This window comes from Pteropus medius, unplaced genomic scaffold (genome assembly GCF_902729225.1).
Source record: "Pteropus medius unplaced genomic scaffold, Ma_sr-lr_union100, whole genome shotgun sequence".
NCBI classification, from domain to species: domain Eukaryota; kingdom Metazoa; phylum Chordata; class Mammalia; order Chiroptera; family Pteropodidae; genus Pteropus; species Pteropus medius.
Window position 1 is genome coordinate 15,143 of NW_024350922.1, and position 68,947 is coordinate 84,089.

A 68,947-nucleotide genomic window follows, 5' to 3' on the forward strand; every position below is an offset into this window, starting at 1 on the left:
AACCCTTCATAATGACATGCCCTGGGGGTTCTTTTCAAAATGAACATGAAAGCGCAGCGGAAATAACTTTATGAGCATGGCTGTCATGTTATTCCCAAACTTCCCACCAGATGGCAGCAGAGAATGAATATTCATAATGACCTACACTGGCCGACGGACGTTCACGTGTTATTCCCAAAATGCCCACGAGAGGGCAGCAGAGGATAACGAATCGCTTCTCAGGACCTAAACTCTGGTTCTGTTCCCCAAATGCAGGCGGGATGAGATGGCAGCCGAGAAGAGTGTCCCCTGCCTTAAGGGCTCTGCCCACCATTCAAGTGACAGTCCAGACCCTTGCTACTTAGCTCTCTCTGACAGCGCTCCCGTCCTTTCCATATGTCTTCCCAGCCGGGGCCACGGCCCCGGCCCCTCCCCTGTCCCTCCCGCCTGGGCCGATTCCCCTCCCCGTATCCCCGGCCACTGGTCCCTCCTCGGGCCGCAGCGGGGGCCGAGCTTCCCCCACACCGCGCCGCCGCGCTGGAGGGAACGGTCCCCAGAAGGTACGCGGCGCAGACCCCGCGCCGGGCAGAGGCTCCCGCGCTCAGAGCCCCAGAGCGCTGCGCGCAGGACTTCGGGGTCCTGGAGAACGCGCCCGCCTCGCACCTTCATCGCGGGCCGAGGCCGTTTCCCCGCCATGCCGAAGGTCTGGGTCGGGCTCCCGCACGCCGGGACCACCCAGCCCCCCCACACACACACGGCACCCCCCGAACGCGAGCCTCACCGCTCTCGGCCGCTCCGCAGGAGCCCGACCGGGCCGTGGCCCGCCGTACTCTCGGCCACCTGGGCACCTGGGCACCTAGGCGGGGGCGGCCCTGCCACGTCCCGGCCAGGCCCTGACCCACACACACCCCTCGCCTTTGCTCCCCGCCGTGGCCGAGCCCGACCTGCCCCGAACCACGCGGAGACACCGGCCACACCGCCAGGCAACGCTTCGCCCCGAATCCTCGCCCTCGCCCCTGCGCCCTCCTCCCTTGGGGCTCAGCCCCGCGGAGCCCAGGAAGGGAAGGGCCCGGAGCGGAGGGAGGTAACAGCCCACGGCCGGCTGCGGGAGAGCAGGTGGAGACGGGCGGTGGCGCGGGGCGCAGGGGTGTTCCTGCAGCCCTTGGGCTCTGTCGCCTGCCCCGCGTGCCCGAGGCAGCCAGCGAGCAGCGCCCGGGGGCGTCCAGGGGCACCCTGGCTGGATGGCGGCAAAAGGACGGGGCGGCAAAAGCCTAAGGCACCCTGTGGTCAGGGACTAGGGCCATTGTAAGCAGGAAGCACATACAGAACAAGAGACCTCCGTCCCTCAACATCCATACTAATAAGGCGGTTCGTGGCTCTTAGAAACGAGGTAGGCGGGACAGTGAGGGGGTTTCGGGTCTGCCCGCAAAGACACGGAGGTCATCCTATCCTAGACGGGGTCCACCCTAATCCGCCCACAATTAAGCAAGCCAGAAGGCATTTTTTTGCACTCACACAAAGAAACCAGTAGGCAGAGAATTAGGTACCAGTTTAAGCCAGTGACTGGCACATGGGCAACGAAGACCCCAACGCCCTTCACTCACCTGGGTCTGATTAGACCATCATTATAATATGCTGCCTATGCCTGGAAGTTCATTCATATTATAACAGACTGAATGCTGGGAACAAACATGTTCAGAAGGCAAAATGATGACTCACTGGGAGCTGTCAATCTTCCTTGTCAATCAAGGAAGCCCAGTCTAAGTAACCAAGCACAGCAAAAAGGCATAAATAGCCTGAAGTCTTGGCTACCAGGCCTTTTGAGCCACGCTTCTCTTGCTCAGGCCCGGACCTGCTTCCACGTCTGAACGTGGACTTTCCGTCCTAAGAAAAACTTTTCTAATGTATTTCGGTGTCTTACTCAATTCTTTGTTCGAGACATCAAGAACCTGGACAATGTGCCAGGAGAGGACCCCATTCTCCAGTAATAATAACACAAAAGAGAGGAAAAAAAATACCATCTCTGGGAAATCAGTTAAAAAGAGAGAGAGGGAGAGAGAGAGAGAGAGGGAGAGAGAGACCTTGAGACTTTAAGTCCAAGAACTTAGCTTCACCAATATTTTTTCACACCAATCTGAATGTATGAACAGACTGGCAGCACTTCTAAATTCTCCCAGACCCTGCAGAAATAGATCAAAGACTGACAGGGAAAATAAAAATACTGCTTTCCTCTGCCAACAGACGTTTGTGACCTCTCGGCTGCAGCAGTTCACAGGAGCTAGTGGGATCCTGACCTGGTTAACCCACCTGGTGACAGAAGAAAAGTGCTCGTTGGTTTTCTCAAATTCAACTTCACCTGGCATTCGAGTCTAAACATCTTTGATCGGGGGTAGGGAAAGAGGTGAAATCCAGGTAAGAGCGGGAACTATTCAAATCTCAGTGTTTGCTCCACCCAGAAATAGGCACCGATTTTACAGCAATTAGCATGCCCGTGACGGCTGTCAGCGAGGGGGAAAGGCAAGGGGAAATCAGGATAGAGGCAACTCCCCCATAATATGTGCAAGACTCAGAATACCTTAGTTCTTCTAGAATACGAAACAAGAAATTGATAAACCTATGTTTACTCCTTACCTGCCTTACACCAAATATGAAAATAAGAAAAGAAAGAACTCTCCATATCGAGCCGTATCTCTGCCGGGTCCTTTGAAAACCGACCCTTCTCCCCAACCCCTATTCAGTCCTAGTGAAGAAGGGCCCGGTTGGGACCCCGCAGTAGAGGACGCACAGCATGCCAGGCTTCGCTTTTCCGTGCACTGTAGCTTAACAATAGATTGCACTCCCTGGCTTCACACATAGCTTGAAACGTCCCCTGCCATACAAAGTTTCCCTGGAACGAACGATTAATACCTTTGTGCTTACTGATCACAATCCTTCAGATCTAGACTTCCAGACTACTCCCATCTTTATTCTGGGGTTGCTGATGGCACTGGAGGACCACGTGGCGAGAGGGATGGCTCCATGAAGCATGACAGGCCTCAGAACCCGCACGCAGCCCCTGAAAAATGCCCAGATGTGCCATTAAATAGCCTGAGCTGGACAGGGAAAACGTGGCAGTTTGGGAAGGTGTTAACCTACCGCCTTCTCAGATAACCGAGACTCTGACAATAAACGCTTACTCTAAATATCCCGAGTCCTCCTGTGTTGGGACGCTGTGGGCCTCTACGTCACCAGCCAATACACTGGGTGTCATGGATGAACTGCCCAGGATGCGGCAGACGCGGCATAAAGTTTGAATTCCCGATTTCCACGTTCCTCACCACCAAAAAAAACAAATCGACAGGAACCGAAACATGGCGGTATCGGCAGAAAATCGAACATGTAGAGCAGAATGGATCCCCAAATTGGACCCACGTCAGTGACGCAGGGGACACTAGGCGGCCACACACAACATGACACCGGGCACGAGCCGACACTACGCAGAAAAAAAAGTACAATTTTCCACAGCAGCCCTCGCTCTGCCGCGTCCTCAGACCGACGCGTCTCCGCCAACCGTGCGGCGCTGTCCGCCCACGGGAAGCTGCTCCTTCCCTTCCCGCCCTCGGCGACGTGACCCAGGTCTGGCCGTGGTCCCCGAACCTCAGCACCTCCACAGCCAACGCTCCCCTCCCCCGAATCCCCTCAGAACCGCTTCCCACAGAACCCGAAAACGCGACGTGGCGGCTCCGCCAGTGCTTCGGGGAAAGTCGCCCGCAGAGGGCGCTCGCTTCAGATCGGGCCCGGGAACTGACTCCCGGGAACTGAGTTCCGGGAACCGGTCTGGAAGACACGAACCCGGAGGAAACACTCGCGAGAACTCGCGAGAGCTCAGACTGGCAGACGCGCGGCCCCGGCCCGGGCGCCCGCTCCGCTTCTCACACAGACGGGAGCAGGGACAGAGAAGTCGCCTCTGAGTCCAGTCCCCGCCATGCCGCAGGCGCCCGCTCTGCCACGCACAGGCTGCCCGAAGCGGAGATGATGGATTCAGCTCCACGTCTGTCACCTTCCATCTGACACGGGGAACGACTCTGCCCCTCGCCATCGGGCAGGAGCCGTGATGGAGCGCGCCCCTCTAGGTCTCTCCTCAGCCATCATTCCGGGACCCCCCTTAGGCCGCCACAGATGAAGCTTCTGCCAACGTGGACGATTCGCCTTCGGGTCGCTCCTCCCATGTTTGCCAGTGCCCCTTATGTCCTCACATACTGGCCTTGTACTGGAATGGAGACACCGCCTCCAAGTCTCCACTCCCGCATCCCCCAGGCACCCCGTCTGCCCCTGACACACATGCTAGAACTGGGGTAGAGAACTCGCCTGCAGGTCTCCACTGGCCCCTACGCAAGTGGGACGGAAAAAAGGTTCTATGGAAATTAACCTCACAAGCTGATCAGATCACAGATTCCTACCTGGACAGGCCCTAGTCGACAGTCACAATGCCACACCAACCCTTTCTTTAGTACAACGCTTAAGAAAGTCCTGACCGTTGGTGTCCTGCAACTCCGTAAACAGAGCTTTCAAATAACAGTGAAACCCCTCAAAGGGGTTACTCACCCTCGAAGAACACACAGTCTGGTGAGCTATTCTGTATCCATCCTGCTTTGCTTTTGATCACATATGTGTGATCTTTCTTATGTGCTTTCCATAACCACAACTGCCTGACAGGAGTAGCAAAACCGATTCCCTATAGGATCTGAGATCTCGCTCCATGGCACATGTCATCGGTTTTGCTCAAATAAACTCTCATATATGTTCTCTACGGGTTTAGAAGGTTTTTACATCCACACCAGTTACCCACATGGATGAAGACGATGGAGACTTTCACCTCCAGGTCTCTCCTCACGGGTCCCCCAAGGACCTGTTGGGCCCTTCACACACTGGGCTACACGGGGATGGAGATCCCACCAACTCTCTACTATCTCATTTTCTGGGCGCCCTCTTCAATCCTCAAATGCTGGCTGCATCTGGGATGGAGGAGAAATCCACTCCGGGTCTGTCCTTACCCATATGCTGACGTAACTACCCTGCGAGCTGCCTGGAGCAAAAACTGAGACATCTCTCTCATGAGGGTGTATCCCCCAGCTCCCAACCTCAGGAGCCCCTGTGCCCCTCATATAATGCATGACATGTAAACACTGAGAAAAAAAAATTGCCTAATAAGAAGGGTTTCTGGTGCTTACCTGGGCTCAAATTTTTAAAAAGACACTGGACCACAGACCCAGGATCCCAGATTCCAGACACGAGACTCTGGAGCCAGAGCTGGACCTGGACACTGCAGCCAGACCCACCGGACCATGAGTCTCCAACACAGATGCACAGTTGGACTATGGACTAAACCTCAGAACCTGGAGATGGTCCCCAGAGCCATAACCAGGGGTTTAGAGGCAGACCCCGCCCCCAGGATCAGACCTGGACACAGGACCCCGGGTGCCAGCTGCCAGATTCTGGAGGTGAACTTTGGACCTGAGACACTGTAAATAGACCCTGGACCCATAACTGTACCCCAGAGCCAAACTGATCGCAGTCCAGGGACCCCAGACCCAAAACTCCAACTCTGATTCTAACCTCTAACACCCTATCTCAGACCCTAGACCTTTAACCCCCTGAACCCCTAAATGTCTAACATACCTCAGCATAAAACATCACTGTCCGAAATGTTGTGAGGTTAAATCGAGCACCAACTCCAGTGACTCTCCTTTCTCTTCCTTTCGATCTTATCTGATTTGGAAGCCTGTGATTGTTATGTGGTTTTAAATAATCTAATCTAATTGGAATCTTCCTCATCATTGGCATCATAATTTGAGGTTTTCGATTCCCTAGGGGCTGCGGCCGTCTCATAGGACCCCAGCCGTAACCGCCGTTAAGCTCACATTGTATGTTTTGGAGCTTCCGACCTAACAGGGACTAAGCAGGTATTTTAGGACATAAAATTTCAGATTGTCGTTAAGAATTGGAGATGTGCTGATATGATAAGAATCCTTACCTTCCGCTGGCCTGTGTCAGATGCCCGAGCATCTCTTCATCTGCAGCGGCATCACAGGAAAGTGAGGTGTCCCAGCGATGAGTTGATCCTGCTTGGTGCCAACTACCAAGGAGAAATGCACTTACCTTCACCCTCAAGGCTCTCCTGTCTGGTCTAATAATCAAATAGATGTGAGAAAGATGAGCACAAGAAAAGAATGCGATTTAATACACTCATATGTATGAGAACCCCACGCACGTGAGAGTCAGAGACTCCACATGCAAGAGAGATAGAGGAATACAATGACAACTTGGGTGTATAAGACATCTTGAGCTAGGGATATGGTAAGGTGCCTGGGGAGTTTCAAAGGGTCATTACTTTGCCCAGCCCTATAGGAGGGTGGATGGAGATGATGGCTGAGGATCTCCTATCATGTGGGCAAGGCCCTCCATTCAATTAGTTCTGGATAATTAAAGGATGGGGCAGTAGTTTCTCTTCGGCCAGAAGATGAACTTTCCCATAGCTGGAAAAATCTGAACATCTCTGGGGGACCTGTTCTGAACTCCCACACCTTCATTTTAAAATGACTGCCACAAGAAGGGTAAGATTATCTAAAAGAAGAGTTGTAGCTAACCTACTTCTGGCAGGTGAAATAAATTAAGTTTACCTGTGAACATAGCTAATGTTTCCTCTTAATTTTTGTGAAAAGGCATTTACGATTTGTATTTGTCCTTGGCGAGGAAGCCTTGGAGCCACAGAAACAGTTTGTGCTTTCAAAAACACTCTAGACCTTCATTTTCTTCTTTAGTATATTATTATAAAACGATACTAAATTATTCACTTAATCGAGGTGACAAAGCAAAACTTTGGTTCTTAGGATTGAAGAAATTATCTCAAGTCATCGAGCAGTTGATTAAGACGGAAAACTATTTTAAGAAAGCAGTCTTTGATTTCTAGGCAGAAAACTTTTCCTAATATCTTATCTGGAGCAGAAGGATGCAGGAAAACTTTGTCCTTCTAAAGAAAGAATAACTCAACTCTGCTTCTACAAAAGTTTTCTTTTGATATTTAAATTTTTCCTTGGTGAAATGTATTCCAATCTCATTCAACTTAACTGTCTATAACATTTCCTCTCCCAAGACGTCACCTCACAAACCGCCTACAATACTCCTTTTCACAGATTTTTTTTACGGTTTTCCTCCCATTCTGCAAGAACCAGCCTTACATTAGGACAAAGTTAATTTCCTTTCCCTCTGAAGGTTTAAGGAAGAGCAGGAAACCTCCAAATCTCTTTGTTCACACAGGACTCAACTCGATTAGCATATCTATGGAAGGAGCCGTTAGCCTGGGGCAAAGGCAGGTTAGAATTAAGGTAGAAGCAATTTCCATTGCATTTAGACCAATACGCTCTAATATCTTTAATTCCTCTGTACTATGAAGCAAAAAGATAGACACGCTTACATTCAGCACTCTTCATCCTCATTACCTGACACCACGAAATTAAAATAAAAAAAGAAGAATTTTCCACACCGAGCTGGTTCCTCTCCCGGGTCCTCTAAAGACTGACATCCCGTATCGTCACCCCTCAGCACTCCTGGGACATAAAGCTTCTCCTAGCAGCTCCGAGGGTCCGCAGAAGTACAGGAACTGCCTCGGCACAGTGGAGCCACCAGAAGCCTCGAGAAGCTTCGTGGGATTCCTGAAAAGGTGAAGCCGTGTCTGCGTGCACGAGAAGCCACCTGCTCTACGTGGCTTTCCGCTGGGTCAAGCAGAACTGTGAGGGTTCCGTGGGGGGGGTCTCTTGATCTGAGTGACCCACCGTAAATGCACACAGCCTGAAGACCAGACACTGGTGAAGGCTGTTCCTGCGCTAAATGAGTCAACACTGATTGACGGATTGACCCAGGACCCGTCCCTTGGCTCCTCCCCATTGTCTCTCAGTACCTCAAGGCACCCCCAGGCTCTCACCTCACACGGGCGGGCGGACTGATCCAAACCACTGCCTGGTTTACCCTAAGCCCTTGCAATTGGACATTTGAAGGCCGTGCTGTGCATTTCCCTGCAGGTCCACCCCATCCTTTCTCCTCATTGACCTCTGCTTCCACCCACACGCTCCTGGAGCTCAACCCCATTTTTTCCTCTCTGTAGCCGTCACTGTAAACCATAACCAAAACCCTAACCATAATGCTAAAGTAATGTAAGGAAGTGGGAAGAGAATTAAAATGTTAAATCGAGCTACATTCAGAGACTCATCCGCTCTGTGGTCAGGCCACGAGGGTACCTGCAGAGCAAAGGAAGATTTCTGCTGCAATTGCTAACAAACCATTTCCCACACCTGTAAAGGGGAAACAGGAAAAACAGAGCCTTTGAGTGTCTGCCCTACACAAAATCATTCATTCCCTGTGTCTAAAACCAGACAACCTGTGGCTGAATGGCTGGGAATGGCCCGGGGGCTTTTCACGCTACATACTCTTAACCTTTCTCACTGTTTGTCCATAGTGAAGGAAATAGATAAACAAAGTCTTTAAACTGTAACTCACGGGAACAAAAGAATGATATATAAACTGGACTTACCCACAATCCACGGGGCTTTTTCCTTGTCTTGGCTTTTTGTCTTCGCTATTTCTAGTCTTTGCTTTTCCCATTTTTACAATAAACTTTCCTTTTGACTCTCAGTATGGCGTGAATCTTGAATTCTTTCTACACTTTCCACCCAAGAACCTACTCTTCTCTCTGGGGAGGGGTTGGTCTCCCCCCACTCGGGGAAATTTGCCCTGTCCTTCATCAAACTATAACCATAACGCATTACCCATAAATGATACCCATAAACCATAACCAACATAAACATAACCAGAAAACCTAAACATAATCCATAATCTATCACCACAAACTGTAAATTACATATAGCCATAAACAGTTATGTGTAGTTACCGTAAACTATAACCAAACTATAACCCATAACCTGAACCCCTAACTCAGCCCCAAACTCCATCCCAGCCCAAACCCTTATCTTAGCCCTCTAAACCATTAACATTTTAGATATAGAACTTCCTACAGAATCAAAAAAAAAAAAGGTATTACAGCAAGTAAACAATTTTGGCAGAGTTACGGGACTAAATATCAATAAACCACAATCTGTTTTACTCATATGAGAGCAAGGAATAATCCTGAGAAGAATTTAAGTAAATAATCACATTTTAAATCATTTCAATGTTAATAAATGTTTTGAAATGGATTTAATCAAACTGCAGGATTCGTACACTGAAAATTGAAGCCTTCTCATGGTGATGGAAAGAATTAACACTGTTTAGATGGCAATAGTACATAGTTGATGCAGAGATTCGATGTGATTCCTATGAAAATTCACAGGAAAATGTACAGGCTGATCCACTTATATAAAATTTCAAGGGACCCCAAAGAGCTGCAACAGTCTTCAAAAAGAAAATCAAAGTTAGAGGCTCATACTTCCCAATTTTAATTCTTAATAGAAAGCAACAGTGATTAAAACATTGTGACACTGACATAAAGAGATACAGATAGATCAATGAAACTGAATGGAAAGCCCAGAAATAAACCCACACAACTACAGTCTATTGATTTTTGACAAGGGCGGACAACATTAAAATGGATAAAATAGGGTCTTTTCAAAAATGGAGCCAGGCGTGGAGAAATGAAATGGGATCCTAACCTCACATTCCATACAAAAATTAATTCAAAAAAGATAAAAGCCTTAAATAGAGGAGGTAAAATTATAAACTCTCAAAGAAAACAGAGATAAATTTTCATGACCACAAATTTACCAATGGTTTCTTAGAACAGACACCAAACACAAACAGCTAAAGAAGAAATAGATAAATTCGATTTCCTCAAAATGAAAACCTTATGTGCCTCAAAAGGAGTTACCCAGAAAGTGAAAAAGACAGGCTACAGAATGGAAGGAAATAGTTGCACATTATATCTCTGATAAGAGACTGTTATCCAGCATAAAGAACTTTTAAAACTCATCGACAAAAAGACAAACAGGCAGATTTTTAAATGGACAATTAATTACATCCTTCTCCAGAGAAGACATACGATTTGACCAACAGGCAGACGAAAAGATGTTAAACATCATCAGTCGTGATAGAAATGCCAGTTAAAACTACAATGTGATACTCTTTCACTCACACTAGAATGGCTGCAATTGAGAACACCAAAAATAAGAAACATTGGCAATGATATAGAAAAATTGGAACCCTTAAACATTGCTCGTGCAGGTGTAAAACTATGAATGACCATCACTTAATTTAAATAACAAAACCTTAAAAGTTTCAGCTCACCAAAGACACCTAGAAAAACTTTTAAATGTACATGTAGAAATAATTATTGCTAGTTTACCTAAAAACCTTTATTAGTATCTATTTTATTTATTAGTTAAAACTATGAGATTGCAAACACAATTGTTATCTTGATTTTTCTTGATACTTTGTATATCAAGCTATTTTCTTCATATACTTTGAAACACAGCTACCATAAACTTATTTTTGTAGACCCAGCTAAAACATATATAGTTTATGTTAATAACTTTCAAAACCATGTCCATATGATCCAAACAAACTTAAGCCAGCTTTAATATCAAATATTGTCTCCGATCATGTGATCCTGAAATGCATTGGTGTTTGTTTCTATTTTCTTTCTTAATTTATATCAGCATTGAATTCCTTTAAGCCAATCAAATATTACAAACTAGTACTAGCAGTCGGAGACAAAAACATCCTGCCACACGTTATACAGACAAACGCAAAAGTTTCACAAATAGAGATCAAAACATAGACAGAATTACTAATGATTGTAGAGAACACCCTGATGTCTTACCTGTGAAATGGCCGCTTGTCACGAGAGTTCTATAAAACGTTTTCCGATGGAGAGTTTCTCCAATTCAAAGAATCCACAGTCTGACCATTAATGGTAGGATTTTAATAGCGACTCAAAGCAATAAGCCTTTTGACAGCTTACCTAAAGAAGCCAAAGGCTTTCTATTTTTATGGTATTTCCTTGTTATGTCAAATGACAAAAAAAGACACTGAAAAAAATGACCATCTCTAGAAGAAAAGTTTCAATAAACAAAATGAGGAGTTGCTAAGTCCAGGTGAGGGGCTGAACAGGTAGTGCAGGGACATTGCCTCCCCTTCCAGGATATGGCTCTGGAAAATCTTCCTTTCTTCAGACCCTCCGTTTTAGCCCTAGCTGAGGTAACAAGCCCAAACCGGTCTTTTCCAGCCTAGATGCCATCTTTGGCCAAAGCAAAACTTTTGGCTAATTCTAATATCATTATAATTTCATCCGCATTGCAAATACTGCAGCTCCCATTGTGCACCTGACACTAACACAGTTCCAGAAACATCATATGAGAAAGAAAAGGCAGAAAACAAAGTTCCCCATCTACTGGGAGGAGACAACAAGGCCCAGTCGGCACCACAATTTTCTGAGGTCTCCCTTCAGGGAGAAGAAAAAGTTCATAACCAGCCATCTTGGCGGGACTTTGCCCCTCTCCCTCTCTCTCCCCACCCCTTCCTCCCTCTTCCTCTCTCAAGGTGAAGCCTGCACTCCACCCCCTCAGGTGAGTACTTTAACATGAATAAAACTCGTGCTTTCCTGCTTGCTGTTCATCTTGCCTTTGGATTCTTTCTTGTGGAATTAAGCAGGGATCTGGTCATTGGACCCACAAGAACTCCAGCTGTTCATCTCACCCTGGAATTCTTTCTCGCAGAATAAGACGAGAACCTTCCCAGGGACACAGGTTATAGCTTCACAAATACTTTTTCATGACAGTCTAAGTATAGATAAGAGGAAAAGGACTTGCAGCGATTCTAAATTCTACCAAGGACCACAGAAATAGATCAAGAAGGCTGACAGGGTAAACAAAAATAACATTTATTTCTCCCAGTGGAAGACCATGATCTCTCAGCTACAGAAGTTTCCAGGAGCTAGCGGTAAACTCAGCCCTTACTTTTTTCCTGCCACCATAAAAAGATGGAAGTGTTGTAGTTTTCTGAAATCCATCTTAAGTGCGCAGAAAGAGGCAGAAACTGGGACCTAAGGAAGACTACGAAATCATCAAACCCCTTCCTTCACGCAGAACTATCCAGACGATTGGCATAGAAGGAGCTGTCAGCCTGGGGAAGATGCAGGCTGGAATTAAGGTAGAAGGAATTCCCTCTGTTATATGTAGACTAATAGACCATAGAGCTTTAGTTCCTCTATATTATGAAGCAAAAAAAAACCAGATACTCGCCTGTTCAGTGCTCATCACCCTCACTATGCTACACCACAGAATCAAAAAGAATTTTCCTCACCGAGCCGTGTCCTCTGCTTTGTCATCTGCAGACAGACAGCACCTCTCCCCACACTTGGCACTCCTGTCCAGATTTGGGACCTTTGGATTTGGGACACTTCTCCTCACTTTCTCTTTCATGTCCCTGGTGCAGCTCCCAGGGGCTGCAGAGATACCAGGCCTGCCTCACACAATGGCGCCGCTGGAAGCCTCAAGAAGCTTCTTCCGGCTTTCTGAAAAGGCAGAGCATACACGATGTGGCTCACACTAGATCACATGAGTGTGATAGGAGGGTGGGGTGTCCACGCATGCTCACGTGGGGGTCGCATGGTGGTCCACGCGGGATGGAGACTACGCCCCGAGCATCCAGAGGACCATGTCTAGAGTAAGGCCAACCCAACTCTAAACTGATTGGTGAATCGCCCCAGGACCAACCCCTTGGCTCCTCCTCACCGGCTCTCAACACCACCCTCAACCTCACACTGGCCCCACCCTCCAATACCCGTACCTTGTGCCTTTTCCAGGCCAAGCGGCCCATAGCTAATGGTGAGAAGGCGCGGATTAGACCCACGTTGTGTGGGCTGCGTGCCTGGGAGGAATACTTCGGCACAAGGACAACCCGTCTGTCCCCAGTCCTCCCCCCGACGGAGGAGTTTGTTCAGCCGCAGGTGTTAGAGGCATCCGTCCTGACCGGGCTTTGGCAAATAGGGTTTTTCAAGCGTAAGCTTTTATGGTAGAACACTTAGCAGAATTGTGTACATAGGTTAACCCAAATTACTTCATAATTTTTAATAACTAAATCAGGCTTTTAAAAATAATTGATATAGAAGCATAAGAATGTTAAAGATGCTTATAAGTCATTTTCAGAACGTCTATACTTACTCCGCTGCCAAATCATGCTCTTCTAATTAAGCTTGCTGCATCTCAAAATATGAGCAACTGGGAGAAATGTGAATTTATTTGTCATGACATTTTGTTTTCTCTTATGCTTAATTATAGGGTCCCCTTGACTTAGCAACACCTAATTCAAAAATCATTAGTGGAGAACCACAGGCAGTGCCTGAAGAGGTGTCATGGTGGACCACTGCCGGAGAGTAGAGCCATCGTGAAAAGTTGTTCTCTGCTGCCATCTAGTCGACATTTTGGTAATATCAGCCTAGTGTGTGTCATCATTAAGTTATTCTCTGCTGTCATCTCGTGGGCATCTCTTGAATAACACCCCGGTTATGTCATCATGAAAGTTATTCTTTGCTGCCATGTCGGGCATCTCGGGAATAGCACCTGAGTGTAGGTAATCATGAATATTTATTGTTTGCCTCCATCTCATGTGCATCTTGGGAATAACACCAGAATGCATGTAACAAGAAATTGTTCTCTTCTGCCATCTGGTGTGCATTCTGGGAATAACACCCAAGTATATGTCATTGTGAAAAATTATTTCTGCTGCCATCTCGTGTGTATATCGAGAATAACACCCAAGTGTATGTCATCACGAAAAGGCATTCTTTGCTGTTATCTTGTATGCAGCTCAAACATAACATCCGAAAAAAAAACATCCGAGTGTATGTCATAAAAAGTTATTCACTAGTATCATTTTGTTGGCTTCTCCAGAATAACACTCGAGTTTCTTCTCTGCTGCCATCTCGTGTGCATCTTCGGAGTAAAAATGTATGCATGTCATGAAAAGTTATTCTCTGCTGAAATCTTATTGGGATTTCGGGGATAACAGCAGAGTGTATGTCAGAAAAAGTTATTCTCTGCTTCTGTCTTGTGTGCATTTTGGGAAGATACCCGTGTGTACATCACCATGAATACTTATTTTCTGCTGCCATCTCGTGGGCATTTTGAAAATAACACGTAGGTGTATGTCATCCTAAATATCTATTTTCTGCTGCCATCTGGTGGGATTTTTAAGAATAACACTTGAGTGGCTGTCATCATGAATATTCATTTTCTGCTTCCATCCAGTGGGAATTTGGGGAGTAACGCCACAGTGCACGCCATGAAAAAATATTTACGTGTTATCCCATACGCATTTTATAAATAACACCCAGGGGCACGTCATCATAAAATGTTTTTGTCTGTTGTCAATTCGTGTGCCTCTTGTTAAAAACAAAGATTGTGTGTCTTGAAACATTGTTTCTGCTGCCATCTTGTGGGCACAGTGAAAATAACACCCAGGTATATTTCATCATAAAAATGTATTTTCTGCTGCTACCTGATGTGAATTTGGGGAATAAAATCTGAGTGCAGTTCATATACAAATTTGTTTTCTGCACCCATCTTGTGTGCATTGATAGTTATACTTGGGTGTCATTTTCAAAATACCCACAAGATGGCAGCAGAGAAAAACTTTTCATAATGACATGCCCTGGGTGTAATTTTCAAAATGAACATGAAAAAGCGGCAGAAATAACTTTATGAGCAGCCCTGTCATGTTATTCCCAAACTTCCCACCAGATGGCAGCAGAGAATGAATATTCGTAATGACGTACACTTAGCAAATGTCAAGTGTACAATGCAGTATTGTTAGGTGTAGGCACCACGATGTAAAGTAGACCCAGAATTTATTCATCTCGCATAACTGAAACTTTTCACCCCAAATAACACATCGTGCATTACCAGCGAGACCAAGCCCAAGCTGCTAGCACTACAGCCAGCAGCCATCGCCCCAGGTTTCCAGACCCTGCTCAGCCACAGAGCGGAGGGGAGGGGAGGGGTGGTGTGCTGGGGGGCCACTCTGAGCCCATGAGAGTTGGGGAGCTAAGGAAACCCTCGCTTCCTGATTTCTTCTTTTCTGCTGGCTATTAGCTCTGTTCCTTAGAGGGTCCGAAATGGGAAGAGTGGATGGCCTGCTTGTTGCCTCTTTTCCGTTTTCCACCTGGTGGGGAATGTATTTTACCTGTGGGCTGCAGCTTCCTCCTCCGTCTTCCAGGTTCTAGCTTCTCCAGGAGTCCGAGGGCTTCACGGGCCATCGTTGTCGTCCTCCTTGTGCTGTTTGACACTAATTCTTGGACCGACACTGATTGGCCATTGACAGATACTCAAATACTGGGTTTCTAGACAAGGCACGAGTGCAAGTTCTTTAGGGGCCCTCTGAATCCAGTGCCCTGCTTAGGCTCTTCCAACTCCCCTCAGCTCTTGTGGTCAGTGGTGTGCCCTGTGGGCGAATGTTGCTAGGATTTTTCACTCAGAAATTAGCTTTTTGTGTTGGCATTAACGTGATGGCACGAGCCCAGCTATTTCTCGCTTTGCTCACTTGGCCTACTGGAAACGTATGTTCTCATCGAAGCAGAAGTGATAGCTGACTCCACTCACAGGCCTTTCTGCTTGCCCTGCCATCGTTATACAGTTCACATGCACTTTGGGAAGGTCGACTAGCCTGTGTCCCAATTCAGTGAACACTAGAATATGAGTTTCCAGTGTTCTTTTTATGCAGACACCCCCAGACTCTGCAGGCGATTCTCTTAGAACCAGTGATTCTCAACTGGCTTTTGGAAAGGGGCTGAGGAAAGCCGCAGCCGCCCCTCCTAAGCCCGCAGTTCCCGGCTCCAGTGATTCCCACTTTTCTCCTCCTGCTTTTCCTGCTTCCATGGATGGGGTAATTACAGTTACTGAGAGGCCTTTCTGCTGACTTAGTGTGTGGGAGTACTCACTGCTTCTTGGCCCTCAGCTCTGGACCCTAGCTATCAGTCGTGGTTTCTTCTGTGCCTTCCTTACATGAAAAACTGTTTGTAGCTGTGATAGATCATTATCTAGTGATCTCCTGAATCATGCCTCCCTGCCTCCGTGCCCCTCCTCATGTGACATTGCCACACCTTCCATCGAGGACTGAATTTATCCCTCTGCCCGCTCGAATGTGGGCTGGCCTTGTGCTTGCTCTGACCAACAGCATGTGGTAGAAGTGACCTCACACATGTTTAAAAATCTTGGATTCGTGAGGCCCGACGGCATCTGCTGTTGCCCTGTGGGAGCACCACGCCGAGACTCCGTGCCGTGAAGAAGCCTGAGACGGAAGTGCGTGTGCAGAGAGGGTCAGATGACCCAGCTGATCCGCCAGCTGAGTGCATCTTACTGAAACATAATACATTGTTATTCTAATCCCCTAAATTTTAAGATGGCGGATTGCTGCAAGAAGATAGGCAAATGAACGAGAAAGTATTAATGGAAGCACAAAGCAATAGATAATTCCAACAGGAAGTGCTACTAAAAGTGCAAAGCAATAGGAAAATGTGACAGAAATTAGCGTCGCTCTAACCAAATCCCAAACAAATGGCGTTGTCTTCAGGGCCAGGCAGCAGGTGATTGCGGGAAGGGGCAGAGAGCAGACAGTGCGAGCGGGAAACATGAGGAGGACGTTGCTCCTGGAGACTAGAGAACGGAGGCGGACCGAGTGACTTTTGCCCGCGGCGACCTGGAAGGTAGAAAGTGCACCTAATGAACTCGCTGACCTCACTAAAGTAATTCCCATGTTGAACTAGAAAGTAATAATTACCTTCTTCTAACTGCTTGGTAAGATACGTAGGAGAGAGATAAAAAATGATCACAAACTCTAGCAGCTTAAATAACACAAAGTTATTATTTTTATATTTCTACCAAAAATCCAGAGACAGTAAAAATTGAAACCAAATCAGTCAAATAGTGTTTAGTAAGGGTTAACTGTGCACAGAAGAGCTCACAAGCTGGGAGAATTCAGATCCAGTATCTGCCCAGCGAACACGATGCCACGGCACGGCTTACGAGGCTGCTGTGGCACCTTTACAGTGATGAGTTATTGAAATGGGGGATCGGTTAAAGATGATTATCTTACACCATTTAGGAAGATGACTGAATTTTTTTTTATGATTATCAGGAGCATTTACAAGAAATAATTAAGTTTTGCTTATGTTCATGAAATAAGCTGGATTTATTTTGCTTTATGTGGCTTGTGGTTTTGTCTGCTTGGGGGATTTTCAGGTCCGATCTCCATTTCATTTTATTTGAGCAGTTCTGTAGGTCCGAAGTCTCACACAGCTCTCAGCCCAGAGCCAGGGCGTCAGCAGGGCCGTGTCCCCACCCACAGGCCCCAGGGGCAGAATAACTTTTCATGATGACATAACTGGGGTGTTATTCAAGAGATGCCCACGAGATGACAGCAGAGAATAACTTTATGATGACATACTCTAGGCTGATATTACCAAAATGCCCACTAGATAGCAGCAAAGAATAACTTCTCATGATGACACTCAGGTGTTATTTCTAAAATACCCAACAGATGACAGCAGAGCATAAAATTTTATGACATACACTCTTGTGTTATTCCCAAGATGCACACAAAATGGCAGCAGAAAATAAATTTTTATGCAGAGATACACTTGGGTGTTATTTTCAAAAAGCCCACCAGATGGCAGCATTAGATAAATTTTATGACATGCACTTGTGTTGTTTTCAAAATACCCATGAGATGGCAGCAGAGAATACTTTTCATGACTAGCTTTCCTGTTACCCAAGATGCACATGAAATAGCAGCAGACGAAAGTTTTCATAACATTCCCTAGGCTGTTTTTTTCAAAATGCACGTGAGATAGTTGCAGAAATAACATTTTATGACATGCGCTGTGGTGTTATTACCAAAATACCCACCCGATAGCAACAAGAAAATCTTTATTACATGTACTCTGCTATCATTCCTAAGATGCATATGAGATGAGGGCAGAAAAATATTCTTGACTACCTACACTCTGGTGTTATTCCCAAAATTCCCACCAGATGACAGCAGAATAGAAATTTTTATAATGACATACACTTGGGTGTTATTTTCAAAATGCCCACGAGATAGCAGCAGAGAATAACTTTCATGACATGCGCTCCTGTGTTTTACCCAAAGACACACATGAAATAGAGACAGTGAAAAACTTTTCATAAGAACAGGCCCTTGACTGTTATTTTCAAAATGCACACCAGACAGCAGCGGAAATAAAGTGAGGGGTTATTCCAAAGGCCCACCAGATGGCACTGTGAAATAAATTTTGAGGATGACTTACGGTAGGGTGTTATTTGCAAAATGTCCACGAGATGGCAGCAGAGCATAACTTTTCATGACACGCGCTTCTGCGTTATTCCCAAGATTCACATCAAATAGCAGCAGAGAAAAATTTCATAACGACATACCCTGGGGTGTTATTTTTTTAATGCATACTAAATATAGCAGCAGAACAAGTTTTCATGATGTACACCGTGGTGTTATTCTCCAAATGCCCACCAGACGGCAACAAGAATAAATTTTATTACACTCCTGTTATTCTCAAGATGCACAATAGATGAAGGCAGATAATGAATATTTACTGTCCTACACCAGCTTTTATTCCCGAAATGTCCACCAGATGGCAGCAAAGAGTATCTTTTTTATTTCATACACTGTGGTGTTGTTCCCAAAATGCCCACCAGATAGCAGCAGGAAATAAATTTTAATGATGACATACACTTGGGTGTTATTTACAAAGTACCCACGAGATGGCATCACAGAAAAACTCTTCATAATGACATGCCCTGGGTGTTATTTTCAAAATAAACATGAAAAAGAGGCAGAATTAACTTTATGAGCAGCACTGTCATGTTATTCCCAAATTTCCCACAAGATGGCAGCAGAGAATGAATATTCATGACCTACACTTGATGGCCTATATTCAGGTGTTCTTCCCAAAATGCACACGAGATGGCAGCAGAGGATAGCGAATAACATTTCATGACCTAAACTCTGGTGCTGTTCCCCAAATTTCCCACCAGATGGCAGCAGAGAAGAGTATGTCCCTGTCTTAAGGGCTCTGCCCACTCATTAAAATAAGAATCCAGATTCTTAGGACTAAGGTCACTTTGAAATAAATCTTGTTTTAGGCCCTTCACATGCCTCATCTAACGTATTGCGTCCATTTGCCAGATGAAGCAGGAAATGTATTCTCTCCATTTTACAGGTATTTAAACTGAAGACTGATTCTGAGTTCAGGAACCTACACTCACACAGGATCCTGCTCCCTCCCTGGACCGTGGCTCTCCCTTCTACAGTGGAGCTCCGCACCCTCAGAGTAGGGCTTTCCCCTCGAAGCAGTGCTCCCCTCCAGAGCAGAGCCCCCACTTAGATTAGAGCTCTTCCTACAATGGGGCTTCCTCCGAAGAGCTGGGCTCTCCCCCCAGCGTGGGGCTCCCCTACAAGAGCAGGGCCCCTCCCTGGTATGGGACTTCCTCCAGAGCAGGGCCCCACTGAGGGTGAGGCTCTGCTAGGAGTGGGACCCCCCATAAAAGGCAGTCCCCCACAAGAGTGGGGTTCTTCAACAGTGTTGCTGTACCCCAAAGAGAGGGGCTCCCTACCTGAAAAGGGACACCCCTCTCTGAACAGAACTCCCCCTTCTATAGCACAGCTCACCCCCATAAGAGCACAGTGCCCCGCTCAGCGCCTTCTAGAGTGGGACTCTACCCCTAGAATGAGGCTTCACCCCCTAATAGCAAAATTCTTCCCTAAGAAGTGATTTCCCCACAAGAAAGAGGGGCTCCCTTCTGAGAAAGGCAAGAGTAAATCCTAAAATACAGCATGGACTTTGGGTGATTAACACGTAGCAGGGGAAGTTCACCAGTTATAGGACACGTACCACTCCGGTGCGGGATGAGATACTGGAGGACACACGCCTGTGCGGGGGCAGAGGGTGTGTGTGCAATTTCTTCCTCTCGATTACGCCGTGAACCAAAACTTCTCTGATAAAACCCAAACCTTAAAAAGGATGTTTGTAAGGATGCTCACTGCATCTGTGAATAAGCTCGGTCTTAGCTTATTGAAAGAATATAGACATTACACTGTGATGCACAGAACACACTAGGTAATGTCACGTGACTAAAAGATATATTTCTCCAGGTGACGGAATTTTGTTGCACCTGGTACAGTCGCCCCCCTTTAGCTGCAGGGCATACGTTCCATGACTCCCAGCGGATGCCTGAAACCGTAGGTCACATCAAACCTTATATAGACTGTTTTTCCTATACGGACATACATATCCTTTCACTTAAAGGAAGCACTTTATGGCTTCTCTTTGGCATGTCCAAATTGCCAGCATCACTGCTCTGGTGCTTTGGGCCATTATGAAGTAAAATAAGGGTCACTTGAACACAAGCCCTGTGATATCACAACGGTCGATGTGACGAGCAAGATGGCTACTAAGTGACTGACGAGTGGGCAGTGTATAGAGCATGACTGTGCACACAAAGTTTAATGAAAAAAAATAATAACTTGGACTTTATAAAATTAAAAACTTTACAAAAGACCTTGTTCAGAGATCCAAAAGAAAAACCACAAACTGGGAGAAAATATTTGCGCGACATGTATCTGATAAAGGATTTCTGCTCAAACTGCACAAAGGAGTCTAAAACAAACAACCCCACTAAAACCGGGTAAAGATCTGAACAGCCACCTGGCCAAGGAAGAAATGCAGTCTGGAGAAAAAGAGGGGTTCTGTGGAGAGTGACCCCATGGTGATCTGATCACAAGTCCCTGACTGGGCAGGCCATGGGGGGGTCGTCACACCCCAGGCGAAACTTCTTCGCTCGGAGGCTTGTCTCCGCCTCAGACAAGCCCGTCCACGGCCTCTGTGCACCCCGGTGACACCCCTGTGAAACGCCCCTCTCACCCCTCCTCCAAAGCGTGACAGACGGCACACGATCGTCACCGGTTTGCGATCCCGTCCCGGCCTCGCTTTCTCCCACCGCCACGTCGTCTTCCTCACGTTCCCGCCTGGATTCCCAGTGCGTAAAAGACACTGCAAGGTGGACGGTCTCTGGAACATTCGAGATCTTGCTCCCAAGCAGATATCATCAGTTGGGCTGAAATAAACTCACGTAAAGATTCTCTACACGTTTGGATGCTTCTTGCATCAACAGCAGATAGTGTGGGGGCCGCCGTGGCAGGACCCACCAGCAGCTGTGCGGCCATGAGGGGCGTGCAGGGAAGTTCGGAGGGAGGCCCGAGCAGCGGCCGCGCAGGAACGTCAGACTTGGGAGCTGTTTGCACCTTTCGACCCTTGTCATTGTGCCCCCGCCCAGCTGGATTAAACCCAAGAGATGAGGAAGACGATGACACGGAGACTATCTTCAGGGTGACCCTAGACCCAGAGCTCAGTACACATTTCATTTTACAAACGAGAGGAAAGAGGCACAAGCCAGCAAAAGGGGGACATATGGAATAGAGAAGTGGTCTGGGGCTTCGTGCCCCAGCGACCCTTGAGTTTTGTGCCTAATCTGGCGACTAGACTTTTTAAAGGGAGGCCTGGGAGGCTGAGGACCAGATTCTCAGGGAATTTTAAAAAGTCTTTTGTCAAAGAAATTTCAGGAAAGGCCTGGCAGCCAGCCATCCGCCCGTGCGAATCAACTCATGCCTGGCGGAGTCACCTCGGTCGCGAGTGAGAATCCCAGCGTGAGGGTGTCAACCACCGCAGGCACTGCCGTCGCAGGGAGCTTGGTCCTCCGCAGGTTGGGGGTGGGGACTGGGGAGATTGAGGGGAGACCGCTGTCTGTTGAGCCACGTTTCTCAGTGGGTGGGGCTGACTGACGTGCACTGAAGCCAAAACACAGATTCCTCACTCATGCCCCTACCATGCCCTCCTTGTCCCCACCACGGTCCCTGACCGTTCTGTGCCGTGAACGTGCCAAGCTCCTCGCGCCTCTGAGCCTTTGCACTTACTTGCTCTTCCTCGGCCCATCATGACCTCTTCCGGCCACTGAGGGTTCGGCTCAAGTCACCTCCTGAAAGGCCTCTCTTTAGCTCCCAGTGTTTCAGAGCCCTAGTCCCTTCAGCGCTGGCAACGTTCTGGTCTGTTTACTGACGCCAACTGACCCGTAGGGTCCAGCACGGACGGGGCCTCGTGTCGCTCCGTGTCCCTGGCTCCAGCAAAGCGCCTCGCAGGGCGGAGCTCGGCACCCGCTGGTGGGTGGGCAGCAGCCTGCTTTCTCTGCTTCTTCCTTCTCTGCGTGAGGCTGGGACGGGCCGGGGAAGCAAGGACAGTGGCCTTTGTCCGGCTTCCTAAGCTGGTTAGATCCAGATAAGAGATGGGAGGGGTCCCTGTCTAGTTCTCCAGTCCACCTGCCCCAAGCCCTGCATGAGCCGCAGCTGACAGCTCAGGTCTGTTTCTCAGAAGATCCTGAGGAGAGAACAGTTTGGGACTTTGGCCCGAATTCTGCTGGATTTCCAACCTAACTCCGTCTCCAGCAGTCACACAAATGCATTTTCTCTGCCGCTTAAGTTTTAGATTTGATTTTCCGAGATGATCCTCAGGCAAAGCGACATTCGAGTAGGTGCCACGCTGTACGTGAGGTGGCATTCCGCGGGGGCCAGGAGCTCTGCAGTCAGGCTGGGGTTCACGTCCTGACTCCAGGACCTCCTAGCTGTGTGGCCCTAAGCTAACCTTCGACCCCTCTGGGCCCGCTCCCTCACCTGTAACTGGGGTAACCGGATCTGCCTACTGGAGCTGACAGTGGGTAGATAGCTCTTGGCATATTGCTTAGCACTAAATCGTTATTTCTATTTTAAACTGTTGTGTTTTATTATAAAAGCTCTTGAAGGCAAAAAGTCCAGAGGGCCAGTTCGGGCTTGGCAAGTCCCTTCTCCTCATCTGTCAATCGTGTGTGTGGGGCGAGGGGGGGAGGGGAGTGACTCGGCAGCTGACGGATGGCTTTGGGCTCAGAACAAAGGAGACCCCTTGAACCAAAGTCGGGCTGGGGAACTGCTTGGGGGCAGTGAGTTCTGAGGGCGGTGAGGTGGCCGCATTTCCAGTCCATAGGTAAACAGGGGGACGGGGGCAAGGGCCCCAGGGCGGCCAGAAATGAGGCTCTGGAGAGGCCTGCAGCGCCCTCCCCACCGCTGGCCTCAATCCCAGGCATCGCCGGGCAGATGGCGCCGCTGGTGAGCCGGCTGGAGAAGGCCTTGCACTCAGCATCTCCGGAAGGGGCGAGGCCTGCCGCCCTCCTGAACCGCCTGCACGAACCCCGGCAGCCACCGGCAGGGCCCCGGGCAGGGGCTGCAGCTGCCTGGAGGAACCGCCCTCGGAGGACCTGCTCCCAGGTGTCCGGCTCGGGCTGGAGCGCTGAGGGGCAGGGGCGGTGCTGGGGTCCCTTTCCCCCAGGGGTCCAGCCAGCCTCAGGTTCGAGTCGCGCTGTCCAGGACCTGAGGGCTGGAGCTGCCGCATGCGGGACGGGCTGCGATGACAGTGGGCACGTCAGCGAAGGCCGGGCGGGCCGGGCTCTGCGTCCCAGCGGCTGGAGGGCTCGGCTCCGGGTGAAGAGGCTGCTCCTGGCCCTGGAACAAGCTTCCTGGGGCCCCGCTCCTCCTGGGAGCTCCGCCCAGCGCACCTGAGCGCTCACCCCTTCTGAAGGCGAAAGGAGGTGGGTCTCCCGCAAGCCCCACCCTCGCCGCCTAGAAGGTCCAGGGGAGACCTTCTTGTGGGGAGACTGGCTGATGCTTCGGGGCGCTTTCCCAGAGGAAGACCCAGAAGGGGCGCCCCCCTCTCCTGGTTCAGGTACCTCCCCAGAGGATGACGTGCAGATGAGCTCAGGGGTCATCTCCTCCGAAGGGAGCGGAGGAATGAGAGCGACCAGTGAGGACCCCGCTCAGGCTGGACGAGCAGCTGCAAGCGCCGAGCCCGTGTGGGGAGCCGGCCCGACTCCCGCGCGGGCCCCAGAGCGCTGGGCACCCCCCACACCCTGGCGTCTCCCCGACGCGCTGTCCGAAGCACCCAAGCCCGCCCACTCTCCTACCTGAGACTCCCGGATGACGACAGCCACGCCGGGACTGTGGGCTGGGCTGGGAATTTGGTCCCACCACGTTTTCTTAATCCTGAAAAGGAAAAGGAAGAGGTGTTGGTCCCTCCTTCACCAGAAGGGTCACAGCCGCCAACACTCACTAGGGGTAAGGGACCATGCTGACCGTTTGGAGTTCTCGCCCTGACCCTCGGGAGCAGGTTCTCCCCACTCTCGGACGGGCAGAGACCAGGCTCCCGCACCCACTCGTCATCATCCAAGACTCTCCGAGGCCCAGGGAGGTGACGGGACGCTGCGGGTAGAGGAGCCATTTCGGCTCCCGCATTCTGCTACCCACAACGGAGCCACCTCCGTCCTCAAGCCCGGGACAGGCAGGGCAGACTCAAGCTGCCCGCTGACACGTCCCTCCACGGGGCAGCCGAGAGCTAGGTGCCAGGGAGAGGCCCGGAGTGGCCTGAGAGCAGAGGGAACTCAAGGAGGAACGGACCCTCCTGCGTCAGCCGAGCGGGAAGGCCTCAGGCAGCCCAGGAAGAGCCCCCGCTGACTCTGCCGCCAGTCGACCTGTCTTTATTGAGCTCCTACTGTGTCCTGCACACTGTGCCAGGTCCCAGGGACACAACAGTAAACAAGATGGATAGAAGCTCTGCCTTCTCAGAACTGACCTTCTGGAAGGTGGAGACAGACACACAGGTACAGAAAAGATTGTGACATCATCAATCATGGCCTTAGCTGCCATGAACAAAATAGAGACAATACGGGAACAGAGAGGAACGGGGTGTGATCTAGGAAGCCTTCCTGGAGGAGGTGACTTCTGAGCAACGCCTGAGGCAGAAGAGGGACACGTCACGGCGACGCCCGAGGAAAGGACCTTCCAGGCAGCGGGCCCAGCAAGGGCAAAGGCTTGGAGGAAACGCGCGGGGCGCGTTCCAAGAACAGCAAGGCTGAGGCGCTGGGACATGGCACGTGGGGCTGAGGAGGAGGGCGGCTGGGGAAACTGAGACTCAGAGAACAGAGGACCAGCCCGGGGCAGCGCAGACGTGGCAGTGACAAGATGTGGAGGGAAACCTGCGGCCCCTTCACGCTCACCCTGTGCCCGGCCAGGGCGGGCGCCTCACTCATCCTGGCCGCCCGCCCCCTCCCGCGGGCGGGAGGGCTCAGCCTCCGAGACACTCGACTCCAAGGGCTGGAATTCTCTGGAAACCAGCTCCTGCCGTAATCCTGCCTGCTCCCCTCTGCCAAGGAGAAAACTTGTTTCGTCCCATCTCAGTGTCTCTGAGTCTGCGCGCAGCTCCTCGGGACATCATAGCGGAGGTCTCACTGTGGCACTGTGTGGCCTCCCAAGCTGGGCTCCCACCCTGTTTCTGCACCTTCGTGTCTTTGAATCACTCTTCCCTTGTTCCTGTTCCTCGCTTGCCCCCAGGCCACCTGCGTCTGCACGCCGACCCCACTGCTGCTGGCTCTGGGGATTTGGGCCCAGCAGACCAGTCCCTGTGCCTCGGCTGGCCTGCTAAGTGGGGATGGTGACTGACCGCACCCCAGAGGGCCCTGTGAGGCCGGAGTGATGACACACAGCAGAAGTGCTGGGGACAATGCCCAGCACGTGTTAGGCACTGAATCAGTGTTCGCTGTTGTTCTTAACAGATGGCAATGACAAGCGAGCCGGATCGGCCTGTCCCTTCGGCCTGCTTGCTTTGTTGTGGATGATGAAAATACAAGAAGGGGTCAGGAGGCTGCATTCGGGTGTGGGGTCCCCAAATAAGAAAACCCCAGGCCCTCAGCCCGAGAGCAGGAGCTTCCCAAGTACGTTCTCAGTACAAGCTCAACTCACATTACATCACAACCCACTTACTTGTCCTTAAGCCTATCCTTCATGTATCAAAAAATTAATAGAAGTTAATTAAAAATTTTAGAACACTTGTAGATTTACAGAAAAGTTGACAGTACAGAGAGCTCCCATATACCTCTCCCCTGCACAGAATTTACGCTACTATTAAGGACGTGTATTAATGTGGCACATTTGTCACAACTAGTGAACTGATACTTATATATTATTATTAACTAAAGTCTGCAGTTTACATTGTCTCACTCTTTCTCTTGTACAGGACTATGGGTTTTGACAATGTGTACTGATGCCTTGTGTCCACCAGTATAGCAGCATAAAGAATAGTTTTTCCTCCATACAAATCCCCAAAGCTCCACCTATGGTTCCTCCTCCCCGCGAACCCCGGACACCACTGATCTTTCTCCTGGCCCTAGAGCTTTGCCTTTTCCAGAATGGCATACGATTGGAATCATACAGTACGCGGCCTTTTGAGATTGGCTTCTTTCACTTGGTCCTGTGCTCTTAGGGTTCCCTCATGTCTTTTCCTGGCTTGGTAGCTCATTTCTTTTTAGCACGGAATAATATTCCCTTGTATGGATGCATTACGGTTCTTTATCCACTTACCCGCTGAAGGACATCGTGGTTGCTTTAAGTTTTGTCAATTATGAATAAAGCTGCTATAAACATTCATGTGCGGGTTTCTGTGCAGACATGTTTTCAGCTCCTTTGGGTAAATACAAAGTGTGAGTACTAAATCATATAATAAGAATACATTAAGTTTTGCAAGAAACCCAAACTGTATTTCGAAGTGGTTGTACCATTTGTATTCCCATGGGCTTGACTGCTTTTTCTGAGTATAAGGTTAGAACATGTCTGTAGGATGCTGTAGTGAGAGTCCCAATTCTTCACCCCTCCCTGCCCCCACACTCCTTGCTATGTGACTAGTACGTGTCTCACTAGGACTGTGAGCTCAGCCACATGACTTGTTTGGGCCAGTGGGATGTTTAGCAGGTGTGACGGGGCAGAAGCTTTCAATCCTCTTCCATGATTGGACTTGCGTTTCTGTTGTTGCCGTGAGACTACCTCTAGGCTCGCCCACACCATAAGAGATAACGTGGCACAGAGTCACCTCGACTGTCCCAGCCAAGGCCAGTCTAGATCAGCCGGCCTATGCTCCAACAGGAAAGAGCCCAGACAAGGTCAGCAGAGTCACCTGGCCACAGGCTGAGTGTGAGCAGTAAACCCTGCTGCAGGCCGGGAGAGCTGTGGTGGCGTTACTGTCGCATTAGGTAACTGATGCAATTCTCAGTTAGAAAACTGAAGCCAAATAGAAAAGGGTAAAAGATTAAAACTGCCTGAGATCGCGGAGGCAGCCACTGTGACATCTGGTGAACATCTCTTCATACATGTGTGTGCGTACACCACACACACCTCCATCCATATCCACGGTCACAGACTTAGTGTCACTTTGGCAAGATGGGGGAGGGTTTTGCGGTGAAGGCCGTAAAGGTAAGGGTGTGATGTCTCCCTCATAATGACCGTTGTTTGCCTCAGCGTATCTGGGAGGAGGTAACTGATGAAAGCTGCACCGTTGGGCGTGGAGAGAGGAAATCAAAAGGCCGGGGTCTCAGAGAGATTGAACGACATCGTGAAACATGATGGGTAAGACATACAGGACAACAACAGAAACAGGAACGGGGCCTTGGGAAAGATCTAGCTGGCTCATGTAAAACCCCGTCTTGTTGTCTGGGACCCTGGGGTTCATCCATTCTTTCGATGATTATTTATTGATGCATTTTACGTGTCATCACATCTTAGGAGCGAGGCCCTGAAAAGGTGACTAGGACATGGTTGGTCCTTTTCCCTGAGGAAAGAGTGACCGAGTAATTAGGTACCACGTGATGCCAGTTCTGAGAGGGGACGTAGGGAATAGAGAGCTTTCCAGAGGAAGGGCCGACCAAGCAGTGGGTGGGCGTTCGCCGGTTCGAGGGTGAGCGGAACAAGCTGGGGACAGTGAGAAGGGAAGGGACAGAGTTCGCAAAGGCACGGAGGCAAGACCAGTCCCTGGGGGAATCGCTAGGAGATCAGGGAGGCCGAGGGGCGAGGAGCGTGACGAGAAGGAAGAACAGGGACACGGCGTTCCGACGCGGAGCCGCAGCTTTTGTATCTTTCTAAGGACAACCCGGAGCAAGAAATGCATGTTCGCCCAGTACGAGTACATGCACACAGAGCAATATTTCACCCTTCAACGTGCCATTCATTCTGACGTTTTCTATTCTGTCTTATTTTGTTTTTAAAATGTTGGTCATGGATGAAATCAGCTGATCACAAAAGAGCATTGATCACATGATTTGATTTACATGAAATGCTGCACCCGCCCAAACTAATCTATAGGGGTAGAACAGAGAGCAGTGGAGGCCTGGGGTGCGGGCGGGGTAGGGCAAGGTTAACTGCAAAGAAGCGAAAGAGAACTTTCTTAGGAGATGGAGATGTTCTATATCGAGAGTAGGGTGGTGGTTACACAGGCACATGCATTTGTTAAAAACAAATACATTAAAATAACTGCACATGAGGAAACTTTCTGGGGTGTGTGGTGATGTTCTACATTTTGACAAGAGATTTGCATTGCAGAGGCAAGTGCATCTGTCAGAGTCATAACACTGTACACTTAAGACGAGTGCCTTTCATCGTCTGTAAATTTTACATTAAAAATTGTGGACAAATATTGAGCCATGGTCGATATGCACACTGAAGTGTTAAGAAAAAGCATTCTGGTCTCTACAACTCACTTTTTGAAAAGCATCAAAAAATAAGGTAGATTGGAAGATGGGTAGAGGAATGGGAAGATTGACAGATGTATCATAAAGCAAACATAATAAAATGTTAATGCATGTCAAGGCAATTCACTGGAGGAAAACTAACCCTTTCAATAAATGCTGCTGGTAAAACTGCATATCCATGTGCAAAAGAATGAAGTTGGGTCTTTACCTCACATCACATACAAAAATTACCTCAAAATGGATCAAGGACTCAGATATAAGAGCTAAACTACAAAACGCTTATGAGAAAATCTAGGTGTAAATCTTCCTGAGTTTATATTATGCAATGGTTTCTTAGCTACGGCACAAAAGCACAAGCGACAAAAGAAAAAATGATAAACTCGACATCATCAAATTTAAAAGCTCTTGTGCTCAAAGGAGTGAAAATGCAACCCACAGAATGGAATAAAACTTTTGCAAATCAGTTATCCTGTAAGAGGCTTGTATTTAGAATATGTAAACAACTGCAATTAGTAATAACAATGCAAGAAGCAACCCAATTCAAAAATGGGAAAGGGTCTGAATAGACCGTTCTCCAAAAAAGATATGCAAGTGGCTGAGAAGCTCATGAAAAGCTGCTCAATATCTTCAGGGAAATGCAAATTAAACCACAGTGAGACCCCACTTCACACCCACTAGCACGGCTATTATCGAAGAGGGACAACAGCAAAGGTGGGTCAGGGCGCAGAGGAAGGGGGCGCTTGGACCCTGCTGCTGGGGATCTGAGGTGCTACAGTCACTTTGGAAAACAGTCCGGCTGTTCCTCACGGCATTTAAAATGTAGGTACTGAATGACCCAGCAGCCTCGCCCCTAGGCATACAACGAAGAGCAAGGAAGACACATGTCCGTGTAAAAACCTGTGTGTAACTGTCCGCAGCAGCGTCATCCGAGCAGCCAGAAGGAGAAATGCCCCAGATGTTCACCATCTGACTGTAGACAAATAAATGTGGCATGTCCACGCAAGGGAGGGTTACTTGGGAGTTGAAAGGCTGAAGTGCTGGTACACGCTGTGTGACCCTGTTTTCGTGGGAAGTAGACTGGTGTTGCCCAGGGTGGGAGACGGGACTGGGGGTGTAGGACACTGAGGTTAAGGGGTGCGGGGTTTCTTCTTGAGGCGATGAAAATGCTCTAATGTCGGTTGTAGTGAAGGCTGCACAAACCTGTGAATACACTAAAACAGTTGAACTGTACACTTTAAATATATGAATTGTATAGTTTACATCTCAATAACGCTGTTTTAAAAATTGCACTTCACCGAAATTAAAAGCCTCTAACTCTTCAAAAGACACTACCAAGGAAATAAAAAGGCAAGCCACAGACTATGAAAAAATATTTGCAGATTGTATATCTGATAAAGGACTTATATTCATAATACACAAAGAACTCTCAAAATTCAGTAAGAAAACAACTCAATTTTTAAAAATGAGCAAAAGACTTGTACAGACACTTCACTGATCAATATGGACAGATAGCGAGTGAATAAGCATAGGAAAAGATGTCCGACATCCTTAGGCATCAGGGAATTGCAAACTAAAACCACAGCGAGATTCCCCGACACACGTGTTGGGATGGGTCAGATTTTAAAAATACATCACAACACCAAGTGATGGTGAGGGCTGAGACAGCTGGAATTCTCATAATTGCTGCTGGGGACACAAAATGGTGCGATCGTTTGGGAGACAATTTGACAGTTTCTTATAAACATAAAACATATGTTTCACCATATGACCCACTTTCCTACCCCCGGGTATTCACTCCAGAGAAACGAAAAGGTAGGTTCGCACAAAAACCTATCTGCAAATGTTTATGTTATCGATAATTGCCAAAACATGGAAACAACCCAGATGCCTCTCAACTGACGAATGGATAAACCGTACAGAGTGGAATATTATTTAGCTGTTTAAAAAGTCTTCCAATATGCACAACACTATGGAAAAATCTGCAATGCACTATGCCTTGTGAAAGAAGCCAGACTTAAAATGCCACATGCTGTGTCACTCCGCTTATACGACAAAGTACAGGGAGAGAAAACAGATCCGCGGCCGGGGGGAGGGGGGGGAGGGGGCGGGTGCGCAGCCGGGCAGCAGGAGGAAGGAGCAGGGGAGACCTTTTGGGGTTCGGACTATTCCCTATGGTGGCTGCTCCACTGTGTTTGTCAAAACTCAACAGAATCGTACACCAAAATGGGTGGCTCTCACAGTATATAAATTATACCTGAGTCTAAAAAATTAAAAAATATATATGAATGGTAGAATCCGCATGGCGTGAACATGGGTATTCACCGCACGATTCTTTCAACTTTCTGATATGTTTGAACATGATCATATTCAGAGGTGTGGCAAAAGGACATCGAAAAGGTGTTAGGTGGTGACACATAAGTGTATGTGTGACCAAAACAAATAAAAATAGTGAGACATTTCACCCTTCAAATTTTAAATAATAGTAAATATAATAATTAAAACAGTGTAGGTCATAACTCACTAACTTGATTTTCTAAGCTAGCGGTGGGCCTTGACCTTCAGTTTGAAAACCACTGCTTTAGCCCATATTCTTCAGGCATTTGAACTTTAATCTGAGGGAGCCTGGGGAGGGTGGGGCCTCCAGAAGCCAGCTGAGATGAGCCCAGTTCCACTGAAAAGGCAAAGTGCTGGCTTTCCCAACCTTGCTTGCAGCTGGGGCAAGGGCGTGCAAAAGCCTTCTGGGAAAGATTTTCCCCTCTGATAAAAAGACAGAGAGATAGAAAGAGACTTTAGCCATTGCTATGGAGAGAGGCGATGCTTGGAGCTGTGGCAGGCGTCTCATGACCATGAGGGCAGAGCTAAGGATAAAAGCCAACATGCTGAAGATGTCGGAACAGAAAGAGGGAAGGGCCCTTCCGACATTGCTGAATCGCTGCCGGAACCCTGAGACCTCCTACCTTAAATACTTTGTCAAATCGTATCTGGAATGTTCTTACGTAGAAGCCACTGTTAGTTGGGTACGCTGGTATCCGCGGCTGAACATATTTCATCGAATATCTTATTATGGAAATTTATACTGAGTAACTTAACTGGTATTTTCTACTTGTGGTCCTCAGGTTTTCCTCTACACACCAGGAAGGCACTCGTTTCATTACAAAGGGGTAGAGTTTTTACCAAGCCCTGAGCAAGTGTGGCCTTTTGTTACCACATTGCCCCATTTTTCGAGCGGTCAGATACCCCAGGGTTTTACGGGAAATTCCTCAACTTTAAATATCGATAATGAATTGAAATGTGTATAGAACTGTGCAGGACACACGAAACACGGAGTAATGGTGGCTCACGCTTACTGGGGGCTTCCTCCGCGCCACTCAGCTAAGTGGTTTGCATGTATTATTAACTCATTTAAGCTTCACGACAATCCCATCAGCGAAGTGCTTTCCATCCCTGCTTTACAGACAGCGAGCTGCGAGGGAGTACTTTGTCCTCGGTCTCCGAGATACTGCGTTTAAAACCTGGATTCGAACCCAGGTCCAGCTCCAGAGCCCAAGCTGTCCCCATTCAGCAGATGAGGAAACTGAGGTCCAGGGAGGTTAAGAAGTTGTCCGAGGTCTCGGGAGCGGAAACTGGCCAGGCAGGGATTGCAGTTAGGTCACAGAGATAGAACCTTGCACCTGGTGCTGTCCCATAACCAGCCACCCGTTTCCCCCGCAGCGTTGCGCAGGCTCTCGGACCAGGGGCTGGAACATCAGCGTTTGCAGCGGGGGCCCCCGACTCCTGGCAGTGGTTTCCCTTCCTTCTCACGACCACCCCGGGCAGGACGGCAGCTCCGGCTCATCTCAGGTCCACGCGAGTTGTCCCGCACACCTCGCACACAGATCACGGCGATGACTTGCCCGAGACCTGGCTTCTTCCAAGCGGCAGGGCGAGGGCCGCAGTCCCGCCGGCTGACCGCGCAGCCCTCCGCTGCCGGCCGCGAGGCCTGCAGCCCGGGAGCGGGGGCCGGGCCGGGGCTCCGGCCGGCGCCCGCGAAGCCCGGCCCCGCGGCGGGGCGCGCTGCACCCTGTCCCTCCTCCTCGTGGGTCGCGGGCTGTCACTGCGGGGCGACACGCGCCGGCCGCGCGGAAGCGCTCGAGCGCGTGAGACCAGACCCAACCGACGGCCCCGCGGCACCATGGCAACGGCGCGCGCGGGAGAACAGGAAGTGCGTCACCCAGGGGGCGGGGCGAGTCTGCACGGCCACCAATGGGGCGCCGCGTCCGCCCCGCCCCGAAGCCGAGGCCGCTCTTCGGCCGACGCCGCCGGCAGTGGGGGCTGCGCCCGGGCGCCGCGGAGGGTAAAGCGGGTGCGGGGCCGCGAGGCCGGCGGGGCGGGCGGGGGGCGTCGCGGGGTCTACCCGCGCTGTGTTCCGGGGGTGGCGCTAGGGGCCTGTGGGGCTTGCCGTTTCCTGATGGGGAAACTGAGGCCCGGAAGGGCAGCCGAGGGAGACCGACAGGAACCTCGTCGCTCTCACGCACAGTTTTTAAATCGTAATATTAGTCGAAAAAATATTTTAATCTTGGTGTTAGGTGAAAGAGCCCAATACAAAATTTGTCTGAACTGAGTACGTGACACAGGCCTTGGCCGAAGGCCCCTCAGTTGCTGTCGCCTGCTCGGCGCCCCCGGGTCTCGTGGGCAGAACGTCCTACTCGCCCAGGCCCACAGCCCCTTGTTTAAGGCCCCGAGGCTGGCTGTGCTCAGAATCCCGCATTCCCGGCTTTCGGAAGGTCCGATACGGTGCGTATGTTCTGTGACCTGTCATGCCTTCAGCTGCGTTTGGGGCAGCGTCTGGTAATCAAATACATACCTATTTCCGCAGCTAAGTACATGCATATTTGCAGCAAAGGGGATAAAGAATAACCATGAACCAAGTTCGTTGCTGACTGGGGGCGCTGTAGTTCCTGAACTGTGCTTTTGTGTCGTCGCCCCCCATCTCCAGCGCTGTGTGTCTCCTCTGTGCCTTCTCAGCCTCAGTTTTCTCATCTGTAAGATGGAGTCGGTATGCCTCCCTTCCCCGCTTCTGGTGAGGAGTGAATGAATTAGACTGCCCGCAAAGCACTAACGCCCACCTGGTTATGACTGAGGTTTGCGTTTCCCACAAACATTTCCATTTTAAAGTTACTTGACCACCTGTCTGTGGTTAGCTTCCCTCCCCAGGCCCTCTTTCTAGAGGGCACCAACTTTGCCTAAACCGGCGGGTCTGTGTCTTTCACCTGTGGCTCCCCTTTCACCTGTGGCTCCCTCCCCTTTCCCCCCAAATTATAGCGTTCTGTACTGTTCTACACTTCGTCTTTCTTGTTAGCATTTATTTTGGCCGTTACTGAACATATTTACGTAATTACTTTTTCTGTTTAAGATGAGTAACGCACCTACAAAACTGTGAAAATGTTAAGTGTGAAGAATGAAAGTAAAATGAACACTCATACAACCCACCACCAAGTTAGGAAAACGAACATTTCCGTATGCTCAAAGCCACCATGAACCCTTTTGTCTCCTGGCCAAAGATAGCCACTACCCTATGTATCGTGACCCATTCTCCTGTTTTTCTTTGTGGTTTTTACTGTCGATACATCTCTAATGAATGCAATGCATGGTTTTGCTAAGTTTTGAAATTTGTATAAATGGGACCCTGATATATATTTTGTGTTCCTGATTTTTGCATATAAAACCACCCACATTAGATGCATCCATGTTGATGTCAGTACTTCACTGTTTTGGATTCCATTGTGTGATTATACATGTTTTATGCAGGTGTTCTTCAATTGATCGTCATTTATACTCTTGCTGGATTTTGCTGTTATGTGGTGCTCTTATTACATATTTCCTGAGGTAAATGTGGAAAAGTTTCTGTAAGGTATATACCTAATAGTAGATTTCTGAGGATATCCAAATTAGCTAGTAATATCAAGTTGTCTGAAGTGGTTATACTCTACCAGCGTCAGGATTGTTAAGGTTATTGCCTATCCGGTGATTAAGACTTTAATCACAGTGGTTTTAATACTCATTTGCTTGGTGACACTGAAGTTGAGCATCTTTTTCTTTTTATGTGTTTATTAATCATTTGTGCATCCTCTTCAAAAATTGCTCATTTTTCTCTTACAGGTATGTTCTCCTTATTTATAGGACTTCTTTATGTTTTGAATATGAATCTTTTGTGGCTTAAATATGTTTCAAATACCTTCCAGATTGTAGCTTGCTATCTCTTTCTCTTTGCCACTATGGATTTTTTGGTGGACAGAGGTCTTTAATTTTGACAAGGTTGAATATATCAGTATCTTCCTTTATGGTTTGTATTTTTCATATTTTATGAAGAAATCCTTTCCTACCTTTGGGTCATAATGATATTCTCTATATTTTCATCCAAAAGTTTATAGTCTTTTCTTTCTTATGGCCTTCATCCTTAAGAATAGATTTTTGTGCACAATGTGAGGTAAGGATCTATCTCCCCCCGTCCCCCCCCTCCCACATAGATAATCAGTTGCTCTGGTACCTTTTATTGGCAAATTTGCTGTGATCTGGAGTTCCATTTCTCCAACATGTCAAGTATCCATACATATGTAAGTTTCTGAGTTCTCTATTCTGTTCTATTGGTCTTATTCGTCCATTTGTTTGCCATTATTCATTACTCTAGCTTTAAAATAAGTTGGTACCTGGTAGGACCAGTCCTCCTGGCTTTGTCTTCAAGAATACCTTTGCCATTTTGCATTTGTTTTCTTTTTAAATTTTAACGTTATCTTGTCAAATCACGCATAGAAACATGAAGCCTGTTGGAAATTTGCCTGGAATTGCATTTGATTCGGTTGCATTGGATTAATTTGGATTTCAAAGTGATTTCTTTCAGCATTTCATCCTTAAGTGTTATGTTTGCCGTATGTTTTTGTAGATGTCATTTAGTAGATAAAGGAAGTTCCCTTCCATTCCAAGTTTAAGATTTTTTAGTGTAAATAAATGAATTTTATCAACTGTAAGATGATCGTATGCCTTTTCTTCTTTATTCTGTTAATGTGTTGATTCAGACTGATAGACTTTTTCCCCCAGCTTTATTGAGATATCATTGACATATAACATTTGAGTTTCGAATGTTAGCCATTGCTGGGGTAAACTCACCTTGGTCACGATGTGTCACCCTTTCACACTGCTAGATGTGGTTTGTTAACACTCTGTTTAGGATTACTGCAGCTGTGTTCCTGGTCAATAGTGGCCTTTCAATTTCTTTTGAAGACCGTATCAGGTTTTAGTGCCCTACTTATGTCAGCCATGTCAGATGATTTGGGCAGAGTTGCTCTTTTTCTGACTCTCGGATAGTATGTGTAACATTTGAAATTATTTGTTTCTCGAATATTTGGCAGGACTTCTTGATAAATCCATTGGGACCTGAAGTTTTCTTTGTGAGAAGATGGATTTCGTATAAAACATCTTCAATGATTGTAAAACTTTTTAGGTTTTCAAATAATTCTTTAGTCAGTTTTGAATGAATTTCCTATGACTTTGTACATACTTTAAACTTAAGATTTCTGTAAGTCGTTTATAATATTTTTTAAAAAATATTTGTATCTATAATTAGTTTCTCTTTTTCATTCAAAATAATTGTTTATTTGTAAGCCGTCTCTTGAAAATCTTGTCAGAGGTTTGTCACTTTTATTACGTTTTTTCAAAGAATAATTTTTTTTTTTTATCTCCTCAGGTATACATTTGTTTTTTCATTAGTTTCTGCTCTTCATTTTTTACTTTCCTTGGATTTAATTTGCTGTTCTTTTTATAGCTTTTTAGGTGGATGCCTAACTCATTCATTTTCACACCTCCCCTTTTTTAAAAAATATGAACATTTAATGCTCTTAATTTTCCCGTACTGTTTTAATTGCCTCCCACCAGTTTTTATGTATATTTTATTTTGTTTCAGTTCAAAGTATTTCCTTATTTCCATTAGTAATTCTTCTTTGTTAATAGATTATTTGGAATTCTTCTTTGTTAATAGATTATTTGGAAGTTTCTTCAATTCTAAGTAGAGTTTTTCTGGTTATCTCTGTTTCTGGTTTCTAACTGTGTTGCCTAGTAGGCAGAGAACATGTTCTGTATGAGAGAAGTCTTTTAAATTCTGCTCAGACTTGCTTTCTGGCCTAGTATGTGGCAGTTTGCACCAGTCTCCATGTTCTGGGCGTCTTGACAGTTTTGTATTCTGTAGTGCAGTGTTTTATGCATGTCCATCAGATTAAGCTTTTTCCTGTCTTGTACAAGTCTTTTCCAACTTTACTGATTTTTTAATCCAACTTTTTAATTCAGTTACGGGTTCGTATATTTATTTTTGTAGTTCTGATCACTTTTGCCTTAATCGTTTTGAGTCTCTGTTATTAGGTGCCTAAACATTTTAAATTGTTACATCTTATCGGGAATTGAACCTTTTTCAATTCTGTAGTGACCGTCTTAATCTTCAGTAATGCTTTCTGCCTTAGAGCCCATTGTGTCTTGTTGACATAGCCACCCCGACTCTCTTTCGTTTAGTTCACAGAGTATATAGCTTTCTATCCTTTTAAGTTTTTGCTGTTCTTAGGTTTAGAAGCAACTCTTATAATCAGATAGCTAGATTTTATTCATTATTCAATTTGACAAGTTTTTTTCAGACCTAGCAGCTTTGCTGTATCATCTGCTTAAAGACCCTTAGTTTGGAGTCTCCCAAGTTTCTAGGACAGAAGTCCAGATTCCTTAGTCCACACGTCTGTCCTTGTACGTCTTCCCAGCCCTGAGGCCCAGCTGATGATACTGTTGAAAAGAACAATGACTAGCCTTTTTGTGTATCTCTTGTGTGGCAGGTCTTTGGCAAACCTTTGGTAGTCATACCTCATTTAAACTTCAGCTGTGCCACGAAGATGGTTATTATCATCCCCATTTTATGGGTGGGAAGGCTGAGCCTCAGGGAGGTCAGCACGCTAGTTGACCGTGGCTCTGTGCTGTGTTCACCTAGGACGACAGTAGACTTCTTGTCAGATGACCCCGTCCCCTGCACTGAGTGTTCCAGGCCCCTCTGCAGTCAGAGCCTCTAGCACAAAGGCCATAGCTCTGCATTTTTAACTCACAGGTTAGGCAATTCTTAAGAGCAGGCAGGTCTAGCAGGAACCAGTCTCCATGCCAGCTGTCTGGTTTGGAACCTGTGCTCTTGCCCCATGTACACCGCCTCTGGCAGGAGCAGGCGTTTTGATCGGGGCTGCATAAGGCTTGTCTCAGCTCTGATCTTGTGTTTGGTGTTCAGATAGTGTTTTAGTAGAGAGCAGGCGATTTAAAAATACCTGCAGTCTGTCCTTCCACAGCAGTTGTTTTATTAGTGGTTCCGGAGAGAAGGAAATGCATGTGTCATCGGTTGTTTACCAGCAGTTCCCTAAGCAGTGAATGTTATTCCAATTTTTTAGTGAGAAAATGGGGCCTCAGCTAAATTTACCCGAGGCCATAGATCTAGTAAGTGGTTGAGCCAAGGTTCAGACCCAGAACCGTCTAACAGTAAAAATAGCCAACACTTACTTAGTGCTTAGTCCGTTACCAGGCTTTGACTTGTATTAAACTCATCTAATCTTCGCAGTGATTCTGTGGAGGGCGTCATTATTCTGATTTTACAGATCAGCCACTGAAGCACATAGAGGTGAAGTTTCCCAATTTCACACACCTGAGTGGTGGAGCAGGCCGTGAATGCAGATGTCTAGTTCCAGCGTCCATTCTTCTCTCCACTGCCCGGGACTAATCTGCCAGCCCTGGACCTGTGTCCTTTTCATTTCTGTGCTATTCAGCATGATGACCTTGATTTTAAAAACCATAACAAATGTATATCTGTTAATGCAAATTTGTGCAAAATCCAAAACATTGCCTCTGGCGTGCTTGACAGTAACTGGATTTCATGTGCCCTCGTTCAGCTCCCTCGCCATGCAGGGCAGTGCCCGAAGAACGGGCGTCATGACCGATGTGCACCGGCGATTCCTCCAGCTGCTGATGACGCACGGGGTGCTGGAGGAGCGGGACGTGGCGCGCTTGCAGAAGCACTGCTACAAGGTCCATGATAGTAAGTGTCATTTCCCTGTCCCCAGGACACCTGGTGCTGTGTGGTCAGTGCCTAGTGATATTGGTGCGATGCCAGGTCACCGGTCAGCCCACACCCCTACCTGGGCATTCAGGTCTCGTACAATCTCCTGCCAGCCCATCTTTCTCATCTCATCTAAGCAAATCTTACACTTAGTGCAGTGGGTAAGAGCTTGGCCTCTGATGCTTCACACCAGGGCCCCGGCCCCTGCTCCAGCCTGAGTTTCTTCACCTTTACAGTGGGGATAACCAAGTGTACTTGACATGTAGGGTGGATCAGGGGGCCGAGAGACCTGATCCATACCATACACCCGGCACAGGGAACATACTCAGTTGGCTGTTGGTAGCCAGAGGGCAGCTTAGCACAGGTGGTTAACGGCACAGCCTGGAGAACGTGCCATCCCTGTGCTGGCTGTGGGCATTTATTAGCAGCTTCTCAGTGGGTCGCTGGGAGGAGTAAATCTGATAATACACATGGAACACTTAGAGATGGGACCTGGTGCATACTGAGTTTTCAGCAACTGGCATATCAATAGAAGCTACAGCACCTATATTGATAGATCTGTAAAGTCATTATCGGTAGGTCTTGTGAAGTTGAGGGTCAGTGTGGATAGATTTTGTTGAGTGAAAAAGAAAGTTGATAAATTCTACTTGTTATATGATGTCATCGTGTTAGTTTTTTGTAAAACTTAACAATTTTTGTTGTGCATGAATATAAATGTCTGCATGTACAAATATAAAAGGGACTGGAAGGATATGCTACACACTCATGAGGTGCTTGCCTTTGAGAGAGGAGGTGTGGGATGGGTTTGTCACCAGAAATCAGAGGACACTTCTTCATCCTATTTTATTCTTTTATTGGAAAAAAAAAAAAAAGACTTGAAATAAATATAGCAACAATAGTGTAGTCTGATGGTTGTCGCATCTGATGAATGGGAATGTAGGTGTTTTATTTTATGTTTTTTGTATTTCCTTCTGTGATTTTAATTTTCAAAAGAAGAGTGGAAAAAACAGGTGAGCCAAGCTGAGAGGGGTGCCAAGCACCCAGGGGGAGGGACATAAGGGACGGTGTCTCATCTGGAGAATCCCAGAGGGTTGAGGGCTGTGGGGGTCAGCAGGGAGCGAGGACGACACATATCTCATGTGAGCAGAAGGCGGCGACGGAGAGGGCGGTGTTACAGGAGGGGCAGGCTGCGAACCAGTGTCTGCGAGGGGTTCATGGCGACTCTGGGGGCTCGATGGTGCACCTCCATGGGTAACAGCTTCCTGGGTCCCACAGTGAGGAAGCTGTTTAACTTGTATCCAAACTTAATTGACCCACACGTGACATTCTTCGGGAACCCTAGACGAGAGTATGCAGTGTGGGACGAGAGTAAGTTTTTGGTGTGTAGGTTACAGACCATGAAGAGCCCTTAGTATGTACCCCAGAGTGGTGGATTTTTCCTTAATTCTGTAGACAGTGCGGACCTCTAGAAGGACTCGAAGCAGGAGGTGACGCAGTTGCTGCTGTGTCTGAGGCTTCTGGTGGAAACATCTCTGCCCGAATCGCCTACACTGTGATGGGAAGGGAAGAACATACCTGTTGAGCTCGCTTCTCTTGCTCTTTGAAAAGCACAGCAGGGCTTCGGACCTGCCCCTCAGTATTCTCCAGTGAGGGGCGTAGCAGGCTTTTCTTAGTCTTGCATCTGATAACAGATCATCCCACTCGCCTGAGCATCTCAAGTAGGTCCTGGTGGTGAGCTTCAGTGTCATTGGGCAAGTTTCTCAGCTCACTGCAGAGAGCCATGTGCTGCCTAAGGACTAAGAGCGAAACTATGCCTTTATTTGACCTCTGAGTAGTTAGGCTCCTATTCTGCCGTAGGCATGTACCTGCTTTTGGGACACAGGGTGGCTGGGCCAGCCAGGGTGAACGCAGTTCGTTGCCCCTGCCCTTCATTGGGAAAAGGGTTGTTCACAAGCCTTATTGTTATTTAGGAGATTTTAAAACAAGGAATGATGGAAAGAAATTACTAAATTTAGGTAAATATTTATAAAACTCAATATTACTAATTTCCTATCTCTTGAAGAAATGCCCAGGAAAGGTCCTTTATACGAACTAGCAACTTCTAAGCTTCTAAGAGAATTAGCTTCTAAGAGAATTATGACACAAAAGAGGAACTGTGACTCTAATTGCAGGTTCCTGTGGGGTTTGTCCAGTTTGTCAGAGCGTGTCCTGTTCTGGGCTTCGGTATGGGCTCTCCTCTTCCTGTCACTGGGGGAACAAATTCCCCAAGCCTCCGGCCTGGTGAAGAATTCACATTTTGTTCTGATATCCTTGGGTCCGTGCTTGCAGACGTGCATGTGTCATCCAGCACACCTTCCTGAGACTCATGGGGGCCAGGCCTCTGTGCTAGGGACTGGTGGCACAGAGCAAAGGCTTTTTTTTTTTTTGCCTTACCTTGGGTCATACAGAGTCAGCTGGTGCCAGTAGGGGGCTTCTGATGGAAGTAGGTACAGGAGGCCTGGGGACTAGCGGCTAAGAAGACTCAGCTTCGAGGGTTTCCACTTTTGACCAACATAGAGTAATGGGGACCGAAACCCACATAATCATCTAAATAGGTGCAGAAGATGAAATCCAGCCTCTCCCTGGTGTGATGCAGCAGACGTCTTACAGAAGACTCAGGAGACCATGTGGAGCAGGCACAAGCAAGGCGGACTGGGCCTTGGCGCTTAGAGTAGGAGAGGCAGACCGACAACTGTCAGCGTGGAGTTTAGAAATCCAGCGTCTATTTCTGCTAAAAACCCTCAGCAAAGTAGCAAAGGAAGGGAACGTCCTTAACTTGATAAAGGGGATCTTTGTGAACCTACGGCCGCCGCCACCCTTCACTGTGGGAGACTTAATGCCCCATCATCAGAAGCAAGGCCGGAACGTCCTTTCCCACCAGTCCTGTTCTAACTGGCGCCCCCAGGCAGGAAACAGAGCAGGCACCCGGGTCAGGTCGGGAAGGAGGAGGAGGATGTCTGTTCACAGACAGGACCTTCTGTGCAGGCAGTGTGATGGGGCCCTCACAGAAGCCACCGGAACTGAAAAGCGAGTTCAGCGGAGTCGCAGGTACAACGCCCACTTCTCCCCACGGGCTCTCGCACCTGCTGGCTCTTCCCTAGGTTCGCTCGCTCTGTCATGTTGCCAGCCTGCTGCGAGGCGCTGTTCTCCACTCTGGCATTCACATCTTGTAATTAATTATGCTGCGTTGGTAAGTTTTATTTTAACTTTTAGTGGGTTTTAAAATTTTTAAATTACCTACTGTCCTAAGAACAATTCAGATAAAATACAACTTTATATTAAAAAAATTAAGATTTGACACTAATTCAGTGAGCAGAATAAATATGATCTTCAGGCAAAAAACCATTCAACTTAAACACATGTACCGAAAATAGATTGGTGACCACAGTGCCCGGGACACTCGGGTTTGGTAGATACCTTCTGTTGTGTCAGACCTTTATCTGCCTCGTCTGAGCTTTGTTTTTCTCACACTGGCTTGCGTGACTGTGTTTGCGTTGGTGCTGACTTCGTGGTGTTGGTGTGTATTGCAGACTCACGCACATAAGTAGGCTGCACGCATGAACAGTGAGTCACAGCGATGCTGCTGACATTTGGGTTCGCGTTCCATCTTGTATCTGAGTCCTATTTGTAAGTACCTTCTCTTTCCAAGGAGGACTCAGGGACAATTAGAAGCTGGCTCCAAGTACTTTTCTTCCTGCTTTTGATGATTTCATTGTACATATCTCCTCTTTGGCGGTGACGAACAGTTAATAAGCTTACCACTGTCAGAGCCTGCTTGCCTTTCCAGTTAATCAAAGGGAGCAGGTCACAGACCATTGGGCTGGATTTCTGGTGCTGGGATTTCCTCAGAAAACCCAGAAAGTGTGGTCACCATTTCCAGGAGGAAGAGACACATGAGTGCAGGTGCTGAGATGGGGGCTTTGCACCTGAGTGACAGGAAGATGGCCAGGGAATCGGAGTGTGGAGGGTGTGGCGTGAAGCATGCAGGGGTACGGCCGAGGGTGATGGGAGCCATCGGCGGCTTCCAGGTGGAGCGTGCATATGTATGCACGCCCAGGACCTATTGTCACTGCACCAAACTAAAGGCCACACGTCTGGTTTCTGGTCTGGACCTTGTCACTCACTGGCCCTGTGATCTCCAGTAAGTCCTTAACCTCCACGACCCTTGGGTCTTCTGGAAATAGAGGCTGTGCCGCACCCCACTCAGTGTGCTGGTTGTTCGTGGGGGCCTGAGGAGACTGCAAGGGGGCAGAACTGTGGTGCCCAGTGCACTGGGGTGCAGTGACATGTCTGCCGCACTCCTGGATGAAGGCAGCTCTCCTCCAGCCTGCTCCCCTCAGCACTGTTCCCCAGCCATTGTCACCTCCCATCTCTCCACTTGCATATCTGATTGTCCAGGGATCCATTTCCCCCTGGCAATTGATGCGAAAGCTGTAGGCTGAGAAGTGACCCCTTGCAGGCCTCCTTAGCCAGCACGGGGCTTTGCTGTCTGAGACCTGATGTGCCCAGCGCTCTGTCTGGTCCAGGGCCCAGGTGACAACTCTCAGTAGGACCAGCCAGCCTGCCCCATCTCTGGCTTGGTCCCTGGGCTCTTATTTTTTGCTGTTATTTGCCCTGCCTAAAAATAGCATTTCCTATCTGTGATGCCTAGTTCAAAACAGAACTCACTGCTGTTCAGAAGTCAGGGAAGCAGACGTCCTTGCTGCTGGAGGCCTGAGTGTGCCGGCAGCTGTAGGTCACAGTGCCTGCCGGGAAGCAGGGACCCTGATGAGCAGATGAGGTCTGCTGGTTACATTAAAATTGTTTTAAAAGAAAAGGAGATGATATGTACAGGGCCAGAAAGACAATCTTTCAGAATGACCTGAAGCAGCCCCGCCCCTGAGGAAGTGTCCTGGCTTGTCCAGTGCCGCCCCAGCTTGTCGGCTGCCTGGGGTCCTAACGGAAAGGCGTTTCCCTCAAGGAGAGAGCTGTTGTGTCCATTACTGGGTCTTTGGCTGTCAGTCCAGCTCCTCTCGCAGCTGACCTGTGGCCTGGATGACTGATCTGGCTCGACCTCCTTTGCCATGGGACGGTGGATGCTGGCTAGCGCCCAACTCCATGCACGTCCCTAGAGCACAGCCCTGCGTCTTTAGTACTGCCAGGCGCTGCCCAGACACTCCATCCTTCTCTGTTGGCCGAGTTCCTCTTTGTGACCTGAAGCCACAGTGCCAGGTTCAGAGGGAAGTAGATGTGACTGGTGGGGTCTGGCATAGGGCTGTTCTCACAGAACGCTGGCTCTGCTTTGCAGAGGCTGTGACTTCGTGCCAGGAGCTGGGGACCTGGACTCGGGCAGGCCTGGGCTTAATTTCCAAGCTGTGGGAGCTCTGGGCAAGTCATTTAACTTCTCCAAGCCTCTCGCATACACAGGTGACATTAAAATGCACCATACTGAGCTACTGTCCTTGCAGTGACCAGCACGTGCTATGGTGAGATGCAGCCACCACTGGCAACTTCAGCACAGCCCAGGAGATGTGCACAGGCTCCACTTACAAGCAGAGGGAACACAGGTGGCGCCTGAGCTCTGCAGACCCTGCCCGGCTCAGACATGGCACTCGGTGTCCTGGGTAGGGTGTCTTCTGGCTCCCTGCGAGGGGGCAGCTGTGGCAGGCCCAGGGCCTGTTCCTCTCGTCTCGTAGCTGCTCCTCCCATGTCGCTGCTGCATGTCAGTAGTGTTGAGGGACCAGCCTCTGATCAGCTCTACCTGCAAACTATCTGGTATTTTGACACTTACACGAAGTCTTTTTCTCAGTTGGTGTGGGATCTGAAGGGAGGAGTGATGTAGTTAATTGTTCTAAGTCCCTCAAAGCGGCAGGACCAAGACTGGACGTGAAACCTGGTCTTCATCTTTTGCACTTTGTTTTGGGATGGACTTGGTATTGGGGCTACACGGACTCTTGCACACTGCTTATGCCCCAGCGTGTCCCTGCGGGTTTGCACACTGTGGCCTCTCCACCATGGGCTGCAGGGATGGGGCGGGCAGAGCAGAGAAAGCTAGCTGGTCTGCCGTCTTGATACTGGGAAGCATCAGCCTGGTAACCTTGACACTGAGTGGGCATGTCAGTTTTCTCGTTAGCAAGTGTGAGACCCCGTTATGGCCAACGGAAAGGGATGTGTTGGGAGGCTGCTAGGGAGGGGACACACAGAACTGGCCGATGGTGGGGGGAGTGGGCAGGAACCTATGGTACAAGGGTGCGAGCAGCACAGCAGCACCTCGTGGCCAAAGCCACCCCCTCTTCTGCAGCCGTCCCTTGTCCCTTCCTCAGACCGAGAGAGTGTCCAGTACTGGGCTCACGGCCAGCTGACCTGAGATCTGGCCCTTTCAGCCTCTGTACGTCCTCCCCTGATGGACAGATGGTCCTGTCAGTGGTGCCGGCACCCTTGTCTCCAGGCGGTGTGCCTCCTGTGGCTAGGGCAGTGTAGAGGTGGGCAGCACACAGGTGAGAGCACAGCTGCGGCAGCCAGGTGCTGCCTGTGGGCTTGGTGCCATGCTGCGGGTGCCATGCTGCGGGTGCCATGCTGCGGGTGCCATGCTGCGGGTGCCAGCACTTTATGCATCCAAGAGGCAGATGCTGGCGCCTGCCCTGCATGGCTGCTGGCCGGGTCGGTGAACCATGGTATGAAAAGCGCTGGGAACAGCCTCTGCCGTGGGGACCACCGAGCGCTGTTCCTTGCTGTTGCACCCTGGGGTTCAGTACCCCCAGCCTGTGAGTGTCCAGTCAGTGTCTGCTATCGATATGGGAGCGGGGAATGGAGATACACCTGACATGTGCGTGAGGACACGTGGGTGCGGAGGCCTCGTGGAGGAGCTGGGATGCTGTGTGCACTGGGTACTCCCTGTAGGCTCTGGCCTAGGGGTGTGACTGGAAAGCTGGCTGGGGCTGCGAGCACAGATGGACCACGGTCGGCTCAGATGCCACCTCCCGGGCCCAGGCCTTTTGCATCACAGCACACTCTTCTCTGAGCCGTCCAGAAGGAAGCCCCGGGTGCTGGCCGCCTCCCATTGCCGGTCTGCCGTCCCCAGTTCAGGCTGATGCACTGGAAGCAGCTAATGTTTGACGATCTCCCTCCTCACCCCAGACAGCGCTCCGGTGGAGGAGCTAGAGGCCTTCATCAACAACATCAACAGTGTCTTGGAGTCCTTGTACATCGAGATCAAGAAAGGGGTCACCGAGGATGATGGGAGGCCCATCTACGCGCTGGTAAGTGCCAGACAGAGCCTTCTAGTGTGTTCGTGAGGAATGGTGGCTGGGACAGGCACCCTGTGCCCTTGCTAGGGAGAGTGGAGAAGAACCCCTGGACAAGGGCTCTGAGCCTAGCCCTCCGCCCTGGTTACCGTGCTCCCAGCGGCCTCTGCGGCCTGCAGTCTGCAGTCCCCTGCCATTACTGGGCACCAGAACCTGTGCCTGGCTGCACCCCATGGCCCAGCACGTGCTGGGCTTTGTTTTGTTTGTTGACAGTTCTCTGCAAATGTTTTGAGTACTAAGATTAAAGGGATAAGACACTTCTCATTTGGAACAGGACAAAAAGAAGCTGAGAAAAGAAAGGATTGAGACCCACGTGTGGCCCCTTGTTGCTGTCCAACTGTCCGTCCCAGCCAGGGGTGGGGGTGACATAGAGCGGGAGCGGCTGACAGCTCCATCCTTGGCCCCTCAGGGCTGATCAGGCCCAGGAATCCAGTCACACACAGAGGGCTCCAGCCTGGGACTCCCCAAGCTCTGCTCCAGGGAAAGGGGGTAGTGTGGGTGCTACAGATAACTGGGAACGCTGCTTAAACAGGTGAATCTGATGTGTTTACTGCCAGGCTTCTCGGTGCTTGTGCATTTGATGCTCCATTACCATGCAGGCAGGTTTCCCAAATTTATCTAGGTTTGGAAAATATTGCACAACTTTTGGAGTTCTCAAATCTCTGAGAATTAGACATGTTGACTGAGCTAAAGGTTTAAGTCTGTAATACAAGACTGGTTACAAATCTGTCCCTGCATCCCTCAGCGCCTGGACACCGGTGCTTGGTGACGGGCGGGGCGGGGGGGAGGGAGAGCCAACAGTGAATTACTGATGGACGAAGGGCACAGGCTGACTGTCACACTGACCTACTTTTTAGGTGAATCTTGCAACGACTCCAATTTCCAAAATGGCCTCAGATTTTGCAGAGAATGAGCTGGATCTGTTTAGAAAGGCAGTAAGTACCGTTAAGTCCCATCGGCCAAGCTTCTTAATGGGGTATTTTGTCTTCATCTTCAGTCTTAGAGGGTTGTCCCTGCAGCTTGAGTAAGCCCTGTGCTGGGCGACATCACCGAGCGCCTCACCCAGATGCACATTGCCCTGAGACAGATGGGGTGGTCCGTGCAGCAGCCTGGAGAAGTGGGGCTGGCCAAGCGTGACTCCTGACCTGCTTTGCAACAGGCCTCGTGGGTGTGCCAGGCAGGTGGACCAGCGTTCCTGCAGGGTACTTGCAGTGTGGTTTGGGGCTGCAGCAAGGGCGTCACCTGGGAGCTTGCTAGGGAGACTGTCGAGTTTGAGTCTGGGCTTCAACATGGTGCCCACTGGACCACTGGCACCTTTACATTCGAGCAGCACTGCTCTGCCTACCGTGCTTCAGAGCTGTTGGCTCAGCCCTTTGTTCATTCACCTGGCTGAGTGACAGTGGTCTCAGCCCTGGAGGTACGTTCTCACAACTGGGTAGGCAAAGATAACCCTGACTCTTGGCCTCGCAGCAGGCCTGTCAGACCGGTCTGTGAGGACAGTCCTAGAATCACTGTGATGTTACAGGAGTGACCGCTGAGTCAGACGGACTGGACATGTTTGTGGCCCTGATGCATGCATTGAATGATTAGACTATGTCCCCAGACATCATAGCAGTGTGCAGTTCTGCCTGTGACATAGTGGTTTTACTGCCTCCACCAGAATTAGTATTATTGCCTAAAATGTGGGTTTGTCAGTTTAGTAGATGAACGTGACACCTGCTCTTTCTTTCAGTTGGAACTGATTATTGACTCAGAAACTGGCTTTGCCTCTTCCACAAATATTTTGAACTTGGTTGATCAGCTTAAAGGCAAGAAGATGAGGAAGAAGGAAGCTGAGCACGTGCTGCAGAAGTTCACACAGAACAAATGGCTGATTGAGGTACGTTGTCCCTTCATTCCCCAGCTTGGCCCTCTTTTTAGAACGAATGATAATTTTTCCAAAGCCATATTGTACCTAGCTGATGTCCATTGAGCCTTTCAGGTCTCGTCTCTGCTTTGATGCCCACAGTGACCCTGTGAGGAGGATTTGCAGCCTCCTGTCACGCATGTGGCCTGTCCAGGGAGCCCCTGCGGAGTAGCAGAGTCGGGGCTGTGCCACGTTGGTGGGCTCCAGGATGCGAGGCAGTGCCGTGAGACCAGGGCCCGAGTCCCAGCCTGGTGACCTCGCGTGCCGCGTCTGAGAGGGAAGCAGCGGGCCAGGGCTGCGTGGTGTGCGTCAGGTGCCTGGGGCTGGGGTCCCAGAGGCAACATCGTGGTTGCTCTGTCACCGTGTCACTGTGGACAGGCTTGCCGAGGACTGGACATCTATGAATGGACCAGAGTTTCTGGAGGCCCCGTGTCTGGCTCTACCGACTGGGGCGGAGCATCTGTTCATGAAAGGGCATCAGTTCCCGAGAGTCCTGACCACGCAAGCTCAGCTCTGCCCACTTCGCCACCAGCTTCCCCTCCGAGTATGTGTCTGCGGGACGTGCCCAGGCAGGAGGCTGGGGGAATTTGTTCCCCCAGTGACAGGAAGAGGAGAGCCCAAACCGAAGCCCAGAACAGGACACGCTCTGACAAACTGAACAAACCCCACGGGAACCTGCAGTTAGAGTCACAGTTCCTCCTTTGTGTCATAATTCTCTTAGAAGATAAATATGTTTCCAGTTGATAAAAGGGGCCTTTCCTGGGTATCTCTTCAAAAGACAGGAGACTAGTAATATTGGGTTTTATAAGTATTTACCTAAATTTAGATAATTTTTTTCCCATCATTCCTTGTTTAAAATCTCCCAAATGACAATAAGACTTACAACCTTGTTTCTCCAGTGAAGGACAAGGGCAGGAGCCTGGTGCAGGGTGGTGCATAACTGTCAGAAGTGTGGGCCACCGCTCTCACTGGTAGAAGTTAGTGAACAGAAGTGAAGGGCACTTGGGGTAGCTCCATCTCCTGGCACGGTGCCTCCCTGCTCCCGTCACGGAAGAAGGTCATGCGTCACAAAAACGGCTAAGAGGTTCACATCTCAGTTCACTGCTTGACTTTGCTGAACCAAAACAAACTTACAGGGGCCTCTTTCCCTTAACTTGGTGACAGGGCAGCTGCAGCAGCTGAGCCATTTCCCAGGGATTTTGGGTCACATGGTGTGGGAGGCCCTACCACCCACATCAAGTGTGACTTGGAGTCTGTCCCTGCCCTGCCTGTGATGTCCCTGTAGAGGCTCCGGGCAGCAGTGCTGGGAGGCACCCTGTTTGCATCTTTCTGGGGTGAGACGGGGTTATGTGGCACCCTTCCCCTCTTTCCCCAGGAGACTGGCTCCCTTCCTGCTTCGTGTCCTCATTGTAGGCTGGCCGCTATGCAGACTTTTGACTCACATCTGAGGCACAGCGAGGTGCCAAGAAAGTGTGTGTGTGTGGGGAGGGTCCGTGATTTCCTTTCAGGTCTTTGCCTGAGTTCCCCGCCTGAGGCCAGGCCTTTGCATCTCTTGGGCGTGGGCTGCAGAGGGGACAGGTTACTGAGCAGGGAAGGAAGGGCCTGGCGTGCTGGTGGCCTGAGGGCTCGCTGCCCCTCTTGTGTCCCTGCAGAAGGAGGGAGAGTTCACCCTGCATAGCCGGGCCATCCTAGAGATGGAGCAGTACATCCGGGAGACATACCCTGACACCATGAAGATATGCGACATCTGCCACAGCCTCCTCATCCAGGTAGAGTGTGAGTGTGTGTGTGTGTGCGCACACGCGCGCGCGTATTCGTGTTCTCCTGTGCTACGCTCTAGTCCCAGGACAGGCCTTTTTCTGGAAGTCTGTGTGCGCCTGGTACTTTGGCAGCTGTGGCAGCTGTGTGCCGGCCATCCTTCTACGTTGGCTGTTGTTACTAAGTCACCGGCTTTACACTGCGGACCTGTCGGCCTTCACGGCAGCGGGGCCAGCGCAGGCGTTCAGCCTCCTTCCCTTCACCCTCCACCTTCCTGCACTGCTGACCGCTCTCTGACGAGGCTCCACTTGCATGTGGGGCACCTGGTGACGCTTCCTTAGGCTGAATTCCCGGGAGGGAAGTGCACAGGGCTCTCAAGCTGTAGCCCATCTCACACCCACCAAAGTTTTAGGGTGGCCTTGGTGCTCTGTGGCTCGGCCACTTTCTGGCCTTGAGCCTCTTCCTTGTGTTCATATGGAATTCTTTGGTAGCCCACTGCACCATGGCTTCGGGGTCATTATGATTAGTCTGGGGCCTGGAAGACGAAGACGCTTGGCCGCTGGACGGTCTCTGGAGGCTCACGGACACCTTTCCTGTTTCAGGGCCAGAGCTGTGAGACCTGTGGCATCCGGATGCACCTGCCTTGTGTGGCCAAGTACTTCCAGTCAAATTCTGAGCCACACTGCCCCCACTGTAACGATTACTGGCCCCATGAGATACCAGGTTAGTATCCCCAAGGCTCGTGCGGTGCTCCTGGTCTGTGGCCAGGCTGAGCGCCACCCGTGGAAGCAGCGTCTGCATTGAATGGTCCCAGGCAGACCAGGCTCTCCCCGGCAATGCTTGGGGTGTCCCCAGCTCCCTCACATTGGGCCCCTTCTTTCCTTATAGGCTGGGAGGGGTGTCACAGTGAGGAGTTAGGGACGTGGGACAGGTCCTTGGCAAGGAGGCGCAGCTGTGGGCGTGAGCTCTTTCTTGCCAGGTGTGCAGCCAGCCCTGCCACCCAGTGCCCCCACCTTTTCTGTGTGTAGAAATCTTCGACCCAGAGAAGGACAGGGAGGCCTCCGTCTCCAAGCCCAACAAAAAGTCGTCACGGTCCAGGCAGCACTAGCTGGCTCGTTGCTGCCGTCGCCGGCCCCGTATGAAGAAGAGGCGACAGCGCCCGCGTCTCCGTGGATCCCCCTTACGAGCAGGGCTGAAATAAAATGCACTGCAGCCTCCGTCTGTGTCTCGAGCCGTCTAGGGGGTTTGTGTCATGGCCATTTCCCTTTCTTGGAGCTCACTGGTCACCGGGACCCCTTGGGTTTGGTCCCTTGGGTTTGGTCCCAGCAGGTGAGGTGCCAGAGTTCCTTCAGAGCCTTGGTCACTTGTCCCACCAACACCAGTCAGCCTAACAGGACTTGAGAGAGCTTTGGCCTTGACCTCCCCAACTGCCCAGTCGGGACAGTCATCTGGCCCATGATGCTCCTAGCATGAGCGGGCATGAGGCCAGCAGCTGGGATGGAGGTGCACTCTCCATACTGGGCTCCACACCCCACCCCTTGCTTCCGGCAGCCCTGCCCATCAGCTGTCCCTCCGCACTCATCCGCAGGGCGGCATTCTTCCATTCTGGAGACGCCTGCTTCAGCTGAGCCTTTGACTCGCTGTCTCGTCTGCTCTCTCCCCTCGTGCCCCGTGTGTGCCCGCGAACACCTGCAGCTCCCGTGTTGCGGGTTCTCAGATGGAGACGGGACACTGGGGTTATAAGCAGGGAGCAGCCTTTATTGATGCCAGCACCAGCTCAGTGGATCGTTATCTAAAGGCTGAGTCCCAGTTGTAACATCACGGACAGTTTTAGAGTCTTGTCATTCCTGCACAGCTACAGAGATAAGGAAGAACGCTGACTGGTTTGGCAAGCCGTGAGAAAACCAACGCCAGCCAGAGTCCTTGGAAGGCAGGGCGGTCAGGCACGAACGAGTTTGAGCTGGAACTGGCCAGGCAGGGTCCGGCCGCCACACCCGGGGCCCCATCTTCTCGCACTCTCTGGATCATCACACTTGCCGCTGTTTTAACTCCCTGTCCTTCTGCCCACACTCCCCTCAGTACCAGTCATGACGTAACACTCAACCCCAGCTGGCTTAAAAAGGAAGGACTTGGCCAGAGGGGGTCTTTCAGGAGAAGCTCGACCTGGTGGTTTCAGTGATGTCACCAAGCATCCACGCTGTCTCTGCTGTTGCCAGTGACCTGGCTTCATGCTTGGGGCCAACAGGACAGTCTCCCAGGACATCCAGCCCTGTCTTTCCCGGTGGTGACGTGGCCGCTGTACTTGGCAGCCTCATGCTCATGCCCACTGGTTTCAGCACAGAGAGGGTGGGTCTCATATAGTGGCAAACAGCTCCAGTCAGGAGCTTGCGTAGGTGGGGACAGGATGGTCTCTGTGGCATTGGCACGTGGCAGCCCCTCCTGACCCCGTGGCTTCAAGCAAGGAGGGGATCTCCCTGAGCAGACTGACACGGCAGGAAAGAACCGTGGGCACCGCCTGGGGGACACTTGCCTGGTTCCCGTCTGTAAACCCTGTGTGGAGTAGGACACGGAGCTGACCTGCTGGGCCACCCTCTCCCAGGGAAGGCCAGACTGCAGGGTGAGTGTGGGAGAAGCCAGGGGCCCCTTCCACAGCAGCTCACGCTGTTGAGCCGACGCTCCTGCTGAAACCAGTCTGAGCTGGGGCAGCCTGGACGCTCACACCTTTAATTTCTTCCTGGGTCACCCCCTTGGTATCCTGCAGCCCCAAATGCATGGAGCTGTCCCGTCTGCCTGCAGGCCTTGCCCCCACCTCCTTGGCAATTCCTGTGTCCGTCCAGACCCACCTCCAGCCTTGACTTCCCTGGGCCCATCCCTGCTCCCTGTGACCATCTCCATGGCTCCCACCAGGCGCCAGAACCATGACTGCCGATGGGTTGGACTCTCCCCCTGCTCCAGCCTGCCTGCTCCCTGGGGACTGGGGCTAGCCTGGAGTGCTGCCTGCCCCAGCAGTTTTGTGGGACCCGACACTCCAGGTAGGTAGTGTCGGAACTGAGGTCAACTGCAGGACACCTACCTGCTGTCGCAGAATTTCTTGGTGTGGACCCCACCCCCTCCCCCATTTGGTGACCAAAAGTGCCAGCCACATTCCAAGAATCTGTGCAGCGAAACAGGAAAGAATAATTTCCTTTAGACTTGCTGCTGCAGATGATCCCATGGCTGCCTCGTGCAGAGGCTCCTGACCAGCCTCCTGCTGTTCCCTGGGGTGTGAGACCACCAGACCCCACCAGACCCAACCAGACCCACGGTGTGCATGAGCGTTTCGGGTGCTGCTCTGCTGCCAGCAGGACACTGTCCCCTCAGCACCGATATAAGGTTTAAAATGGTTTTAATTCAGCCAGTAGCCTTTGTTATAATCTGCACATTTTTGAGTATTAGTAAAATTGTACTTTTTTTTAAGGTTGACCAGTTTTTAAAATTCCCTTTATGATTGGTTTGGAACAGGTTAGTCTTTACCCCATGGTCACTGGTGTGATGAATGTTGTCAGACTTAGACAATACTGCAGAAATGTCACCCATCTCATTGCAAGGCTGAGACTTGTGATGCCAGCTGTTGGGATATGCCCGTCTTCAGTCCGAGGGCTGGGGAAAGTCTTAGTGGTCAAAACGCAAAACAAACATGTTTATGGGAAGCCTGAAGCCTGGGCCTCTCCCCAGACATCAGTGACCCTGGGAGGATGGAGGCTGTGGGGCGGGAGGCAGTTTCTGGATGCTGGCAATGGTTGTTTCCTGCTTTGGGACCAGCCGCTGGTGAAGATGCACGTGAGAATTCGTCAAGCTTAGAAGATGCATGCACTCCTTGGCAGTGACCACAGAAACGTCCCCAGCAGAGGCCTGAGCTGTATTGCAAGCTGGTAAGGACCCGCCCTGTCACCAGGGCCATGCCCACCTGTCTCCAGTCTGCAAGTGCGGCCGTCTGCACAGACCCAGTCATGACAAAGAAGTGTGTGACGCTCACAACAAGATCAGCGTCAGTAGCTACCACTGTGGAGAGGTAGCCTCGAACCCTCCGAGGTGAGAAGATGGTGCTGTGCTGGCCCCAAATCACACGGCAGGGTTTAATCCAGGCAGCTGACCCCAGAGCCCAGGATCGGCCACTGCACGCACCACCTGCCCGGTTCCCAAACATCCCAGGCCTCACAATGCCCAGGTGCAGGCGGGTGCCAGACTGCATGCCACGTGCTTCTGCCATGCACACCTGGCCCAGCCCCCTGGAGGCCTCTTCAGGGCTCAGGCTTGGCTATCTTGGCTCTAGATCTCAGGGCCCTACATTGGGACCCCAGGTGGGTCCTCCCACCAAGCCTGGCTAGGACCACCAAAGCTGACTGAGAAGCTCAAGTCCAAGGCTCGCACGTAATGCCAGTACTTAACTGGGATGAACAGGACCTCTCCAGGAGACAGGATGCAGGACAGGAATGGGGCCTCAGCAAACTTGGGGAACTTCTCCAAGTCAGGATGCTCCACATCCACCTGAAGAGAGCACAAGAGTCAGCTGCCCAGCCTCCAGAGACGGGGCGGGTCGGGGAGAAACTGCGATGCCCACCTGGCTCGTGTTGTGGAGAAGGTGCGTGTCATGAGGATATAGAGCCTCCGACTCCTGCGGGGAATACAGCCGGATGTACTTCCTTCCGATCACCTGGGGGACAGCGACCCCATCAGTTGGTCAGTTGGCTGGTGGCCTCACTGCACGCCAACTGCAGATCTCTGAGCCCACTTCCTCCCTTGCCTTTCCATGCTGCCCCACACGCTGCTCCCTAGCCCAGTGCCCCCCCACCCGCCCCGCACCACCACATGTGCTTGAGGTTCCACCGTGTTTCCCCAGATCCCTGACAAATCAGTAGGGTTGCTCCTGTAGCTGACAGTAACTAAGCACTGGACTGTGGCGACCTCTGACCCTCACAGCCACCCTTCAAGGTGGTCTACCATCCTCCGCTTCTACAGGTGAGGATGCTGGGGCACAGTGAGCTTAAGTGAGTTACTCAGGTCCTCAAGGCTGACAGGTGATGGGTCTGCTTGGCTGGAGCAGGTTCTCTTTGTTAAACCCTCTGCTGAGGAAAAATCAGGAGCAACTCCAACCTGGGCTAGGAAGTTCTGCTGGGGGTCCTGGTGCAGAGGGGAGACGGTGCCCGGGGGCCCAAACCAGGCATTAATGGTGATGTCCTCCTCCTCCCCGTCGCCCAGGCAACAGTAATCGGGGATGCCGATGTCCTGCTTCAGCTCTGGGATCTGTGGGTATCAGAGTAGATGCGGGAGGTTGAGCCCAGGCCTCCCACAGCAGCAGGAGGTTGGGACACAGCAGCCCAGAAGTCACCCACCTGACAGAGGGCCGAATGCACATTTTCGTGTGTAACAATACACTACCCACATTTTGCTGTATAGGAATTTAAAAATCAGTTTAAAAAACATAATTACTACAGAAAAGTTATAATTTTATTTTTGGATTCGTTTCCATGTCTTATGCGTTTTATATTTTTCTTTTTTAAAACACCTGATACTAATGTTTGTACTTCAACCAGATTGTAATTTTCTAAAGTTAATTATTTTAAAAAGTCAAATTAAAGAAAAACAACTATGATATCCAAACAGTCCTGATGAAGAAAAAATAAAGCTGAGGGACTCAGATTTCCCAACTTCAAAAATTAATAAAAAGCTATAAAAAAAGAACAAAAAAAAATAAAATGGGGTTGACTATCAAATCTCTGTAGGGGAAGATTTTCCAAACTTACTAATGGTAAAGCAATGCTATTTGACACATTTTAAGTAAATTAATTAATATAAAGACCAGCAGACTAGGAAACCTAACTCGAACTATGGCAAATAAGGGTTAATGTATAGAGTTCATACCAAATAATAAGGACCCAACACACAAATTACAGTCAAAAGACAAAAGATAAGACATAAAAGTGAATCAGATACAAGGGCTTCCGCCCCATTGGCAGAGAAATCCAAATGACATGTCATTTCCCACTAATCAAATCAGCAGAGACTAAAGGAGTGACAGCGCCCAGCGGTGAGGGTGTGGTACAGGGCGTGTTCCCGGTGGGGTGCCAGGCGCCACCGCTCGGTCGTCTTTCCTGACCCAGCTGAGTGGGCTCCCGCGTGCCTCTGTATGGAGGCAGGGACCTTGGAGGCTGTCATGTGGTGGCTCATGGTACGGTGGAGGCCCGCCCCAGCAACAACGGTGCCAGCGTGTATGACAGGAGGTTCGCTAGGATGGCAAGCACTGGGACCCTGCCTCCTCCCCAGCCCCATACCCTCTTGTGGACCAAGGTGTCTGACACCTTCGCCTCTGGGGACACCTATCCTCAGGGCCTGGATCCTGAAGTGGGCACAAGGTGTTTGACTCCACAGCCAGCAATGCCCGGTGTGTGCTCGGGGGTGTGCACGTGCGATGAGGGGACACCACCTCTTGGACATTTCACTTCAAGCCCAGCCCAGCTGGTGTTCACAAGTGGGTTTTCCTTTATGGCTTCAGCACGTGATCCTTTTAGGGACTGAAGTTACTATTTAATTTCCCAAAGGTGAGGGTCATCTGCCAGCCCACCTGGCCACACTCGTGGATGCTTAGGGGCTGGCGGGGCTGTGCTGGCCGCCTGGACCAAACCTGCTTCCCTGACTGACCTGTCATCTCGGGGCTGACCCCCACCCCCAAGCTGGTCAGCAGCCCCCACCCTCAGGGCGGCTGGATTCCTCACCAGCCCCTAGGGATACTCTGCACGCAGGGCAGTCTTGAGCTTGAGGTACACACAGTTACAGGGGGTCCTCCGCTGCCTCGCTCAGGCACTGCCAGCCACCACCCCCAGTCTGTACTAGCTGTTCAGGCTGCTGGAGGGAGCAATGACTGAAGAACAGCTGGAATGTTCTGCAGGGGCCTGGGCCCATGGACACAGACCTGCAGCCCTGTCCCGTGGGGTCTTCAAGCTGCCTGCCAGACCCCAAAGGCCTCTGGGAATCTCCTACTTCCCGCCACCAAGCTCTCGCCAGTCTCCGCTGGGATCACAGCAGACCTGCCCCTGGAGTGCCGAGAAGCTGGCTGGCTCCTGATGACATCGTTGGGATTCTTGAAAGGTAACTGGTTGACCAGAGGGTATGACCAGAGCCTCTGGCCCAGCCCTCAGAGACCCCAAGAGAAGAAACGCTCCCAGGATGTGACTGATAACTAAAGGCAGGCCTAGTGCGGTGGCCAAAATCTTCTAGAACATGGGTCCCTGGGAGGAAGGACAGCAGCGGGTTTGCACAGGCCCAGCCTCTCAGGCCTGGTGGCCTCGCCTGCTGCTGGCTGCAGAGGAGGGACTGGGCGAAGCACAGGGAGCAGCACCAGTGGGCGGCGAACAAGCTGCTGTAGCCTCTGCTGCCCGTTGGGGTCAAGTGCAGGAGGGGGGTGGGGAGGTGACAGGGTGAGGGGCAGAGGAGTGCACTGTCGGACTCACCTGGTCGAAGAGCTGGTGCTGCGCCAGGTACCCGACGTCCCTCGGCTGACCCACGGGAGAGCAGAGGCGACACAGAAAGCCCGTTAGTGGTGGCGACGCCCTCCGCGTGCTGCCACTGCTGAGCTGGCTCTTGGCACCACGCGCTCCCGTTGCCACTGCCCTCCCAGATGTGCCAGCACAGAGGACACCAACCGCTGACGGAGACTGAGGGCAGAGCTCGCTGCGTTACAGCTTCACCTGTTTTACTGTCTCCACGGCCCTGTGCAGTCGGCATTCGTGACCTGACTGACGCACCCACCAACCCAGACTGACCAAACGTCAGGGCCCCGAGGACCTGAGGTGTTCAGTCACCAGCCCAGGCTGCACAGCCAGCAAAGGCCAGGGCTGAACCCAAAGCCCACTTCTTGTCCCCTGCCAAGGCCTCTCTGCCCGGGGAACCAGGCTTCTTCCCAGCAGAGGGAGGCCACACAGGGCCTCCCGGCCAGGCCGATCCCCACAACCAGAGGTGACATGGCAGCATGGTGCATCTCTAGTCCACGGCCCCCTTTTCCAGGTCTGCAGGTGACAGGGAAATGAGCAGAGGTGGGAGTAGGGGAGGGATGCAGGAGAGACATCTGAGCACAGACAGCAGGCTGGGGATTCAGGAGCCAAAGAGATGGGGGTAGGAAGGTGATGGAGTGGGGGCACTCTGGGTGGCCCCTTGGGCTCAGCCACGGTGCCAAGGCCCATGGAAGAAGCTGTGAGCCATGGTCACAGGCCTGGCCTGTGTGGCAGGTCCACGCCCAGTTGGATCCGAGCTCTGCAGTGCCAGGACCGCGCCTGCCTGCGGAGTGCGCTGTGGCGGGTGTGTGGAGGATGTGGTGCTGCTGGTGCTGAAGTCTCAACCTCGTGGAGGATCCTGCTCGCCACGATGCTGGGTGCACACCCCTCCCCTGAAGGGTCTGTGTACCCACGAACGGGGCCCCCCTGTTCCCAGCCAACAGGGATGATCCGGTCAGGCGACCTACACTCTCTGCCACCCAGTGCCGTAGAGGAAGCCACCCCCCGCCTTGACTGTTGAGACTCTGAAATGATAAAATGGTGTGGCTGCTTTGGACAACAGCGTGGCAGTCCCTCAGAAGGACAAACAGAGCTGGCATAGGACCCATGACTCCACCACTGGCATACATCTAAGAGAAACGCAAACATGTACCCACAAAATCTGGTACGTGCAAGTTCACGGCAGCACTGCTTACAGTCGCCAAAAAGCACACACAACTCCAGCGCCCATCGGCTGACGAACACAGAAGCATGACGCAGCCCGTCCACACAGGGAAGTGTTCCTCGGCCGTGAAAAGGAGGGAGACGCGGACACTACGACGTGGACAGACCTCGAGCACGCGACGCTCAGTGAGAGAGCCAGACACGCACGGCCGCAGTGCGACTCCATGTATGTGCAACGTCCAGAACTGGCAAATCCACAGAAACAGGAAGCAGAGCGGTGTCTGCCTGGGGCTGGCGGGGACAGGGGAGTTCGGGTGACTATCGGAAAGTGCACGGTTTCTTCTGAAGTGATGAAAATGTGTGGCGTGAGAACGCGGTGACGGCTGCACAGTCTTAGAACACACTCAAACCCACGGAAATGCACACAAAAATGTTTTGAAAGGGGCCCCTCACGCCATGTCCACCCACCTGGTTGCCGGGACCCTGGCTCTGACCAGCCTGCTGACCTCGACCCGTACAGGCTGATGCCTCCAAAGCCCTCCGCTGTGGCGCGTCGTCACCCACCCGGGTGTAGTGCGCTCCCCGTAAGTGCTGGGAGAAGGGACTCGGTGACGCACCTCATTCAGGATGTACTGGCCGACGAACTCGCTGACCGTCATGAGTCTCTGAGACCACTCCTCGTCTGTGTATCTGGAGCCAACCTCCACTGGGACCGTTCGGCAGCCAGCAATTTCCTGGATATACTCCAAACTATTAGAAAAACACGTGTCGTCATTGTCACCACTGCAGCAGATGCTTGCGGGGCCCTCTGCTAAACATGCTCACACGGGTGTCCTCTCATCACCAGACCTCGCGAGTGGAGGCTTCCGTCTACCTGGCACCGTGCACGTGCCAGCAGGTCCTGAAAATCCCGTCTCCCACAGTTCTTGCCGGCGGCAACATCCCCCCGAGTGCCAAGAGCGTTCCAACCCGTCTTTGCTCAGCTGTCACTAAGCTGGAAATGGCCACCAGTGCAGGGGTGGTCAGCTGCCTGGGTTCTGGACTCTGGTGGCCTGGTACTGGCCGGGGATCCTTAGCCAGCTACTAACCTCTGAGCACTTGTCCCCATCTGCAAGGGGAGTGAGGACCGTGCCTGTCCCATGGGAACCAGGGAGGATGAAGAGAGGGGAAATGTGGCCATTGCCTGCGTGGGCACCTGCCGTGCAGGGAGCATGCCGCGTGCTTGCTGGACAAGGGCCCCCGGGGTCAGAAGCCCTCGGTCTCACTGGGAACCAACCCCACAACACCAGCTCTGCAGGACGGGCTGATGCGACCACCCTCCGTGGAGACACGGCCTCCCTTCCACGGTCACGCACAGCTGTGGCCCTGCAGCCGCTCTCCCGCTGCCCGACCTGCCCTCTCCCTGAGTGCGAGGGCCCCAGAGAAGTGGGCAGCTGGCGCATTCCTGCTCGGAAGCTTCAGGGCCCGAGAGCCCCCGGAACCCCCAAGACCCTGACGAACCGTGTGGGAGATAACGCGGGCCCTTGTGAGGGATGGCTCAGGGCCGTCAGGTCTCATCCTCCCTAGGATGGCAGTGATGAGTCCACTCGGACAGTGGGCTGAGTGCAGGGAGCCTTTGGGGACGCCACCATGGCAGGGTGGGCCTTGGGGCTCGCGGCCACCCACCTCCACTTCCTCATGCATGGCCAGTGGTCCACCACGCCCTCCAGGATCACGGGCCTCTGGGGCAGCAGGTAGCGCTCCCGGAAATGCTGAAGGGACGGGCAGTGCAGCCGGGGCACCGCTCCCCCCGCCGTCACGTCTGGACTCGAGGCTCGCTCCGCCCTGGCTTTCTGTTCAGAGTCAAAACAAAACAAAGTCGCGGCCACCACAGAACGCCAACACGGGAGGCCTTCCTCTCGGAGTGTGCGTCAGTGGTGGGAGACCTGCAGTGTCACCGATAACGGTGGCAGCTGACACCTACCATCGTCGTCGGGGCTCCCACTATATTGATTTCTTGCGACAGCGAGGTGTTTTTTCTTAACCAGTTTGTTAAAAATGTTTGTTCAATTATAGAAGGAAGGTACTGCGTTCACAGAGGCTCTGTGAGAGAGGAGAGCTTCCCACCCCACGGCTGCCACCTGACATGAGAGCCCCTCCTCACGAGGTGTCCCTCTCCCAGTGTCCCAGACACGTGCCTGACCCACAGGGAGTCACAGTCACAACAAGCAAGCAACCCTGCGTCTTGCGTCCGGGCACTCGGCTCGCCCACTTTCCCTGCAGTGTCTTGTCCTCGCCCGTCTCCCGACCGCGTGACCTGAGCCCGTCACTGTCCCCGCGCTCCTCCTTCCTCGCCTGCTAAACGGGGAGATGAGACCTCGTGCAAAAGTACCCAGGACGACTGCCCAGCATGAGCCACCTCCCGCCGCCCCCACTGCTGGACCCCGAACCCGTTCTCGGCGTTGCTGCAGCGTTAACTCATGTCCTCACCTGCGGGCGATGCGCTGGGCAGCACACCTGTGTGGTACCAGCCACACAGCAGCACAGGGACTGGGGCAGCCAGAAAAGTGGGTGACACTTCAACTAGCCAAGCAAGGAAAACTGCACGAGATGGACCACCTGGCTGCTGCTGTCATCTGCACTGTCCCTTTGAGCTGTTTCCCTTGGGAACCACGAAGCTCCCCCCGGCCCCTGCCCCGCACACCCCTGAACGGGCTGAAAGAAACTGGAAGAATGAACAGAGAAAGCAGGTGGAGCGGCTCCATTTCTGACCCACTGGTGACGCAGTTTCCAGCCAGAGGTCAGCATGCGAAGGCCTCGCCCCTGGCGAGGCTGACCCGTTATTCTAGAAACACAGGGCTGTGGATGGCGCTAGGTGTGCTCACTGACCATCCCACAAGATACCTTCGTGATGGGCGGTTCCTGGGTTGGGCCTCGGACAGGCCTTTTTCCAGACAGAAGGTGCATCTGGAGGACGGCAGCGACTCTAATGAGGATGTCCTCAAAGATGGCCGCCCCCATCAGCAGGCCCATGTCACAGACTTTCAGGGCCGTGGCCACGGTGGTAGCATCCCCAGGCGCCTCACACAGACACATGGTTTTCAGAAGGCAGCCGAAGGAGTACACACGACGCCAGTCCTTGTCCACGTCCTGCCAGGCCCCGGTGTTGAGTCTCTCCCAGCTGTAGTCGAGGATGACCTCGCTTGTCTGCAGACACTCGGCCCTCCGGCCCCCGTAGAAGAGGTCGGTGGCCTGCTGAAGCAGCAGCGCCACGCCTCTCTCCACTCTCTCGCTGAGGTCCAGCCGCAGCTCCTCTTTAGTGCCGGGCAGGAGTGCCCTGAGGGCCGCCCACAGAGTGCCTGTTCCCGCCAGGGCGTCTTGGCTGATGTCCTCGGCCATCAGGCCCACCGCCTGCTCAGTCTGACAAATGCTGGTGGAGGAAGAATTAACAGTTACAGCAAAACACCATGATGTCCACCCGCCTATGTACAACTCTATATTTTTACAAAATAAAACTGAGGGAAAAAGAGCTAGATTTGTGATGACATCCAGCGGCCAAAATGTCAACCACTGAGACATAAAAACTATATAGTGGCGCCATGCACAGACTTGGTCCCCTATAGGGTCCCACAGCTCCCTGTACTTGTCCTTTGCAACACACCTCGTCTGTATGATTCTTCAACAGTGGGGTTCTCTGCTAGGCATAAACTCTGTGATGCAGGGTCCCCACCTGTCTGGGGGTCAGCTTTGTATCTTCAAGGTCTGGCACTACGAGGCACGCAGTGTGATAAATATGTGTTCAGAGAGGAACATGTATGGTCCTTGTCTGGAATGCAGCCAACGTCCCTTCTCTCTCGCAAACTCCTATCCAGGTGTGAAGGCCCAGCTTAAATGACCCCTATGCGAAGCCTGCCAAGACTCTGAGCTGCTTTTATAGCAGTTGTCCCAAGGCACCACAAATACCTACTTACATGTCTGTCTCTCCAGTACCAAGGCCAGAACATGTTTGTCTCATTTCCCTGGAGCCTGCTAGCAGTCTGGCTCACAGGAGGCACTCAGTTAAGACTACTGAAGAAATGAGATCTCAACTTCTCAGGAAGAAACCTAGGAACACATAAAACCTATTGGGAAGGGAAAAACACCATAGTTGGTGCCTTCGGTGGCATTAGCCTGGGCACTCTATACAGATGGCAGGCCAGTCCTTAGGCATAAGTATTAATATGTGAATTGGTTCTACTGCTCACAAAGATGATTATGTATGTTTAATGACCAGACAAGTCATAAACTAGGGTTATTCCAGGCAAATTGAGACCTATGGTTAACCTAGTTATAGGCAATATGAAAAAGCCTGAATAGCCTTGTATTCTCACCTTAAAGTCAGTCTTCTAGAGCTCGACAATATTGGTCTTAAAAGACCTATTACTTGTCAAAGGAGGCTTTTTTTTTTCTTCTTTTTTTTTAAGGGGGTGAGGGTGGAGATGCCAGGTATAGGAACAGCCCCAGTAGTCTTGTGTCCTGGTTTGGTAAACTGCCCTTCCAGGGTGCCACATGTATTGGCCTTATGACAGCTTTCAGGGGAAGGTCAGGTGCAGGCTGCATAACACAGCTTTCCACAGATGGCCTGTGTCTTGGCTTCTCACATGAAGGCCTGTTTGCTGGTGTGTGAGATGATAACCTCAGGGGGGAACAAAGGCTGTGTGAGGTAACATGAGGGCCCCACTGTGAACTTCATCGGAGCCACCTTACTGGCCACATTAAACACCAAGGACCATGGCTAGGCTGCACGCATGCAGATGGACTCGGTCCAGACTTCATAAACCACCACCCACTTCTGTGAGCCTGCACTTCTGTGAGCCCGCCTCCGGTGAGCTGTCAGCAAACAGCCCAAGTGGGTTCCTGCTGCTTATAGGATAAAGTCTGCTGGGAAGCCACCAGTCACCCCAGAATTCTCTTAAATTATTTTAAAACTCTAAAGCACCTCCCAGAGTGGTCTTTACATTGGCTAGGGAATCTGGCCAGGATCCCTAGGGGGTGTCGGGTTATGAAACAGCCCCAAGAGCCTCAGCCTGACCTGGAGCGGCCGGTCCTGAGACCCCTCCACGCCTGCGCCTGGCTTTCTGGGAAAGGCTGCCCATCGTTCTGTACGTCCTGCAGTTTCACTACGGCGGAAACTGCAGAAGCGAGAGCTCTGTAACGCCTCCCAGAAGCTGCGTCCACCGGCACGAGGCTCCCGCCGGGGTGGCCTCAAGCCCTCCCCGCCTCCTGGCCTTGGGCTTGGCGGCTCCCCGAGCCCGCCGACTCACCGTGCCGCGATGACTCCCGCGGGGAGGGAAAGCCCGCCCTGCGCCCGGCGCCTCCCTCGCGGCTTCGCTCCTGGCGGCCCGCATCCGGAACCCGATGGCTCAAGCGTGTCCAGACAGCTCGCGCTCAGGCCGCCACCAACGGTCCACCGGCCTGGGACCGCCGGCCGGCAGCTCGCAGCCGGTGCACGCCGCGCCGCGCCGCGCCGCGCCCCGGGAAGCCGTCCAACGCGCATGCGGGAGGCCGCCCCTCCCGGCTCCGCCCCTCGTCGCGGCGCCTGCGCAGTTCTTCCCTGCGCGTCCCGGGCGCCCCGAGACGCCCGCCCGCTGCAGGTGCCGGCACCGACCTCCCTGGCGTGTGTGCCGCGCCGCGCTGCGCCGCGTCGCTCCGGGGCCGGCGACGGCTCGTTCCTTTTGGTCCGAACACGCCAGCTGTCTCCATCCCTGGGCAGTCACAGGCTTGCACGAGGAGTTTCGGGGGTTAAACGAGAAATTGCTCGTGACAGGCGTGAGGGACGGTGAGAGTCTTGAGGGTCTGCTGCGCTGGGCTTGTGACGGGCGGGGCGGTGGCGCCCACCTTGGAGTACTACGGCGACCGGGAGGTTTGTCGCCAAAGAGCTAGGTCAGTGGACGGAAATTATGAGGAAACATCAGGCGAAACGGGGTTTCTGTTGAACCGACTCGACGGGCTTCTTGAGGAGGGCGCGACGGCGATGAGGTCAAGGGTGGGGGTGGGGCTTGGCCGCCTGAGCCCTGCAGGGCCCTTGGAACTGAGCAGAAGAGCCTGACGAGGGTTAGGTCAAGGCGAGGGTCTTTGTCACTGGTCTGGGCCGGGGGCCGCTCAGTGTTACTTAATTCTCGCGGCGGCCCTGTGAGGTGCGGATTACTGTGTCTTATTCGCAGGCCGAAGGCTCGCCCTCGAGGCCAGCTCAGCAGACGGGTGGATTCCGACTACTGTGCCAGCTCCAAAGAAGACACACTGAACCTCTGCCCTCGAGGATTTCACAGGTAAGTGAGAGTGGCACATGCATGTGGAGCGTTGGCTGCACACCTGGCACTTTGAAAGCATTCTAGAAATATTAGAATCGTAGATAACTATTAGCACAGTGATCATCCCCAGTTGAGTGGTGACCTCCTTGAATCTTACCTGAGCCCTGTGCCCTGGAAAACAGTGAAGATTAAAGAAACTACCCTCACCCTTTTGTGTACCAGAAGACAGCTCACTGCAGAGTCACCTTTCCCGTGGGACTTAGGTGTGCCATCGGTGCCTCCTGGTTCACCTGTGAAAGGCCAATCACAGACTCCAGATTCCCTCCTTTGCCTTATCGGCGATTGGCTGGACTGCTTGTCCCCACTGATCAGTTGGAGCAGAGTGCTTGTTAACCACACTTTGATTAGCTTCTGTCCTTCCTCCAGGCCTCTGAGTGGTGGGCCACCCTCAGCCTGCCAGCACACGGCTCCTCCCGAGAGCAGGCTGGCCTCAGGGTCGAACATTCTCTGGCGGCTGTCCCGTCATGCCCCGCTTTCATCCATCCTGCTTCCCAGTTCGTCCAGGCTTTGTTTTCTCCTCTTTGTAAAAGAAGGGAACGTTGGTGCCTAACCCGTCAGATGCTTGCAGACCGGCGGCCACAGCGTTCTCTCTTGCAGCGTCCCGTCCTTTGTGCACTCATCCTTTCGCGTGAAAGTGTCCCCTGACTAAACCCAGTTTTCTTTTTTATTCGATAGGAGGTGGACACGCGGCCCCATGGCAGGACCCCTGTTGCTCCACAGTGATCGGGAATGGGCTCCCGGCCCTTCAGAGTGAGTAGGGGGGCTGCCAGCCGGGTGGCGACAAACACCTCTTTTGCCAGCTTGTTTGTGTTTTCAAAGCTGGCTTGTTCAGATGAATTCCGGGCGCCGGTGCGATGGTTCCGTAAAAGAAAAAGAAGCATGATCTTTTACTGTGGGGCTTCCCCTCCTGTGGTCTCATGGACGCCCCCCTCCTATTCCCAATAGCCTCGGAATTGGTCACTAAGCTGACAGACCCCTTCAAGTGCCGTAAAAGTCATGGCATCACCATGCACTTCATTTTCAGCATGTTTCTGACATCATGATGAGACAGTATGATGTTTCCCGTATGCATGACTTATGCCACTTCTACATCCGGAAAGGAATGGAGGCCGACCCCCATTAGGAATCTGTTATACATTAGGAGAGGTGAGAGGCAAAAGTCAGTGATTTGATTTATGTAAGATTAGGAAAATCAGACATAATACCAGGATCTCTTTTTCTATACGTAATGGATGCCTAAAATGATTTTTAAAATAAAAAACATATGCGAATTTATGTGCCTTCATTATAATTCAGAAATTTTGCTTGCTCAGAAAACGTACTGCATTTAACATTGTTAAACCCGTAATAACAACTGCAATTTTTGCTTTAACAAAAGGCTTAATTTTAGAATAGTTTTAGATTTATAGAAAAATCATCAGTATAGAGTTCCAGTGCACCCTACACCTAGTTTCCCTATCATCTTAGGTTAGTGGGGTGCATTTGTCTCAATTAATGAGCCAGTATTGATAGGTTTTTTTTATAGCTACAGCCCATACTTTATTCAGATTTTCTTTTTTATCTAATATGCTTTTTCTGTCCTAGGATTCCATCCAGGAATACACTTAGTCATTGTCTCCTTAGTGCCCCTTAGCTGTGACAGTTTCTCATACTTTCCTTTTAATGGATGACCTTGACAATTTTGAGGGGTATGAGTGAGGCATTTTATAGAATGTACCTCAGTTAGATTTTTCTGGTGTTTTCCTCATGATTAGGCTGGGGTTGTGGGTTTGACCCTAGGGGTGAAATGTCCTCATCACATCACGTCAAAGTACATACCACCAGCGTGACCTCACTGTTGACGTTCATGTTGACCAGGTGACTGATCTGGTGTTGAGGGTTCCCCATTGTAAAGATACCCTTTCCCGCTTTTTTCATACTGTGTTTTCTGGAAGTCACTGTGCAGTTTATGCTCTCCGGGGGGGCAGAGAATCCACATTAATTATTTGGAATTATTCTGCATGACACATTTGCTTATTCTCCCCTATTACATATGCGATCATAGATTTATCCATATTTACTCATGGTTATTTGTTTTATACTTCGGGTTATAATCCACTGGCGTGTTATATGTTTTGTCGCTGGAATTGTTCCAGCTTTGGCCATTGGGAGGTCATTCAGGTTGGCTCCATGTCTCTTCTCGTGGTGTGTGTGTGTGTGTGTGTGTGTGATTCCCCAGCCTGGAATCAGCCACTTCTCCAGGGAGCCCTTTTATTGGAGAATGGTGTTAGAGACCAGGACCCGACATTAGGTGTGCTCTTTGCTGATACTGGTGTGTATCACCTTTTTAAAATACAGCCTGGAAAGTCATGGTGTTCACTTCCTCTGTAATCACAGGCCCACTCAGGACAGAGGGGAGAGAACACAGACTCCTCCACCTCTGGGTGGAGATCTGTCAATGTCACATGTGAGGACTTATGAGATGGGATATCTTGGTGTCATTATCTTTGGAAAATACCACCTGTCACATCAGAGACACTGTTGTGCACCAAGGGTTCTTATGTCACTCAAACGTCCTTGGCCCTGTTTCTGGGTTGTTTCAGAGAAACTCTCTCCCTAGCTTGGTTTTTCTTGAGGATGATCGCAGTTGACACATTAGCACTGAGTCACATTGTGAGAGTCATCGCCTTCTGAGTTCTCACCTGGGGGCAGAGTGTCTTCAACACATTTATAACACTTGATCATTTCTTTCCCTTTTTAATGTTCCGGCCAGAGGGTTCTTACAGCACAGCCTTCTGGATAGACTCTGATCATGTTGTCTTACTGCTGCATTTACCTGGGCGGTCACCCTCTGAGCAGAGACGTCTGCTGCTGACCAGAGTGCACGTGCTCCCCCACAGTCCCCAGTCCCCTTGCACGTAGGCAGGGCCAGGTGACTGTGTGTGGAAGATTACCAGTCTGTGAGTGGCCCTCTCACCCCTCATCTCCTATTGTGACAGTATTGCCTCCCTCTGCCTGGGACTCGATGACAGAGGGAAGCGTGCCCTGTGCCAACACACATCATATGTGCAACATTCGTCCGTCAGACCTTTGAACTCCCAGGATCAACTCTTACTGCTGCACTGCCTAACCTTTCCCAACTAACACGCCTGTGAACAGAGCGAGTGATACTGGGTTTTCATTTACACAACAATGCAAAATTTACCAAAAAACGTGAGTTGGTTCAAAGAAAAACAGGTGAAGAATTCGCTAGGTGATACCCAGTCATCCTTAGGGCGTGGACACAAATGATGAACGTTTGGGGAAATTACGGCTACTGTGTTCTCATCTCATTTTCTGTGTGGGAGTTCTGGCAGCTATTGGCATTGGCCAGAACATAACCCTCTGTTATGTTCTGTGTGTGTCCCGTGGCTTAAACAACAGTCACCAGAATCTCTTCATTAAAGCCGATTAGTCAGAGATTACGTGAAAAGATCTGAATTTTCCATTTGATTTTAGAGCCAAATAGCTTGTCTTTGCCTATAGTGTTCCCCAGACACTAATCAAGGGTATAAACCCAGTGAGAGGGAGCTTTGAAGTCTTTCTGTTTGTGGGGTGCCATTTAAAGGCAGAACCAAATGGTAACTGACTCAGAATGAGGGACCACTCGACACGGAAGCCAAGAGGGAAAGGATGGCGTGTTGTTCCAGCCGAGCACCCCAGAAGCCAGCGTGAGCTGAGGGGTGTGTGGTGGATCTTGGCACAGTGATCTGCATGTTGGAAACTACTAAAATATTCATGTACTTGACTGTGTCTCTTCCATTTAGATGTAATAAATGCAGATTTGGATGGCCATATGTTTTATTTCGATGTAATGGTTTTAACCTTTCAGCAGGGTGGGGCGGGAGTTGGGGGGGGTGGCTCTTCTGCTTTCTAGGGCTGGCCCGATGTGGGGTAAGGTGGTATTTTAAGGTGCAATGTGATTAGCTTATTATTAGAGACTCCTTCTTGGGTGAAATCATGGGCAGTGTTAGCTTGTTAGTTTGAATCCTACTGCTTTCATTCACTCCTCCCACCCTCCCTCTCTTGAGCAAGTTGAATAACCTCTCTAAGCCTCAGTTTCCTCTTTTGTGAAATAGAAATAGTAACTGTGCCTATGAGAATTTTTGTGAGGAATAAGAAACTGTAAGAAGGAGGCAATTAGCAGTGTTTGGCATGAGGTGAGTT

General features: G+C 50.7%; 4 protein-coding genes and 1 long non-coding RNA gene across 12 annotated transcripts in view; 3 read left to right on the forward strand and 2 right to left on the reverse strand.

Annotated features, from left to right (window-relative positions):
* Window positions 1-18,437: 18,437 nt before the first annotated feature.
* LOC120584507 (interleukin-4 receptor subunit alpha-like) lies at window positions 18,438-32,404 on the reverse strand. The gene is made up of 4 exons (XM_039840162.1): window positions 32,323-32,404; window positions 32,006-32,030; window positions 24,054-24,132; window positions 18,438-23,495 (listed from the first exon to the last, which is right to left on the reverse strand). Exons 1-4 carry the CDS (start codon window positions 32,402-32,404, stop codon window positions 22,845-22,847), a joined length of 837 nt encoding a protein of 278 aa, XP_039696096.1. The 3' UTR covers window positions 18,438-22,844.
* A 481-nt stretch (window positions 32,405-32,885) lies between these two features.
* Window positions 32,886-50,960, forward strand: NSMCE1 (NSE1 component of SMC5/6 complex). Of its 4 annotated transcripts, none has more exons than XM_039840179.1 (9): window positions 32,886-33,000; window positions 33,272-33,431; window positions 38,591-38,736; window positions 45,913-46,034; window positions 46,937-47,014; window positions 47,812-47,958; window positions 49,638-49,754; window positions 50,346-50,466; window positions 50,772-50,960. In XM_039840179.1, exons 1-9 carry the CDS (start codon window positions 32,901-32,903, stop codon window positions 50,849-50,851), a joined length of 1,071 nt encoding a protein of 356 aa, XP_039696113.1. In that variant the 5' UTR covers window positions 32,886-32,900; the 3' UTR covers window positions 50,852-50,960. The 4 variants fall into 4 exon arrangements, with proteins under 4 accessions (XP_039696113.1, XP_039696114.1, XP_039696116.1 ...); XM_039840180.1 differs by having other exon boundaries at window positions 32,886-32,991; XM_039840182.1 differs by lacking the exon at window positions 46,937-47,014.
* A 2,151-nt stretch (window positions 50,961-53,111) lies between these two features.
* Window positions 53,112-63,221, reverse strand: KDM8 (lysine demethylase 8). 5 transcript variants are annotated; one of them, XM_039840174.1, is made up of 8 exons: window positions 62,384-63,217; window positions 61,317-61,842; window positions 60,099-60,265; window positions 59,051-59,183; window positions 57,231-57,275; window positions 54,877-55,026; window positions 54,344-54,436; window positions 53,112-54,270 (listed from the first exon to the last, which is right to left on the reverse strand). In XM_039840174.1, exons 1-8 carry the CDS (start codon window positions 62,425-62,427, stop codon window positions 54,067-54,069), a joined length of 1,362 nt encoding a protein of 453 aa, XP_039696108.1. In that variant the 5' UTR covers window positions 62,428-63,217; the 3' UTR covers window positions 53,112-54,066. The 5 variants fall into 5 exon arrangements, with proteins under 5 accessions (XP_039696108.1, XP_039696110.1, XP_039696111.1 ...); XM_039840176.1 differs by lacking the exon at window positions 54,344-54,436 and having other exon boundaries at window positions 62,384-63,221; XM_039840177.1 differs by lacking the exon at window positions 54,877-55,026 and having other exon boundaries at window positions 62,384-63,220.
* Window positions 63,222-63,724: 503 nt separating this feature from the next.
* Window positions 63,725-66,037, forward strand: LOC120584513 (atherin-like). The gene is made up of 4 exons (XM_039840166.1): window positions 63,725-64,230; window positions 64,616-64,720; window positions 65,438-65,512; window positions 65,708-66,037. Exons 1-4 carry the CDS (start codon window positions 63,725-63,727, stop codon window positions 65,724-65,726), a joined length of 705 nt encoding a protein of 234 aa, XP_039696100.1. The 3' UTR covers window positions 65,727-66,037.
* Window positions 66,038-67,909: 1,872 nt separating this feature from the next.
* LOC120584523 (uncharacterized) overlaps window positions 67,910-68,947 on the forward strand; it is a 5,782-nt gene continuing 4,744 nt past the window's right edge. Inside the window, exon 1 of the long non-coding RNA XR_005648060.1 lies at window positions 67,910-68,947. This exon is cut by the window's right edge and continues 1,110 nt beyond it. This is a non-coding gene — a long non-coding RNA (uncharacterized LOC120584523).

Bases quoted from the DNA above. Each gene is read 5' to 3' on its own strand.
- LOC120584507 (XM_039840162.1), bottom strand. From the start codon at position 32,404: ATGTTCCAGCCCCTGGTCCGAGAGCCTGCGCAACGCTGCGGGGGAAAC. The intron at 32,031-32,322 runs GTTCTATCTCTG...CAAACCACTTAG, and splicing joins GGGACAGCACCAGGTGCAAG to CTGAGTGGCGCGGAGGAAGC. The intron at 24,133-32,005 runs GTAAGCGTGAGC...TTTCCTTTTCAG, and splicing joins TGGCGCGGAGGAAGCCCCCA to GATTAAGAAAACGTGGTGGG.
- NSMCE1 (XM_039840179.1), top strand. From the start codon at position 32,901: ATGGGGCGCCGCGTCCGCCCCGCCCCGAAGCCGAGGCCGCTCTTCGGC. The intron at 38,737-45,912 runs GTAAGTGTCATT...TCCTCACCCCAG, and splicing joins CTGCTACAAGGTCCATGATA to ACAGCGCTCCGGTGGAGGAG. The intron at 47,015-47,811 runs GTAAGTACCGTT...TCTTTCTTTCAG, and splicing joins TGGATCTGTTTAGAAAGGCA to TTGGAACTGATTATTGACTC.
- KDM8 (XM_039840174.1), bottom strand. From the start codon at position 62,427: ATGAGACAAACATGTTCTGGCCTTGGTACTGGAGAGACAGACAT. The intron at 59,184-60,098 runs GTGGGTGGCCGC...TTTTTCTAATAG, and splicing joins CCATGCATGAGGAAGTGGAG to TTTGGAGTATATCCAGGAAA. The intron at 55,027-57,230 runs GTGAGTCCGACA...TGATACCCACAG, and splicing joins AGCACCAGCTCTTCGACCAG to ATCCCAGAGCTGAAGCAGGA.
- LOC120584513 (XM_039840166.1), top strand. From the start codon at position 63,725: ATGACTCCCGCGGGGAGGGAAAGCCCGCCCTGCGCCCGGCGCCTCCCT. The intron at 64,231-64,615 runs GTGAGAGTCTTG...TCTTATTCGCAG, and splicing joins CGTGACAGGCGTGAGGGACG to GCCGAAGGCTCGCCCTCGAG. The intron at 64,721-65,437 runs GTAAGTGAGAGT...TTTATTCGATAG, and splicing joins TGCCCTCGAGGATTTCACAG to GAGGTGGACACGCGGCCCCA.